The 72,089-nt window shown below is 37.9% G+C and overlaps 2 long non-coding RNA genes and 2 pseudogenes across 2 annotated transcripts; 2 read left to right on the forward strand and 2 right to left on the reverse strand.

The window, feature by feature from the left end:
- Window positions 1-13,002: 13,002 nt before the first annotated feature.
- On the reverse strand, window positions 13,003-14,413 carry LOC111090177. The gene is made up of 3 exons (XR_005371109.1): window positions 14,332-14,413; window positions 14,016-14,259; window positions 13,003-13,785 (listed from the first exon to the last, which is right to left on the reverse strand). It is a non-coding gene; the product is annotated as an uncharacterized LOC111090177 (long non-coding RNA).
- A 15,667-nt stretch (window positions 14,414-30,080) lies between these two features.
- LOC111090335 lies at window positions 30,081-37,734 on the forward strand. The gene is made up of 3 exons (XR_005371110.1): window positions 30,081-30,185; window positions 32,379-32,656; window positions 37,593-37,734. It is a non-coding gene; the product is annotated as an uncharacterized LOC111090335 (long non-coding RNA).
- Window positions 37,735-56,303: 18,569 nt separating this feature from the next.
- Window positions 56,304-56,838, forward strand: LOC119877065 (annotated as a pseudogene).
- Window positions 56,839-67,608: 10,770 nt separating this feature from the next.
- On the reverse strand, window positions 67,609-68,518 carry LOC106559859 (annotated as a pseudogene).
- Between the last annotated feature and the right edge of the window lie 3,571 nt (window positions 68,519-72,089).

The following is a 72,089-nucleotide window of genomic DNA, read 5'->3' on the forward strand; positions in this document are numbered from 1 at the left end:
CGTGGCCTGCTACAGAATATGCCACAGAGTGTCCCAGATGTGCACTGAGAGAAATCCTTCTGTGACCTGGCTAACATTGAGTCCCCTTAGGACTTTCTGATTATTAAATGTTCTTGGAGACCTCTCCTACAGTGTAAGCGCATTAACCCAAATGTTATGAGGATTTCCCCACATGACAGTGTTATAAGATTTTCTTATGAGGTCACTTCCTAGGAAGGCAGGGATTTAAAAGCTGCCACAACAGGCAATGAAGCAAGCAACATGTGGCTTTGCTTTCAGTCTGACATTTCAAGCAATGAAGAATTTATACGGATAAGATTTCTAATACAGCTGATGTAGCTTTTTTGTTTGTTTATAGGCTTCGGTTTCACCTTGAAAACATCCTCTCTGAACATCAGAAGTGCACTTTATCCCTGAACGGTATATTAACTTCTAACATTTCTGACTTCCAGTCATGAGAATTTCAAAACCAATTGCATATAGCAGTGAGGCTTTTCACTTTTAATGGTGCATTCAGAAGGCCAGCTTTTCGTGTTTTCTATGCTATCTTCATTCATCCCATTAACTACTATCAGCTCTGATAGAAACCATCCCTTCTTCTTATAAAAAGGAATACCATACTAACTTGCTTCTTGCCTCTTAAAGAAAATATTCAGATCACTTAGGTAAACCATACTGAGAGAGAATATGTTGACTCCTGGTGTATATTTTCCCCAAACCATCTGTCAGCCTTTTATTTCCATTGAGTTTGGCTGATGGTTTTTAGCTTGGGCCCCAGTGGTAAGACTCAATATAGGACACTTCTTCAGAAATGTTATGGTACTTTTATGGACATTCTATTGTTATTTAGAAAACATCTACTTTCTTAATTTTTTTCAACAAAGTTTCTGAATTTACTGAGGCTTCCCAAACCTTTCAACTCTGTACATAATCACCTGAAACCAAGTTGGTTGAGTTTATTTAACAAAGGGCTGCCTATACCAAATTCTGTCCTACTTTTCTTTTGCGTTCCACATGTATTTGCTAAATCTATGTAATTTGGTATTTCGTTTCTCCAGAACACAATGCCAGTCTTGTGTAACCAATCATCAACAGCTTCAGGCCAACTGGCATGTAGAAATAAGTAACACAGCGGGAGGAAAATGCGAAGCCAGGTTGTAGAGTGGAATGGGCCGGCCAACATGAGATCTCAGAACTAAGGATTCAGCTACATTTTTGCTCCTGTACTTGCCTTCTTTCAAAATGGTTCTGGGAAAAGTCAAGATGTCACAAAATGCCTCCATTTCCACATCTAGCACAGAGCCAAGGTGTAGTTTGAGATCATATCTATGAACTTCTCCTGTCACTGCTTCACTCTGAGGCTTTGGAAAACCACTTCTCAGTTTCTGTCTTGTTCTATTGAATATATTCTGGAAAAATATGACATAAGCTGACATGATAGAAGTCAAATCTATGTTTTCATAGAAATAGTGTAAGATGGATTATACCCATCTTAATAAAAATACTACATTTACTTCTTCCTCCCACCCTCCCACTCTTTATTCTTTCCTTAGGAAATATTGAGTATTTAGTATACAGTGGCAATTAAGACCTCAAGTATCTTTTATGTTGTATAGTATGAATCTTTAAATAGTGTATAGAAATTACACAGAGCAACTCTGCCATCAGCAATAATTACATTTAAGTAGTTTATCAAAGTATATAAATAAAAACTTTTAAAAATCTCCATCAGTTGTACCTTATTTTGATGGTAATGATCAAGATGGCAAAAGAACACTTTCAAAAATTTAGCTCAACTTTATCCTCAAAATATGTTTGTTGAATTGAATGATGTCTATGGGATTCAGAAGGGCTTAGTTGAAGGGATTTATTTTTTTATTTATTTTTTATAAATTTATTTTTTATTGTTGTTCAATTAGCCAACATACAGAATAACACCCAGTGCTCATCCCATCAAGTGCCCCCCCCAGTGCCCGTCACCCAGTCATCCCCACCCCCCGCCCACCTCCTCGTCCACCACCCCTAGTTCGTTTCCCAGAGTTAGGAGTCTCTCATGTTCTGTCTCCCTTTCTGGTATTTCCCACTCATTTTTTCTCCTTTCCCCTTTATTCCCTTTCACTATTTTTTATATTCCCTAAATGAATGAAACCATATAATGTTTGTCCTTCTCCCATTGCCTTACTTCACTCAGCATAATACCCTCCAGTTCCATCCATGTCGAAGCAAATAGTGGGTATTTGTCATTTCTAATGGCTTAGTAATATTCCATTGTATACATAGAACACATCTTCTTTATCCATTCATCTTTTGATGGACACCGAGGCTCCTTCCACAGTTTGGCTATCGTGGCCATTGCTGCTATAAACATCGGGGTGCAGGTGTCCCGGCGTTTCACTGCATCTGTATCTTTGGGGTAAATCCCCAGCAGTGCAATTGCTGGGTCGTAGAGCAGGTCTATTTTTAACTCTTTGAGGAACCTCCACACAGTTTTCCAGAGTGGCTGCAGCAGTTCACATTCCCACAGACAGTGCAAGAGGGTTCCCCTTTCTCCACATCTTCTCCAACATTTGTTGTTTCCTGCCTTGTTAATTTTCCCCATTCTCACTGGTGTGAGGTGGTATCTCATTGTGGTTTTGATTTGTATTTCCCTGATGGCAAGTGATGCGTGAAGAGCTTTAAAAGGAAAATATCTGGGGCAGCCAGGGTGGATCAGCGGTTTAAGCGCCTGCCTTCGGCCCAGGGCGTCATCCTGGGGTCTCCGATCAAGTCTTATATCAGGATCCCTGTATGGAGCCTGCTTCTCCCTCTGCCTGTGTCTCTGCCTCTCTCTATCATGATAAATAAATAAGATCTTTAAAAAAAAGTAAAATATCATTTATGATTTCCTGACTACAGAGTATTACTTGTTTATTATATAAAAATGGGAACTTTCTAGAAAACATGAGGAAGAAAGTAAAAATTGTGCATAATTCTATTACCCAGAGATAGCTAATACCATTAATATTTCGATACATTTCTTATGGCCTACACACACACATATATATATAGAGCAAAAAAGAAATATTATTATATATATTTATATAAAACAAAAAACCCCTGAAACAAAATTGATATCAGTTTATGTTAATTTTAAAATTGCTTTTAAAATTTAATATGTCACAAACATTGCTTTTAAGTAATAGAGTTTCATAAAATATGATTTTTAATGGATTACAGAATATTATGTGAATATGAATAAACTGGATATTAAGGTTATTTTAAAGTTTTGACTACTATACAAAACTTCTAATTAAGTATCTTTATATATAAATCTTTGTATATGCCTTTGACCATTTGTAGGATAAATTTCTATTTTTTTTTATGATAATGAACATTTATTGCGAGGTTACCATATTACTGGCCTGGTTGCTATTGTGTTTCCTTATATGCCTTATCTCATTGAGTTGACTCTGGCTCCTAGCTTCTAGCATTATGCTCACTTATTGATGAGGAAACTGAGGCTAAAGAGATTATGTGACTTGCTCAGGGTCACGCACCAGGGAATAAAAAGCTAAGAGTTCAACTTATAATTATCAACAACTATGAACAAAAGAAAAAAAAAAATCAAAGTTTTTCCTGAATGGACAAGAGCCACACAAAGTGCAAAGAGATAGCTGAGGGTTCATATGGGAAGCAAAGTATCATCTTCCTCAGCTTCTCCTTACTCCTTCAGTTTCCCTCTTTTTTTTTCTCTTTTCCTATATATTTAAATTCAACTTTGTTAACATATAGTGTAGCATTGGTTTCAGGGGTAGAATTTAGTGATTCATAGGATAAATTTCTATAAGAAGAATTACTGGAACTACTGAGCTATAGGGATGATTATTTTTTAAGTTAGGCTCTTTTTTAAAAAAGGTTTAATTAATTAAATAACTAATTAATTAATTAATTAATTTGAGAGAGAGAGAGACAGAACACATGCTCAAGCAGAGGGAGTGGCAGAGAGTGTGAGAGAGGGAGAAATTTAAACCCCACACTGAGCATGAATCCTGACCTGTGGTTCCATACCATGACCCTGAGGTCATGACCTGAGCCAAAACCTACTGAGCCATCCAGGCAGCCCTATTTTTTAAGGCTCTTAATTTCCCTTTATTATATTTCAACTAGAAATGGATGAGAATGATTACATCCTACATATATTTTTTTTTTCATCCTACATATTTTTAAATGTTGGATATAAAATTTTTAAACTATTGTTTTTTGGAATATTTAAGCAGAACCTGTACTTAGATTATGGAAATAATAATAGACATGGTCTGAGAGAAAGAATCTTGAAATATTTTTCAATTAAATTTACATAAGCATTATTCAATTTATTAGTTGCATGGATAGTTAAACCAATCAAACCAGCTAAGCCACTGAGTCATAGAGGGTGACTGGAAATGAGACTCTTTCCCATAATATTTCTTACAGAGGGTTATTTAGTTTCTGCTTGAACATTTCCAAGGACTGGGAGTTCACAATCTCACCAGGCAACCCTCAAACTTAGTCTTAAATTATGTAGGTCAAGCTTGTGTGTGTGTGTGCTTGTTCACCTTTGGGTCTTTGGACAAGATCCAAACACAACTCATAGCCAATTTACCATTTGTTGGTTTACATTTCCCACAAATTGTGTGTGTGTGCTTATCTCCTCCATATTTTAAAATTTACGTTGAACTAGGGACCATCCTAAAAGAACCTAACAAAATTATGGCACTAGATATAGGTCAGTTTCAAGTTACCTAATTATGGTGTTATGCTTGACTATGTTGGGCTGTGTATCTTACCACCTAGAATGATGAATTTGTTATAAGGAGAATGGCTCCTTGTACCACAGGCATTCCCTGCAATAAGGACACTGGGGATTGTATCATGTAAAAGTTCCTAGTATGTAGAATTCTTGGAAGAAACAGTATACTTGTGGGGTTGGCAAACATGATGATTTCTTAGTTACTGTGTTGTTTAGTGTTACTTTGATGATTTCATTTACATCGTTCTTATTTACAAATTATTGCACAAAAATTATCTTTGATTTCCCAAATAATGTTGTGAGATAAGTGTAATAATTATGTTATTATTATTATTTGTATGATTATCTTTTCTCCATTTTTTTCCCATTTTTTGAGTAAAGAAGTCAAATGTCTTGCCAAAGTTTACACAGCTAGTTAACTTGAAATGAAATCAGTACTTCAATTCAAGAACAGAATTTCTGATTACATATCTTGTGTTCTATTCACCTCTTAACATAATGTAGTATTTAGATGGTCCGTTTTTTTCTTACCTTGCTCATTTTTTTGGATTTTTTCTTTCTCATATTTTACGGATTCTTTCTAATTCTTTCATAGTTGATACAAAATGTTACATTAGTTTCAGGTGTACAACATAGTAATTTGGCAAGTCCATGTATTGTACTAAGTACAGTGCTATTACTATACCATTGATTATATTCCCTATGCTATACCTTTTATCCCTGTGACATATTCATCATGTAACTGGAAACCTGTATCTCCTACTTCTCTCTACCATTTTTACCTAGCCTCCTCTACACTTTCCGGATGGCAACTAGCAATTTGTTTTATATATTTAGCGGGTCTGTTTCTGCTTTTTATTTGTTTGTTTACTCATTTGTTATTTTATTTTATTTTTAAAAAGTTTTTATTTAAATGTCAGTTAACATATAGTGTAATATTGGTTTCAGGAGTAGAATTTAGTGATTCGTCTCTTACGTAAAACACTCAGTGCTCATCATAAGTGCCCTCCTGAATGCCCATCACCATTTAGCCCCTTCCCTACCCACCTCCCCCTCAGCAACTCTCAATTTGTTCTCTACAGTTATGAGTGTCTTATGGTTTGCCTCCCCCCCTTTTTTTCCCTTCCCCTATGTTCATCTGTTTCTTAAATTCCACATATAAGTGAAATCATATGGTATTTGTCTTTCTCTGATTGACTTCTTTGCTTAGCATAATGTACTCTAGCTTCATCCATGTCACTGTAAATGGTCAGATTTCTTTTACTTTTTTTTTTTAAGATAGAAAGAGGAATGGGATGGGGCAGAGGGAGAGGAGAGAGAGAATTTAAGCAGGCTCTATGCCCAGTGCAGAGCCCAACGTGGGGCTTGATCTCGCAACCCTGAGACCATGACCTGAGCAGAATCAAAAGTAGGTAGCTTAACCAACTGAGCCATTCAGGTACCCCAAGACTTCATTCTTTTTGATGGCTGAGTAATAGTCCCTTATATATATATTCCATTATATATATGTATATATACACATATATACCACATCATCTTTATCCATTTGTCATTGATGAACACTTGGGCTCTTTACATAATTCAGCTATTGTTGATATGCTGCTATAAAAATCAGGGTGCATGTGCCCTTAGAGTCAGTATTTCTGTATCCTTTAGATAAATACCTAGTAGTGCAATTGCTGGATCATGGGTTAGCTCTATTTTTAACTTTTTGGAGAAACTCCATACTGTTTTCCAGAGTGACCACACCAGAAAGCATTCCCACCAACAATGTAAGAGGGTTCCCCTTTCTGGGGAACCAGCATTTGCACCAGCATTGTTGCTTCCTGTGTTGTTAATTTTAGCTATTCTAATAGATGTGAGGTGGTATTCCATCGTGGTTTTAATTTGCATTTCTCTGATGATTGTTAATGTTAAACATCTTTTCATGAGTCTGTTGGTTATCTGTATGTTTTCTTTGGAAAAATGTCTATTCAGGCCCTCTGGGTATTTTAAAATCAGATTATTATTATTTTTTTGGTGTTGAGTTGTGTAAGTTCTTTATATATTTTGGATATAAACTCCTATTAGGTTTTTAATGCTTATTGATTTTACATGATTTTACTATGAAGTAAACATCTAAGAATTCTACATAGGCTTAGTATTTCTTTTTTTTTTTAAGATTTTACTTATTCACAAGAGACACATGCAGAGAGAGAGAGAGAGAGAGAGAGAGAGAGAGAGGCAGAGACACAGGGAGAGGGAGAAGCAAGTTCCATGCAGGGAGACTGACGTGGGGCTCGATCCCTGGGTCCCCAGGATCATGCCCTGAGCTGAAGGTGGCACTAAATTGCTGAGCCACCCAGGCTGCCCAGTCTTAGTATTTCTTAACCAAAGAATTATGTTCAAAATGCCAAGTGACGTGGGTCAGATAAAGTTGTTTTTTTAGAGAAGTCTGCAGTTGTGTATCATGTCCACATGGCCCAAGCCATTGTTTATTTCAAGTTTATACGATTTTATCAGCAGAAGAGAATAAAGGCCAAAACCTTTCTTGTTAGATTCAACTGCCAGTCACACTTATCAGAGAGAAAGTCTATTGCTAGAGAAATCACGAAAGGCAAGTGGTGACTGTATGCTGATATTGGGCATCTTTTGCTGTTGAAGAAGAGAGTAGATCAAGTTGGAGAGATCAAAGATGACCCTTTTTTTGTGTCTAATTCATATTTATTCATATGCATCTGCTGTATACTTATAAACAGTGGCATCTAGGAGATGGAAGACAGAGGGAACATAGGTATTCCCTGAGCCAGTTATGACTTTTAACTCCTTGAATAAGAGCACTGGAGTGAAGATAAAGGTCATGTTGGAAGTGAAGTATCAAGATTTTCATTAGTCCATGAATCAGAATTTTATTTCAACCTAACTCTTCATGCTGGCACCCTAGGGCATAGTAAAACCGAGTTCTAATCAAAACAGCATAATGAAATATAATCTAAAAAGGAATAGGTTTATAGGTTAGCTTTCAAAACAGACAGGTGTTTTGTTATTTTAAGAATAAAATTCTCTGACAAGTTTCTTTTGTAGTTGAATATGATCTATAAGATGCATTTTTTTTTTTCATAGAACTACAAAAAGTCCCATAGTAAGGAGTTTAAAGGTCACATAAATAGAAATGAAAATGAGACTTGGAAAATCTTTCGAGTTAGAAGCAGTAGAGGGCAGAGCTAATATAAACTTTCTTAGGCATCAATATGCATTCTTTTTTATGTGGATGAACTGATTCAACTCAATTAATTAGTTTATTTGTTTAATTAGCAAATATTTATGGAGAACTATCTATGTGTCCAGAACATTACTAGGTTTTGGTCTTCTGTTGCCACAGTTGGAAAAGAATTCAGAAGGGAAAAGGTGATTGTGAACCGACAGAAATACATCCAGTGATTGTATTGAGCTATTTGCATAATACTATTTGCACTATGTCAGGGAACATTGTCTATGGAACTGGTGCCTTTATTTTTTAAAAATTCCATGATGCCAATAAAAATTCCATGATGCCAATATATACAACTTTTATAAGATTAAAATGCATTAAATGTAGACTATTTTTAAAACTGACAATAGCATGTGTTTACTTATACAAATTTATTTTATTTCCTGAAGTTTGAGTCTAAATCTTTGTCATTTTCAGAATCTAGCATTTCTCCTGAATCATTTTTAGTGTTCACAGTGATGCATAATATAATAATGACAGATGGTTTCCTATAACCCATACTCCTGCTCTGGACCTCCTTAGCACTAGGAGAATGACTGGCTACTATACCTTTGAGACACATTGAAGAATACTATGTCTAAATTTGTTGTTTCACTTTTTCCTTACTTGATTTATGAATTTCTGAAAAGTCTCTGAAAGGTAAACAACCCGATGCGTCTGATAGGCAGGTGTTTAGACCTTCAGAGGCAATTCTTCATGGATTCATAATAACCTTTCATAGCTCTAAAAATTCTAGATCAAGAGATCTAGCTAAGTTCATACGTGTAGAGGCCATAACAAATTACAACACTAGTTATAACACTAGTTACATTAGTTACAATAATAACTAGTACCTTGCAGATGGCAAATTTGTTTTGACAGAGATTGCAGAATTAATTTTTATTTCAGAAATAAGTATAAAAAACATGATCTTAGAATCAAGGAAATAGAGTGATTCAAACAGAGGGGGGCATGTTGTTTCGTAGGAAGGTGACTGGCTGGGCAAATGAGTTGGTAAACCTCATCTGTCCCTGCCTGATGTCTGATAACCTTTTAGCTGCATTTGGCCCCTCTGAGGGTAGGTGTGTATGTTTGTGGTTGACTGCTTTGACGTATTCCATTTCTATTTCAAAACACCACAAGCAAGAGTGTCTAAACTAATTTTATCAATTACACAAAAACACGGAAAGCAAATGTGGATACAGCAAGAAAGTCAGGGTTTTAAAGACATTAATATTTTCTGCTACCATCAATTTTTTAAAAAAAGCACTGAAACAAAACCAAAATATAATTTTTTTACTAGAAAAATTCAACACTCATATATAGAAGTTTTAAGAAAGAGTATTTATTAAGTAAAAAGTATATATATATTTTTTACAGCTAATGATATGCTTCAAATATACCAAAAGAGAAAGAAAATCAAAATGTCTTATTTCTGATACTTAGTACAAATAGTGTGCACATAGAACCAATGTGGCTGGCTGGTTTTCCAGTAATGATGCATTATCAATGTCAAGGAATAATTTATGTATAAACACAGTCTTATTGCTTTTATTCTAGAATTTACAGGAAAGTTATAAGCACAATGTAAAGAACGTTTTCCCTGATTCTCTTGAAAGCAAATTACTGATATGATGCCCTATATCTTTTAAATATTCTATGATATATTTCCAAAAAATAAGAGCATTTTCCTAGATGTCCTCAATATAACCATCAAAATTAGAAAATCATCACTGCTACATTACCACCATATAAAATGCAGACACCATTTAAGTTTGCCAATTGTCCTGGTAATATTACTCTTTACAGCAAAAGGATCCAGTGCAGAATCAAATGTTGTTTTCAGCTGTCATGTATATTTGTTTCGTTAAGTCTGGAAAAGTTGTTCCTCTTTCTTTCCTTAACCTCCATCATCTTGACACTTTTGAAGATTACAAGCCAGTTATTTTGTAGAATGTCCATCAATTTGGATTTGTGTGATGTTTCCCCATGATTACATTCAAGACATGCATCTTTGGCAGAAATATCAAACAAGTGACTTCATTCTTCTCATTGCATTCTACCCAGGGAAGCACAGTTTCTATTTGTCCCATTTCTGATAATGTTTTTTTTTTTTAAAGATTTTATTTATTTATTTGAGAGAGAGAGAGAGAGAGAGAGAAAGAGAGGCAGATACACAGACAGAGGGAGGAGCAGGCTCCATGCAGGAAGCCTGATGTGAGACTCGATCCCAGACCTGGGATCATGCCCTGAACCAAAGGCAGACGCTCAACCGCTGAGCCACCCAGGTGTCCCTCTGATAATGTTTCTGATAATGTTTGTTCACTTGATTAATATAAGTGTCTACTAGTCTTCTAAAGTTGCTCATTTTCCCTTTGTAATTAACAAGTACTTTGTGGGAAGTACTTTGAATCTGTGAAAGTATTGCATTCCTCAGCAAACTTGAATTAATTTATATACTTGTTTATATCCATATGGATTTATGTTTTTCTACATTATTCCATGGACTAGAATCCATTGCTACCATTATTTGATGTTTCATTCCCCCCACTGGCTTTTGCTCCTGGAAGCCCCTTAATTTGGCTTTTGATCTTTTAGCACATCTCAGTGTGAATGTCCTTTATACCTCACTTGAAATCTAAAAGTATACCAGGTTTCCCTCTTGCCCTACCTCTTGGATACCCTCTTTCCCTTGCTCAGCCCCTGGCACCCTGCTCTGGGCATTTCAGCTGCATTCCCTCCCCTCCTCTCATAAATGGCATAGACTTCTTTCTTGCCCAGCCCCACCTAATGGCTTTTGGGGTGAATCGTTCAGGAGGGGAAGAGGAAGACAGAACTTTTGTTGTCATGGTTGTCCTTTGGTGCCTCTTCTAGATCTTCATTAAGTCATTCAAAAATGTTTGAGCACCAATATTTTGCTGGGTACTTACTTTGTCTAGTAGATACAAAGATGGGTCACCCAGTTGACCCTTTGGGAGTGTAACACAGCAAGGAAATTAAAACATGAGTATAGCCATCTGGAATTAATGGAACTAGTGCTCAATAGAGGAATGAGAGAAGAGAAACAAAGTTGTCATTCTGCCCACTATTGCAAGGAAAGCTTTGGAGCAGAGGGTGCATTCAAGCAAAGAGAGGATGTTCCAGGCTAAGGCAACAGTATAGATTAGAGGCAGGAGAGTCTGAAAGTGTGTGGAATCTTTAGGGAATAATAAGTGCTTTAGCATATTTGGGATCTGGAGGAAAGTGGAAGGAAATGAGATGAATATATATTAAGATAAAAGCAGGTAAAAGAAAAATTGGTGCCTGATTAGAAGGACTTTGAATGTCATGTTAAAGTTTAAACTTTGCATATCAGATGAGATTTGTGTTTTAGAAAGATTACTTTGGCAGCAGTGTGGAGGAGAATCTGAAATTACATGAGAGACCAATTTAGGAGAATATTGTTCAACCTTTCTTCCTAACTGAGAGGCCGAGGTATGGCCTACAGTAGGGTCTTTAAGAGTCAGGGAAGATGCAGGAATTCTGTGTCTGAGGCAAAGACAGTGGTATGCTGGTAAACCAGCTTTCCGGAAAAATAAAAAGTCCTGATCTGCAGGACTTGCAGAATCTCTGAGGTGTACATAAATATGCCTACTATGGCTACTTTCAAGCTCCCAACATCTCATTACTGAACAGAATTAGGAAGAGATTAGCACGGTCTATTCTCCCAGCGAGTGCAAACTGGCTCTAGCGTACTACTGGGAGGCGAAGAGACTTTCCTTTAATGTGAAAAGAAGCGAAAAGAAGCCAAAGTGAGTGTCTTAGTCTGTCTAGGGTGCTATAACAAGCTGGGAGGTCCAAGACAAGGTGCTAGCAGGTCCAGTGTCTGGGGGAGGGGAGTGGGGCGCAATTTCTGATTTGTAGATGGCTGTCTTCTCACTGTATTCCCCTGTGGCTGAAGGGGAAGATTGCTCTCTGGGGCCTCTTTTATAAAGGCACTAATCCCATTTTCGAGCTCCAATTCCAAGGCCTAATCACTTCCCAAAGACCCTATCTCCCAGTACCATCACATTGGGGGTCAGGATTTCAACATATGAATTTCGAGAAGACACAAACATTTGGTTCATCGTAGGGACATAATAGGAAGTGGGTCAAAACCTTGATTTTTATGGAACAGGTCAAAACCTACTCTGCACCAGAAGTAGCTGAGGCCATCAAGCACTTGATGGGACTTGATCCAGGGAGCAGCAGGACATAGGCCTGGTTCCGGTTGCCCAGAGAGGAGATAGCGTGAATGACAAGCTGTGCCCCTGAGGGAAGGTTTTCTGAGAGCAGATTGACAAAAATCAGGAGCAAGCTCTGCTGCCCTAGAGGAATGTAGGGCTGTTGTACTAATCAGGAATGGAACTATGTGACGAAGCTCCTCCAGGGAGGGGTTCAGACCAGCGGCAAGCTAAGCACTCAGAGCCTCCTCACAGTATGCTAAGATATTGATTCCTTTAGGCCCTCAGAGTGATTTTTGGGGACATTTACACCATTCTCTGCCATATACTTCTGAGACAAGGAATAGCTACCAGTTTGAATTTGGGATAAGGAAATAAAAATAGCAAATAATAATGGGTAGTACTGAGCTACTATTGTCTTACAAACACCGTTCTAAATACTTTACATATATTGACTCTTTCATCATCCTTCATTGTATAGATGAGGGAATTTAAACGCAAAGATTAGCTTGTTAAAGTCACATAGCTGGTAGGGGGACAGCTATGGAATGAAGCATGATAGTTTGACTCGGTAGCCACACTCTGCAGGATACGTACTCTGTTATATTGGGAAAAGGGAAAAATGCAAGGAGGACAAAGTATTGATATCTCAAAATATTATCCCTTGTGTAAATTAGGTCAGTTCAAAGCCTGGCATAAAATAAATGTGCAATAAATGTTTTTTGAACAAATAAATGAAAAAACTTCTCTTACATCACTTAATCTTTTTGAAATGTATGTTTTATAGTGTTATATATGCCTGTCCTTCTTTTTAATGTTGGGTATCTCGGCATTACAATGATGTTGAGTAGTGCGTTGTATTTTCCCAAACAAGAATTTGAGATATACCAGAAGAATATGCATTTCTTCATTTTTGAAACATCGTGCCAAGTGTTTTGCTTCTGGACCAGGGAGCTCTTCTTCATCAGTAGACTTAATTAGTTCAATTAGTCATTTACAAGAGCTCTTTCTCTCTTGACTTATTTTGCCCTGAAGAATTACTTATGAGGCAGGCACGCCTGGCTGTTACTGCTGAAGCGTTTGTGAGGTGACAGTCAGTGCTCTAGGAGTCTGCCTTGATCTATGGGCAGGGTCCATATATCCTGCCTGAAACAAGTGCTCTGGGATCTGTCTTTACCTTCCTTTGAGTTTATTGTTTCAAAAAAGTCTGCTTTGTGGGAGAAGTCAAGAATGCATTGTTCCATCTCTATGACGAGAGGCAGATCTCCCACTAAAAGAAAAACTGCATTTTGAAAGGCTGAATAGGTTGGCACTTAAAAGGGAATTCCAGCTGGTTAATTTAGGGTGCTGAGAAAAAGATCCAGCATAAGAATGCTCTCTGGCAGTGGGCCCGTAGCATTTTCAACTGATTGTGAATTGGAGAGATTTTCATCACGTTAAGAACATCGCTTTTCACTATTGTGTTCTTCTGACATAGAAAACAAGTGAGGATATACAGGTTAGACCTGGTATCATAGCTACACTCATGAACATGATCAATGACAGTTGTATCAGAACCAAAGATGGCCTCATGCTTGCTGACATATCTGAAAAAAAAAAAAAAAAACTGAACAAGAATTCAGAACTATTTCTACTCAAGGTGGTTTTTTAATCCTTGCCTTCTGTTTTTCTTTCCTTTTGTATCTTAGAAACTATTTTAAAACTATGGAGAGAGGTTTAGGTAAAAGCAAACTTCAGAAAGTTGTTAATTTCCTGTGTTAATTTTTTTCCCCAAGTGGCTTGACACACAAAAAATTTATATGACCAGGCAACTTACCAGGGCAAGCGTGGTCCTTGTGATGGCTCAGCAGTTCAGACCGCTTTAATCTTGTCTACCAACTCCATACAAGACCTCCACATTCTTGGATGAAGATAAAAAGAAGCTAACGGGTTGTTAGAAATTTTTCATGGTTTCAGCTTGGAAGTGACACATACCATTTCTGCTGCTATTTCATTGGCTAGAAGTTTTCTTGTGACCCTGTGTAACTGTAGGAGTCTGGGAAGCATAGTCTTCCATGTGCCTAGAAAGAAGAGAACTAGATATTGGTGAGCACAAAGTGGCAGCCGTAGACATGTTATCCAATGAAACTCACCAGACATCAGCATAATCCAAATGGCATGTAGTCTAAGTGAACATGATAAACTCCCAAGTTTGCTGCCACCCTACAAACTAAGTGGAACTCCTTCCATTGTGAAGTCCACTTCTTGTTTCTATGAAGCGTTAGAAGTTCCCAAGATGAAGTTCCTCTCACAGAATATCTGCTTTTTCCCTTTTCTCTTATTCTATGTTTTAGCCAAAGGAATGCTGCTCAAGTCCTTAGGCAGAGCCTGAATTCCTTTTGCAGAAGCTGTAGCCCTGGGAACTGATATATTCATCAACACCTCCAGATGGGAATTACTTCAACTCTGAATCTTCCGTGCACTATCGTAAAGGTATCCAATGTTGTTATGATGTGGTTGGTCTCAATACCATTTGTGCACATTTTTTCTGGGTTTCCTGACATGGTTGTAGGACTTGTCCCTTCCCCCCACCCCCTTGGGGTGACTGTCTACTTAGTCTCCAAAGGGAAAAGACAAATTTAGGGATGACTGGGGCAGGTATTGGTGTCCAGGAGATCCAATATTTATTCATTCCATTTCTAACATACTTTATGGTTTTGTGTAAATACAAGTTTCTGTCTGCTATCATGTTCTTTCCTTCTGAAGAACTCTTTTAATATTTCTTATGCTCCAGTGTGCCTGGGTGGCATAGTCAGTTAAGTGTCCAGTTCTTGGTTTTGGCTCAGGTCGTGATCTCAGGGTCATGAAATTGAGCTGAGTGGGGCTCTGCACTTAGTGTGAAGTATTCTTGAAATTCTCTCCCCCCGACCCTCCTGCTCATGCTCTCTTTCTCAAATAAATAAATAAATAAATAAATCCTTAAAAACTATTTCTTATAGTGCAGATTTGTTGGCAATGAGTCTTTTCAGTTTTGCTTATCTGAGAAAGTCTATTTCTCCTTAATTTTTTGAAAGACATCCTTAGAATAGAGCAATGGGTTGACAGTTTTTTCTTTCAGCACTTTTAAGCAGTACCCCATTGTATTTTGTGTTGCATGTTTTCTGATGAGAAGTCTACTATAATTTTTTCATACTGTAAGGAACAGTAAAGGGTCCAGGATTTTACTCTACTTGCAGGCTACAAGTTTAGCTCACTACAGGTTCATCGAAGCTGGCAGATGATACAAGACTCCTGAGGGAGAAACAAAGAATTTTATTACTCATGGCACAGAAAGTAGCATGAATACCAGTATATTTGCATGTGTTCCACTTGCCCCCAAGTCCTACAATGACAAGGCAAATGGTCCCAGAGGGACCTCAGGAGAGGAAACCTTAATTTAGGGGAACCAAATCTTTTATAATGAGGAGTAAGCCTGTTTGACCTTTGTTATGGAGAGAGACACTGTATCTTCTATGACTGGAAGCAAACCTGCTCTTTGCTATAGCAGGAGACAGCATTTCTGTCTTAAGTTGTTTTGTATACAATTATACAGATAGTCTGTAACAATAGGACAATCAGTGCCTCCCTTTGTGAGACATTTAGAAACAAGAGACAAATGGAGAGTTGTCTCCCAATTGAAAGTATTTCTCCCTTTTTTCTTGTCTTTAGGATTTCCTATTTGTGTTTTGTTTTCATAGTTTGAGTATGAGGTGCCTAGGTGTGCATGCATTTGTGCATACACATGTGTTTTGTTATTTATTCCAGCTTAGTGTTCTCTGAGCTCTTGGATCTGACATATTCTTCATCTTTATTACTATGTTTTTCATGCCTAGAACTTGAATCTGATTGCTTTTCCTCTCACCCCCCCCATCACCCAAAATATAATGACATATAATTGACATATAATATTGTGTATGTTTAAGGTATACAATGTGATGATTTGATATATGTATATATTGTGAAATGATTACTACCGTAGGGTTAGTTAACACCTTTATTATCTCACATGATTACCATTTGTGTGTGTGTGTATGTGTGTGCATATGATAAGAATATTTAAGGTCTATTCTCTCAGAAACTTCAAGTATATAACATAGTATTGTTAAGTATAGTCACCATGCTGTACATTATATTCCCCAGAATTTATTCATCTTATAACTGGAAGTTTATACCCTTTGACTAGTATCTCCCCACTTCTCCTTGTGTGTCAGCCCTTAGTAGCCACCATTCTATTCTTTTTCTGAAAATTTGTTTTTTTTTAGATCCCACATACAAGTAATATTGCACAGTATTTTTCTTTCTTTGTCTCATTATTTTACTTAGCATAATTCCCTCAAGATCCATCCATGTTTTGGGTGGCTGGGTGGCTCAGTGGTTGATCATCTGCCTTTGACTCAGGTCCTGGAATTAAGTCCCTCATCAGGCTCTCCACTGGGAGCTTGCTTCTCCCTCTGCCTATGTCTCTGCCTCTCTCTCTCTCATGAATAAATAAATAAAATCTTTAAAAAATCCATTCATGTCTCAAAACACACACACACACACACACACACCATATTTATGTGCATAAAAAGATGGAACTTTGCCCAATAATCTTTTTAAGCAATTTCTTTCCCTACCTCAGAGATACCATATGTAAATGCCTCTCAATATAAAGCCATATGTAAATTGCCTTTGGACCTGTCATGGGTTGAATTATATACTCCAATAATTCATGTGTTACAATTTTAACCTCTACTTACCTCAGACTGTGACTGTACTTGGAGACAGAATGTGACTATCTGGAGACATAAGACAGAGATGTTTAATGCTCTGTCAAAAGGTAATCAAGTTAAAATGAGGTTTTTAGGTTGGGCCCTAATACAATATGGCTACTGTCCACTTATAAAGGGAATATTTGAGCAAAGACAGGCACAGAGGAAAAATAATGTAAAGACACAGGGAGGAGGAGCACCTGGGTGGCTCAGTCAGTTAAATATCTACTTTTGGCTCAGTTCATGATCCCGGGATCCTAGGATTGAGCCCCACTTGGAGCTTCCTGCTCAGCGGAGAGCCTGCTTCTCCCTCTGCCTCTGCCCCTCCCCCTACTCATGCTCTCTTCTGCTCTCTTGCTCTCTCAAATAAATGAACAAAAAATGAATCTTAAAAAAAAGAAAAGCACAAGGAGGAGACAGTCACCTGTAAGCCAAGGTGAGAGGCCTGGGACAGATCCTTTCTTGACACTCAAGGAAACAATCCTGCTGATACCTTGATATTGGACTTCTAAACTTCCAGAACTGTGAGACATGGGTTTAAACCATGCAGTATGTGGTACTTTTTTTTTTTTTTTTTTTTTTTAACAGCATCCTTAGAAAACTAGTGTAGGAGCTGTAGGCATATACTTCATTCAGTTCTTAGTGCTGCATAGCAAATTACCTCAAATCTTTAAGACTTAGAACAACCATTTTATTACGTTAATTGATTATTTAGGTCAAGCACTCAGACTGGACAGTGTGGATGACTTGTCTGTATTCCATAACATCTCCTCTTCAGCTGGAAAGACTAAAGAGACGGTTGAATGGAATCAGCTGAAGCCTTCTTCATTCACACGTCAGATCTGGGGCTGGGACAATGCAAAGACTGGAGCTACTGAGCACTACAAATGGCCTTTCCATGTGGCTTGGTTTCCTCCTACATGTGGCCTTTCCATAACATCTTAATGGCTTTAGGATAGTTGCCCTTGCGTGGTGGTTCAGTACTTCAAGCATGAATGTTCCAGTGTATGAGCAGAAGTTGCATTACCTTGTAGAACCCATTTTGGGAGTTAGCCAGAGTTACTTCTGCCATTCTCCTTTAGTCTAGGTAGTTACAAACCTGTCTAGATTCAAGGCTGAATGTGAAGGAGGGCAATGTGTGCAATGTTTTAAAACATTCTCAATTTCCTGTAACTATTTCCTCTGTAAAGACAGCTGTGTTTAGTCCAAAATATGTTATTCTTTAATACTAGTCTTTGCAAGCCTTAGTCCACATGAGGTTAGAGAACTAGGGTAAGGTCAGACAGACTAAATAATGTCTAAAAGCCAAGAGGAGAAAGCTAGAAGTGATTAGGTCAGAAAATGAAGATTGGCTTAGCTTTTAAGAGAAAATATATGATGTGCAATGAGTGGAACATTTTATCTTCTTTATAAAAAGAAGATCAGATGCACCAAAGTTATTCTCTGAGAGTGTTAATGTGGGAGACCTCACAAATCAACATCTTAATCAAAGCCTCATGCCCTAAGCTAAGGGAGAGTTCACCTGAGCCAGAAGCTCACTTGACAGAATCAGAAATACTGAAACTTACCTGTCAAAAATTTGGTTACAACTTGCAGTTTTCTGTAAAAGTCAATGCCAGATCTATGCTGATGAGAATGAATATATGATATACCCAATGTGAAAAAAAGACTCCTGATGTACCTGTAAATCAACCGAACACCTGGGCAGGGTGATATGCTAGGTGTTATGGCACATACTGAGATGTGTTAGGATATCTATTCTTTTGTTAAGTAAGTTATCATTTAGGCACCAACGTGGGTCCTTTGGTTGTTAAGCATCCAACTCTTGATATTGGCTCAGGTCATGATCTCAGGGTGGTGAGATTGAACCCACTTCGGGCTCTGTGCTCAGCAGCTGATGTCTGCTTGAGATTCTCTCTCTCCCTCTCCCTCTGCCCCTCCTCTCCACACTCAAGTGAGCTCTTGCTCTAAAATAATAAGTAAATCTTTAAAAAGGAATTAAATAATAGAACAATCCCCATAATAAGCTGAAATAACAGAAGTACAGAAAGTTAAGCATCTTAGCTAATAAAGGCTAGAGCTATGTTCTGATTCTGCTGTTTATTTTAAGCAAGAGCTCTTGCTATTATCATTAGTGCCTTTTTAATGAGAAATTAAATGATACACTGGACTTGTCTTTGAAAAACAAGAATCAATTTGACCAATGGCTTTTGATTATAAAAGCAGGAGGCACGTACAAGGAAGAGCTATCATGTTTCAAGACAGTTTTCATCTGTCTAAAGTGAAGAGTACCAAACCTAATTTTGAGTGAGTAGAGTGTGAGAGTCTCTGACTTTCAGGAAAAGGATTCCAGGTATGCTGGGATACTCTTTGAATATCAATTTGCTCACTTACAGTTCACAGCTTCCATTCTACTTAGGTTGGAGCCATGTCATTTGTACTGGCTGAGGCTGAATGTTGTAAAGTCATTTATGTGAGTTCTGGGATGAAGCTTAGACTGAGTTCATGTTTTCTCTTCTCTGTCTTGGTAGTGAGACCACATGCTGAGATGTGAGTGTCCATCACCTGGCTTCCTGAATAACTAGGTCAAGCAGAGGCCCTCTGACCTGTATTGGACTTGAGTGAGAAATACATCTTTACTGTGTTAAGACCCTGATAATTTGGGGGGTTAATTTGCTGTTATGGGAAAATATGGCTTATCATGACTAATGACTAAATATACCAAATAATTCTATGAAAGGTCTGAGAAGCAAAACTAGTGTTGAGAATAATTGGAGAGTAGGAACTATACTTATCCATCTCTAAATAATTTTTAAAAAATATTTCAAGTTATACCTTATTATAAGATAATATAAAATGATAAGCAGCTAATACTTGATCAATGATAATGTATTATACGTTAATCAATATGATATATTTCAAACAGAGAACTTGGTTTTTATAGATAAATCTCAGGGAAATGTCTGGTTCTTCTGCTTCAGCTGATCTCTCAAATTTTCTCTCTTCCCTACAAAGTAGAGATGTTGGGGCTCTTGCTATAAAATGCAAGTCATAATTATCTAGCTGGTGAGAGTCCCCTGAATTGCAGGAACATGCAGAGGAGAGGCAAATCAGCCCTAAAGAGCACCCCTTGTTAATTCAACCTAATTTTTAGGGAAGGAACATTCACAATTTCAGAAAAATATTTTAAAATGAATGATGCAGTTCTACTTTTTAGAATTTCTTTCCTAGACTATTTCCATGTTTCTACTACCAGTAAAAGCTTAGTGGGTTTAAAAATAAGTGAAGGAGAAAGAATAGCTTGCTTTCTTACTGAAAGATAGTCAAAAGTCAAATTCCCTGCCTTTCTGTTTTACCAAGAGATGATACAAGACATAAATGTATTTCAACTCTGCAAATTTGCTGTGCAGTATAATTTGATGTTTGAAAGATCTTCCTTGGGATCTCATCCAAAGAGTTGAGTGACTATTTTATTAAAAGGGCCTCTTCTCTAAGGTGATATTTTGAATGGATCTTGGGGACACTGGGGTATTGTAAGTCTCTTTTTATAAAATCTTGGATTGGCCTACCCATATTTTCCTACTTCTAGGGATTACCAGAAGCTTGAAAACAAGTCTTTGTCTAATGTAGACAACTATACAAATGCATATGTCATTAAGTTATAAGTAATATAGGAATGTTCCCTGGCTGATTATGAACTTCTCCAGCAGACCTGACTTCTGGGTTTATAATTTAAGGAGAGATACACCTAAAATGTATGTTAACTGAGGTAGATAAAAGGAAAGTTTAGATTTGTGTTTATGTATTACTCTCTGTGGTGGAATATTTCTTTTAAACATATGTTTGGTTAGTACTTGAGAATGTTGGGGTTGTACAGTGCTATATTGACAAGTCAATACTCCTAAAAATATTATATTACCATTTTCTCAGAAAGCACATGGACATAGGCTACTACCAAAAAAATATTGTCAGTTTTTGAAAGGCAATGTATCTTCATTCATAATTAATATGTATGTGCAGGTATGACACCAAAGATGTAATGGTAATAATTTTTGTTTTCCAATGCAAATGCCTGGTACTGCTGCTGCGGCATTGGCACGTAAATAAATCAGGCCTAGTAAATCCAAAATCATTCTCCAGGCAGGGATTCTACTAAACTAATCACCCAAGTAAACAACACACCACAAAGAGTAATGGGGAAGCCTATGAACTCTGAGGGAGTAGGGGGTGCTTGCTGGGAAGGAAGCAGAATCGACACATGATGGGTCACCCATTATTAAATTTGGAAGACAGATCAAAGTTCCTTTCCAGCCTAATTAGATCAAACAAGGTGCTATTTGCTGTTTGTATTCATTTCTGAAAGACAACTAAGTTTATGATGAAATATCTTTGTAATATATTCTGGGAGACAGGATGCTTCGGATGCTGAATGTTGGCAAGGACTAAATTGTGGTAATATTCTATTATAGATCCTGGGCAGGGCTTTTTAATTCTGTAATGAATTCAGGAAAGAATATAATGAGGTTGCCTTCTACAAAGCATGATGTGACTGGGTGAACAATACTTCAACATTCCAAAGATGGGGGATATGGAGCCAAGGATAAGCCAAGAGATGGGGGCATTTCTGTAGCTAAACACCATCTCTTTCTCAGTTTTGCCAACAACAATTCCTTCTGACCTTCCGGTTTTATTTATTTATTTAGTTTTACACTAATGTGCTTAGCAGCAGTTTTGGGTAATGTATTCACATTCTCTACACAGAACATAAATCCTGCAGATTTTTAAAAGTTGTGTTTAAGACTATAGGCTTATTTCTATCCAGATATAAAAAAATATCTCTAATGATGTTCATTTAAGGCATTACCTCAGCTGAGGCCTGATTATTATACTACCTTTCAGGATTTGAGGGGTGGATTGATCTACCAACCCCATATTATAAGTCAGCTTGTTCAGCAGTGTGTGCTTCAGCAAGATTTGGCTCGGGTAGGGTCAGAGAAGCATCATGATGTCTTTTGGAACCCACTGGGATAGGATTCTAGTCTTGGCTCTTTCTTGGGGCAAATAGACTGGGCCAAGGTTTTTTGTATCTAAAGTAAGAAACTGGACTAGGTGTTCTTGAAGTTTCTTTCACTTCCTATAATCATGATGAGATCATGGAAGCCTCCTATTTATTCCTCCCTATTTCCTAAGCACTTTAGAAAGTCTTATATAATAATGGTTTCAAAAGTACAGGACTGGAAGGGACTCTGAGTAGAATCTAGTCCCTTTTCCCAGCCGGATTTAAGAATTTCAGATAGACGAAGTTTCGATCAAGTTAAAGATATTGGGGAGATAAAAATTAATGAGTATATGTTGAACATTTACCACATTAATTTGATCCTCAGAACAACACTGGCAGAGGGTTGTTACTGATCTCTTTAGCAGCCAGTATTCTTGGGCTTGCTGCTGAGCAGTGTTATTTGGTGGGCGAGGTGTGGAGCTGGGGTTCGCACCCAGTTCTGTCTACTTCCAGAGTCAGAGCTCTTTGCCCTAAGCAGCCCCCTTAAAGAATACTAATTGAAATAAGTTCTTCTCAGTACAAAAAATTTGCTAGTAAAAACATTTCATTTAAATGACTATGAAGTGAGATAGATATGGGACTAATACTATTCCCCTTGTACAGATGTAGATAGTGAGGTTTAAAAAGGTTATGATGTATCCCAGGTTATGCGTATGTCAGTGGCAGCATCAAGGGTGAAGCTCTAGATATTTTCTCCTTGACTTTCCTTTCTCTATTAAGTGTAGAAAAGTCTCGTTGAGAGAGAGTCTAAGGTAGGGGTGAGATCATGTCTTTGAAGCCTGAGCTGGGAGGGTGGAGTGGTAAATGCTAGCAGTCCTTTCTGTATGTGTGCTTTGTTTTTTTTTTTTTTTTTTTTTAAGATTTTATTTATTTATTCTTGAGAGACACAGAGGGAGAGAGGCAGAGACACAGGCAGAGGAAGAGCAGGTTCCACTCAGGAAGCCCAATGTGGGACTCGATCCCAGGTCTCCAGGATCAGGCCCTGGGCTGAAGGCGGCGCTAAACCACTGAGCCACCCAGGCTGCCTTGTATGTGGGCTTTGAGTCTGTTCTCTCAGCTCTGACATGTATATAGCAATGGGTACCTCACAGTATTGCTATGGGGTTACAATGAGATAATACTTGGGCAGAAAAGGGGCTCAGTAAATATTGTTTCCCTTGTCTTCCAAATGGGCTAGGTTTGGATAAAAACAGACATCAGTGGCTCATCTTTACAGTGATGTTATTATGGCTGGAAATGGAATATACTGATTTTTCAGTTTATTGAATATAGAAGGTCTTCATTGGGCCTGCATTTGGAGTGTCCAGGACACAGTCAATTTATAGCCATGATTACAGACACAAAATGATTTTCAAAATAATTCATCCCCATTGAATTAAAAAAATGATATACACTATTAGTTTCAGGTGTACAATATAGTGATTCAGCAATTCTATACATTCCTCAGTGCTCATCAAGATAAGTATATTCTTTTTTTTAAAAAAGATTTTATTTATTTATTCATGAGAGACACAGATAGAGAGAGAGAGAAGCAGAGACACAGACAGAGGAGAAGCAGGCTCCAAGCAGGAAGCCCGGCGTGGGACTCGATCTTGGGTTTCCAGGATCACGCCCTGGGCTGAAGGTAGATGCCAAACTGCTGAGCCACCCAGGGATCCCCAGATAAGTGTATTCTTAATCCCCTTATCCTATTTCACCCATCTGTCCCCTCTACCCTCTGTAACCATGAGTTTGTTCTCTATAGTTAAGAATATGGTTGTTTGTCCTTTTTTCTTCTTCATTTGTTTTGTTTCTTAAATTCAACATATGAGTGAAATCATATGGTATTTGTCTTTCTTTGACTGACTTATTTTACTTATTTCACACTGTACCCTCTAGATCCATCCATGTCATTGCAAATGTCAAGATCTTATTCTTTTTTCGCTGCTTATTCATATTCCATTATATATATATAATGTATGTATACATATGTGTGTGTGTATATATATATATATATATATATACACACACACATACACACACCATATCTTCTTTATCTATTCGGCTATCAATGGCCACTTGGGCCGCTTCCATAATTTGGCTATTATAAATGACACTGCAATAAACATAGGGGTGGATATATCTTTTTGAATTAGTGTTTTCATATTCTTTGGGTAAATACCCAGTAGTGGAATTACTAGATCATATTGTAATTCTATTTCTAATTTTTTGGGGAAACTTCATACTGTTTTCCACAATAGCTGCACCAGTTTGCATTCCCACCAACAGTGCACAAAGGTTCCCTTTCCTCCACATCGTTGCCAACACTTGTTGATTCTTGTGTTTTTGATTTTAGCCATTCTGACAAGTATGAAGTAATATCTCATTGTGGTTTTGGTTTGCATTTCTCTGATGATGACTGATGTTGAGCATCTTTTCATGTGTCTGTTAGCCATCTGCATATCTTCTTTCCAGAGTTGTCTTCAGCCACATTGAAATTTAAGCATAAAGACAATATTTAAAGAAATTTTAGTTTCAAAAACAAACCAAATCTGTAAACAACATACACAAATGTACTTAATGGCTTGTATAATGTTGACCTGTGAAATAGCATTCCTTTAATTAATCCTGATGTCTCCATTTCTTTCGACAGATGGTGGTGGTAATTATTTAGTATTAGAAATAAATGTCAATAAGCATCTTTCACATTGACCAAAAAATGCTTTTAATGTGAACATTGGAATTAAGAGCTCTTAAAATGAACAACTAAAATATTTTAAAAATCACTCCTTGATTTTAATATTAATCCAGTCTGATGTAGGTGAATGTGCACTGGATTATTTAAGCTGTCAAAAGGGTCGTGTATACATGGCATGGATTAAGCATTGTTTGCTTGTTTTAAGTAACAAGAACCTCCTCCAGCCACATGCAGCTATTCACAGTACTTCTCAAAAAACTTCTAAAGATAATTCAGAAATAGTCTTTAGTCTGGGTATCCACCAGAGGACAGTAAAGTCCCAGTTTTCTTTTCTGACTGGTTTCCTTTCAGATGACTGCAGTTGGGTAGTGTTCTGAAGCTCTCAGGTGGCTGACATGTAATTGCAGACATTAAACATTTCTGAGGAGAAACATAAAATGTATTGTGAGGTCAATGAAATTCTTTGTCAAGATTTCTCTGCAGATCTGACCCTTTAATATGACAGTGCAGAACTGGAAGATATGCCTAGCACTCATTGACTGGTGGTATCATGCATACAGTGAACTTCATGGGTCAAACATTTTTGTGTTGCTTTATTTTGTTTGAATAACCACAGTATTCTCTGCGACTGTATTAGAGTAAGATTTTACCTGGCTGCTTATAAAGGAATTATTTTTTCCAATTGCTTTTGAGCTTCTGCTTTCCTCTTGAGTACTGGAATTTTAAAAGATGGAAGGAGGTTTATGTTCCTTCTCCCTACACCTCCAATTTCCTTCCTCCCTCCAAATTTTTCTTGGAAGTTTTCTGGCAATTTGGCTTATGTGGAAAACAAAGATCATTTTTCTTTTTTTCTTAAGAGAAATAAATCCTCAAAGGTCACAAAGGAATGTAGAGAACTATGGTGGGAGTCTGGTGCATTCCCTTGGTGTTTTGGGTGTCAACCCTTGGTTTAGGTGGATGGAAATGCTATGTGGAACTTTTCAAAAAGGTTGCTGTCTAATGCAGGTGCCACAATAAGCTATTTGTATGGTCAAATTGGAGTAGAATGCTATGGGCATAAATAGTTCAGAACCACTAATTCCTATGTTTTGTTTTGTTTTTTTGTTTTTTTGAGGAAATCATGAAAAATCTCGGGCAAAATAATGGAGTGTGGCATACCACTGTTTTATTTGTGCTTTCTGCAGCCACCCCATTGTTTGTGGTCCATGCTGGAGCTGACCAGGAGGCAGTCACGTTACATAACGTATCAATGACCTAGTAAATAAAAGGAGAAAAAACTGCAAAGGACTGCACACACTCACACACACACACACTTGCATATTCTTAGTTTAGAAATTCTTGAAATGACCTATTGTAGGTTTAGCTCCAGATAAGTGATGGTTCTGTGGCATCAGGAAACCCTTGAAGGTAAAGTTGCAGGATTTTGTCCTTCTTGGAGAGTTCCCAAATCAGAAGCTCTTCAAGGTAGACTCACTTCATGAAGGAAATACCAGCACTTATCCCATGGTAGATCCTCAGTACACAATTGCTGAATGAATGAATGATGTGGATTATTTTATTTATTTACTTACTTTTTATTTGAGAGACAGCATGCAGGAGAATGGCAGGGGCTTGAGGGGCAGAGGGAGAGAATCTTAAGCAGGCTCCATGCTAGGTCGAGAGCCCAATGCAGGGCTCGATCTCACAACCTTGAGATCACGACCTGAGCTGAAATCAAGAGTCTGATGCTTAACCCAAAGAGCCACCCAGGTGTCCATGATGTGAATAATTAGCTTTTAAAAATAAGGACCAAATAAAAAAAATAAGGACCAAATCAATTGATTATTTGCACTAGACATACATGACCTATATATTTTCCCTTTGCAAACTGCAATTTTTTCCTATTAAAAATATTATTTCAGTCCATTTATTAAGTTTTCCTATTACTCTTTCAGAAATGATTGAAATCTAATCTTTATGACATGAGTACATTATACAATAAACTTAAATAAAATATAAATGTCTTTAATAATTACCTGCTCTGCTAGGTATAAAGAAATAAGTAAAGAAATAGGAATAAACAAACCTTGCCCTTGAAGTTTACAATATAAATGGGGAATTGATGCCAACCCACATGAAAGTACTAAGGATCATATAAGAGAGTTTATCATTCAGAATTAGATTTCTTTATTGAAGATTAGGAGTATAATTTAAGTTAGGAGTAGAGAGAAAATGATGGAGACAGATGCGGTTTAGTGAAACCATGAGTGAGGTAGGATTTGAACCAGATATTGGAAGTAGAATACCACGAGGCAGGAAGGTGAGGGGTGTCCAGGGCACTAACTCTACTTAGACCCTGAGGCAGCCTTTACATATACCTTTGTCGAGTGCCTGTCATACTCTGGTAATTATTAACCTGGATGCCCCATCTCCCCTATTAGTGGTGTAAGCTATTAAGGGGAAGGCCCTGTCTTAAATATTTAGGAGTCCCATAGTAGAAAGTTAATAAACACTGATTGCATAAGGGAGTAAGACTCAGAGCTGGAAGTGAGTTTGTCATGTATATGCAAGTGTAGGGTAAAGAGGAGAAGATGGGCTCAGTCAGGAAATGCCACTGGCTAGAGCAGAACTTGTGCGGAGAATATTAGAACCAAGTTTGAGAGGCACTGATGGATAGTACCATCAAGGTAATCAAGGAAGAATTTCAATGAGATATGGTAGCAGTAGGGATCCACTTAAGCAGGAATGTGATACAAAGGTAGTGCTGTAGGAAATTAATCTGGCTGTGTTGTACAAACTATCCTCAAAATTGTAAAACAATAGGATTTGACCATACAAATTCTTCTAAATCAGCCATTCTTGGGATGCCTGGGTGCTCAACAGTTAAGCATCAGTCCAGAGCGTGATCCTGGAGACCCAGGATCAAGTCCTGCATTGGGCTCCCTGCATGGAGCCTGCTTCTCCCTCTGCCTGTGTCCCTGCCTCTCTTTCTGTGTCTTTCATAAATAAATAAATAAAATCTTTTTTTTAAAAAAAAATAAATCAGTCATTCTTTTTCTCTAATCTAAAATAGTGGATGTATGTATGTAAGTTAGTGATCAAAGAGAGACAACTTTTCTTTCTATACAAGAGAAAAAAAAATTATCCCTAAAAGACACAATAAAGTCAGAAGAGGAACTTTGAAACAATGTGGAACTTATTTCTTGAGCATGTTCCAAGTAGATTCTTATTACTTTGCTATTCCTAATTTTAGCAATGAACAAGGGGGTAATAAATGACAATCATTAACGTGTAATGAATAGACTTATGTGGAGCATGGGGGAACTGCAGTCTGAAGCAAGAGATGGTTATTCTAACAGGGTGATATTGAAAGTTCAGAGGAAAAGTTCCCTCAATATGAAGATGTTCTTACCAGGAATAGCTCCTACTGTCTACAGAACAGCATTTTTTTACAGAGGGGTGTTATAAAAAGGAAGTGTTAGAGAATGACATTAGCAAATTAGCTGTTTGACTTGTGACATGTGTGTATGTTGTTCAAAATGAGCAAAGCAGTCACGACTATGGAGTTAGGCCCTGAAACAGGCCTCCATCTGGGCTGCACTTGCAGGCAACCGTTGGGGACTTTAGTGGAAAGACATGTGTTTGGTTGGCAAGAGTTTATTAGTTTAGCCTTTTCACCTCATTTGTAAATGTGGGAAAAAAATCATCATTCAAGGAATATTTGGGGATTATTCATTCCTTCAGGTTGATTCAAATACCCTAACCCAGCTATAGTTTTCTCTCTGCTCCCTTGACTGTCCCTTCCTGTGTTCTCTCTCTCTTTTTCTAAAGGTTTTATTTATTCATGAGAGACACAGAGAGAGGCAGAGACACAGGTAGACGCAGGCTTCCCACAGGGAGCTTGATGTGGGACTCGATCCTAGGACGCTGGGATCATGCTCTGAGCTGAAGGCAGACACTCATCACTGAGCCACCCAGGAGTCCCTCCTCTGTGTTCTTATAGATTTTATACTACCTTATTTATACTGATCATATTGTATTTTTACCACATCCCATTTAATTTAATTTAATTTAATTTAATTTAATTTAATTTACTTACTTTTTTAGAGGGAGCGGACAGCCAGAGGGATAAGGAAAGAAATCTCAAGCAGACTCCCTGCTAAATGTGGAGCCCCAGGTGGGGCTCCATCTCATGACCCTGAGATCAGGATCTGAGCCAAAATGAAGAGTTGGATGCTTAACCCACTGAGCCACCCAGGTGCCTCAAGCACATTCCATTTTAATGGCCATTATGTCTCTCTCCATCCACTAGACTGATTTTCTTGGGGGGGGGGGGATCTACATTTCATTATCATTATTTTTGTATCCTTAGAACAATTACCCTGGGAAGGGACAAAAATGAGCGCTTTGCTGAGAACAGCATGGTATGGTCAGAGTGTAAGCTTTGGGCTCAGATTTATGTTTACACTTCATTGATTTTTTTTTAAAGATTTTATTTATTTATTCATGCAAGACACAAAGAGAGAGAGGTAGAGACATAGGGAGAGGGAGAAGCAGGCTCCCTGTGGGTAGCCCCATGTGGGACTCAATCCCAGGACTCTGGGACCATGCCTTGAGCCAAAGGCAGACACTCAACCACTGAGCCACCCAGGCATCCCTACATATCAACTTAGACAAGAGTTGAGAATTAGGCAAAAAACATTTTTGAGACTTGTTTTTCACCACTGAAAAAGGAGAATAATGGTTTATACCATACACAGTTGAAAAAAGAATTAGAAGAGATAATGTGTGTTACTGCAAAGATGAGGGCCACTATCACGATCTCTGATTTTCTCTGAGCCCTCAGTGTGACTCAGAAATCCTGTTTCCCTAATAGCACCTCTTTTTCTATTCCCTACAGCAGTCCTATATCTTCACCTGTCCACTGATTATTTACAGCCAGGTGACATGTATACATGTAAAATTAATGTGTCTAAGGTTGACCTCATTATCCTAAACTTGTTCTGCTTCTTGTGTCCTCCAGCTAAGTAAATGTCTATCCACTCTATGACCTGGGCATTTGTTCGTGATTTCTTCCTCCTCTTTTCTCTCCAGACCTAATTAACCACTAAGCCTTGTCAATTCATCCACTCTCTTCCCTTTACCCACTTCTACTACCCTAGTCCATAGTGTCAACATTCTTTCCTTGTTCTCCATGATAATCTGTAAATGGTTATCCTGCTTCCACAGTTGTGTCCCCTTCCCATCAGTTCATGTTTACAACACACAAATGTGAAAACTTCTAGACCATCCATGTTTGGGCTGTGTGCATCTACATGACCTTTGTGTTTCCTTGTCACGGCACCAATTGTGATGTATTAGGACACAGGTTTGTTTGTAATTTTTCCTCTCCTGTGAGCTCTCTGATGGAGGAGAATCATGTTTGCCCTGACAGCACTGTATTGCAAGCACAGTAGACCATAGGGATGCCATAAACATTTATTGAAGGAATCAAGGAACAAGGTAATTAGCCCAGCTACTAGAATATGGTAACTATTCTCTTTTTCATACTTTTTATTTTCATTCCTTTTTCTTTTTTTCCTTCTACTTATCATAGTTATTGAATATAATTGCCATCATTATTATCATCATCACCATGATAATTATAATAATCAATCATCACCTAATATCACCTCTACAATAGCCCAGAATAGCTAGAGACAGCTGTAACCAGGTTGGTAGGCTAACAGAAAAGGCTGCTGGAGCACTGCGGAAAGGCATTCAGAAGACATTAGGGGGAAAAGAGGGCATTCAGGACTCTCCTCTGACCCCTTGTTCTTTTATTTATTTATTTTTTTGAAGGCTTCTTTTGGAAGAGAGTAGCAGGTACTCTTCTCATACTGATCCCCCTGGAGCATCAGCCTGATGGCTCCTGGTGGAAACAGGAACGTGGACCACATCTCTGGTGGCCTAACCATGGGGCTCCAGCTAGTTTGCCTACAAGGCCAGGGTTTTGAATCAATTAGATGAACTTCATTCTTCATTTATTGTACACTGGTTCTCATTTTTTCTCTCTTTCAGTGTCTTCTTGCTCTCTTTGTCCGTAAGGACCCAGTACTCCCATGCCTGGAAATGTTTAAGTCTATGCCCTTAGATACAGAGATTAAATGAAAAAAGATTAGGCAACTTGCTAAAAGTCACATACAATTAGCCATTTGCACAATGGAGGCTAGATTTTGGGTTTTCTGAATTTCAGGCTAGTCTTTTCTGCTATATTTATTTGCTAGATGAAGATTCACTAGCTGAAATGCATAAACGAGTTTCGAAAGTAGCAAAGTGGGACTGTGTGTGAGTGTATGAGCAACGTGTATATGTGTTCTGTAGGTAAGCAAGTATCTTTTGTTGTTTATTCCCTTCTTGTTGTCTGCCACCATCATTACCCTCTTCATATTCTCTTTCATTTTCCTCTTATCTTCCACTTCAGTTGCTCCATTCTGTGCCTATATTCTTCTTTCTCCATAAATTGCTCCCTTTCTAATGTCCTCTTCACTCCTCCCCAAATTCTTATATCCTTCATCCTTTACCTTCTTATTTCTCCTTTCCCTGATAGCTTTGAAGGTTCAGTGGGTCCTTAAAAAATATAAAATGCTAGATTTTTAAGGGACATTAAAGGTATGTAATTTTGATTAATTTATACTATAGCCAGTTTTATAAGGACTATTTGATGGCCAATGAGCCTTTGAAAAGTCTTAAAGATTGTTTTTTTTTTCTTTCCTGAAATGGTAACATTACATTTTTTGAGTAAAACTATCCCAAACACTTGAAGACCAAATTTTTCTTGGGAGTTCTATTTCTTTGCTCACAAAAAGGTCGCTTTGCCTGTCTTTGTGTTATGGAAGCTACATGAAACTAATCCTCCGAAAACTGTGAAGCAGGAGAAAACTGTTTCATATGTATCTATGTCCAGTCCTTGAGGGACAGTGGCAGGTTTGGGAGGGCAAGAATGTGAACACAGATTAAATTAAGAGAGAGAGACAAACCATGAGAGATTCCTAACTCTGGGAAACAAACAAAGGGTTGCCGAAGGGGATGTGGGGGGAGCGAATGGGGTAACTGGGTGACAGACACTAAGGAGGGCACTTGATGAGATGAGCACTGGGTGTTATACTATGTTGGTATATTAAATTTAAATAAAAAATTAAAAGAGAAAGAAAGAAAGAAAGAAAGAAAGAAAGAAAGAAAGAAAGAAAGAAAGAAAGAAAGAAGAAGGAAGGAAGAAGATTGTTGTCAAGATAGAGTCTGATAATGGCAGGAATCTGGAAAGGCAAGATTGCTGGATGAAGGGAAATTTAAGGCTTGGCCCAAGGGCTTGGGACCTTTGCTGACCAACGGGCAGAGATTAAGGCTGGTGAGCTGTGAGGCAGGCTCTGGTGCTGAGTCCAAGGTCAGCTATGAGTAAGGCTTCTTTCTCTGCTGGCATACTGGAGCTCTCTTGCTGTCCCTTCTACATGGACAATTCATGTCTCCTCTATCTCTCATGGTAGAACTAACTTCCTAAAGGGCCATCCTTATTCAAACAGAATCTGAACATGAATAAAAATATCTGAGTCCTTGTTTATGGTGGATCATGTGTTGTCAACGATATATGGCTATATGTCCAAGGAAATCAGTGCTTCAGCTCCTCATGTTCTCTCTCTCCTTTTTTTTTTTTTCTAGATTCTATCTATTTATTCAAGAGAGACATAGAGAGGCAGAGACATGCATAGAAGGAGAAGCAAGCTTCCCAACAAGGAGCCTAATGCGGAACTTGATCCTGGGACTCCAGGATTGTGACCCAAGCCAAAGGCAGATGCTCAACTACTGAGCCGCCCAGATGCCCCCCTCATGTTCTCTTTTAGCAATCCATCTTCTGTGGTCCAGCACTTTCTGGGAGTGAAGAGGAAGGAGAGTGATAAGCACTGTCTATCTAGGGTTCCTCTTGGCAAGAGATTAAGGTACTGAGCTTAGTGAAATATCCGAACATCTGAATTCAAGGATACCTGGTTGTGTGTACATAACCTATGCATGCCTCATACATCTCCTGTCTGGAGAGTCTGGACTGCAGGTTTTTCTGTGGTTTCCATTTATAGAGATTACACAAATTTTGGAGGCAGATTGCTCTGCCACTTTTTAACTTTGTCATCTGGGACACATTACTTCAGCTCTCTGTTTCGTAGTGTCTTCAACTTTAAAATTGGGATAATAATAATGAATTAAGTACATGTTACTATTAGCTATTATATTTATCATGTTTATACCTGTGGGTGTGGTTATGGGTCCAGGTTGACATAGGGAAGATAGACTTTGTGGAGTATTGAATACAGTTTGAGACTATTGGGAAAATAATGTTTTCAGGTCTATATGGTAAATTAGGTAGATTAAATTAATGAACTAATCTGTGGCAGGTTAAGGCTGAGGACATCTTCTCTCCTTTTACTGCATTGTCCTGTACTACAGAGGCTGCAGATTCCAAAAGTACATTTCTGAGACATCTTTCTGCCTAGAACCTTAATCAGTTGACCTTATGATTTGGACTTTCTCAGTAAGGTTTGGAAGGCAGAAATGAGAAGGAGGCAGTCACCCTGCTGGCAAGTCTGGTAGTAGAGAGACTTTTTTCTGTAGCCTTGTTTGAGTCTGATCACTAGCTCCAAGTGCGTATTGAATGGCACTTGCTTTTTCAGTTCCTAACTTTCCTGATTGGGCTGCTTCCCCTGGATGACCAATTCTGCAGGGGTTTCTGGGAGTGCATCCTGGAGACTCAGTGCTGTACTCCTCCTCTCAATGTTGTTCACGCTCAGTGTCCTATATCACACTCTTTCTGCTGATTGGTTGTGGTTTGTGCTTTCTAAGCCTTAATTTTAGTCTAGAGAAGTGCAAAGGAAAGAGCAATGTTATTTGATTTTCCAATGCTGGAAGAGCACAGCTATTAATTTTATGGTCTCATTTGATGCTGTACCTGCAAGTACGTTCCTAGGATTCTTCATTTATCAGCTTGGGCTATGAAGACTATCTTAGCCCTTGTAAGATAGATAGATATTTTCTATATTTATTCATATTTTTCTCAAGTTGACTACAAGAGGGAAATCTGACTATCAATCATGGTATTATTAAGACATATAATTATGTGATGGGACTTGGGTGTCAGGTAATAAGTCATCTTAGCATGGGAAGATTACGGTCTAATTGTTCTGCTGAAACAGTATATGGTGTTTACTATTTTACAGTTGCAATATTCAGTGAATTGAAGGGATTTATAGTATGGTAATGAAGGAATTACTTAAGTTGGGACCATGTTTTTATTTTCATATTTTGATAAGATATCAACTTACGTTTTGAGGGATGGGAAAGAGATTCCGCTAGAAGGGTTAAGTGAGTAGATGCCCATGGTTGAAAATCTAGCTAAGGATTAAAATACTAGATAATATTTGAACAACAACTCTTGCTGTGGGGTTCCTATGTAATAGAACAAGGTGGGCACAGCTGTGCTGATTTGTTGCAGGGTTGAGTAAGATTATCCACGATGACTCTGAAGAGGGTTCTCTCTCCATAGTATATGTCAGTGGTAGCTTGGAGTTGTTCAAATGTACAAGCTAAACAGTTAAGCACATGTCTTTGTATTTTCAAAATCTAGGCTCAGTGGAAGTGCTTACATAGAATAAAACCCATCCCCTCAGATGCAAAAAACTAACTACTGGTCCAAGGGGAGGGAAGGGATTGAAGATAGGGAAATGTGGTATTAGAATATCTTCACAAATTGAGGTCCAAGGTCTTGTGGGTCTCCTTGGTGAAATGGTAATGAGTATCTACAAGTGAGTAGAAGGCCAAGAATTTTAGTCATACACATTGAGTTTGTGTGGGAGTTGCCAGGACCCAGCTTAACTGAGTCTGTTTCTGTTTAGTTTAGTTTGTTTGCTTTGTTTTTTAGATTCCTCATATAAGTGAAATCTTATGGTATTTATTTTTCTCTGTCTGACTTATTTCACTTAGCATGATACTCTATAGGTCCATCTATGCTGTTGTGAATAGCAAGGTTTTATTTACATGGCTGAGTAACAGTCCATTGTGTGTGTGTGTGTGTGTGTGTGTGTGTGTGTATCTTTTTGAATTCATGTTTTCATCTTAGGGGGTAGATACTCAAAAATGGAATTGCTGGATTATATGGTACTTCTATTTTAAAATTTTGAGGAATCTCCATAGGCTTTCCATGGTGCTACGCAAATTTATATTTCCACCAATAGTACATGGAGCTTCCCTTTTCTCTATATCCTTGCTAAGTCTGGTTATTTCTTGTGTTTTTTATTTTATCCATTTTGGCAGGTGTGAGATAGTACCTCCTTGTAGTTTTAATCTGTATTTCCCTGATGATAAGTGATGTTGAGCATCATGTGCCTATGGGCTATCTGTATGTCTTTTTTTGAACAATGTCTATTCAGGTCCTCTGTCCAATTTTTAAAGATTTTATTATTTATTCATGAGAGACAGAAAGAGAGAGGCAGAGACGTAGGCAGAGGGAGAAGCAGGCTCCCAATGGGGAGCCCAATGTGGGACTTCGATCCCAGGACCCTGGAATCACGACCTGAGCTTAAGGCAGAAGCTCAACCTCTGAGCCACCCAGGTGCCCTTCTGCCCACTTTTTAATTAGTTTGTTGTTGTTGTTTTGAGCTGTATGAGTTCTTTATATATATTCTTCATATATATTGGATATTAACCCCATATCAGATACACTATTTACAACTATCTCCTCCTATTCAGTAGGTTCCATTTTTGTTTTGTCGATGATTTACTTCACTGCACAAAAGCTTTGTAGTTTTATGTAGTCCAATTTGTTTATTTTTGCTTTTGTTGCCTTTGTCTGAGGAGACATATCCAAAAAAGTATGGATAACACTTCATGTCAGAGAGTTTACTGCTTATGTTTTCTTATAGGAATTTTAAGATTTCAGGTCTTACATTTAAGCCTTTAGTCAATTTTAAGTTTATTTTTGTATTTACTGTAAGAAAGTGGTCCAATTTCATTCTTTTCCAGGTAGCTATCCAGTTTTCCAGTACTTTTATTGAAGAAATTTCTTTTCAGTGTATTTCTTGCCTCCTTTATTATAAATTAATTGACCATATAAATGTGGGCTTATTTCTCTATGTATTCTTTTCCAATGATCTTTGTATGTTTTTGTGCCAGTATCATACTGTTTTGATTACTATAGCTTTGTTGTATAGTTTGAAATCTGGCAGGTTTGGCAGATGGTACCTCCAAACCTCCAGGAGGTACCTCCTAGGTTTGTTCTTTCTCAAGATTGCTTTGGCTATTCAAGGTCTTTTGTGGTTCCATAACAATTTTAGGAATATTTATCGTAGTTCTATGAAAAATGTCATTGGTATTCTGATATGGATTGCATTAAATCTGTAGGTTGCTTTGGGTAGTATGGACATTTTAACAACATCACGTCTTCTAATTAATTAGCTTTGTATTTTTTTCCCACTTATCTGTGCTATCTCCAATTTCTTTCATCCATGTTTTCTAGTTTTCAGAGTACAGGTCTTTTACCACCTTTGTTATATTTATTCTTAAGTATTTTGTTCTTTTCGGTACAATTGTATATAAGATTGTTTTCTTAAATTCTCTTTCTTATAGCTCATTATTAGGGAAACAAAACAGATTTCTATATGTTGATTTTTTTTAATCTTGCACTTTTACTGAATTCATTTATTCTAAGTTTTTTTGGTGGAGTCTTTAGGGCTTTTTATATATCTGCAAATAGAGTTTTACTTCTTTCTTACCAATTTCAATGTCTTTTATTTTTTTCTTGCCTAGTTGCTGAAGCTAGGACTTTCAATGCTTCATTGAACTAAAGTGGTGAAATTGGACATCTTTGTCTTGTTATTAATCTTAGAGGAAATCTTTTAGCTTTTACCCGTTGAGTATGATGTTAGTGTTGGTCATATATGGCCTTTATTATGTTGAGGAATATTCCCTCTCTACACATTTTGTTGAGAGTTTTGGAATGGATTTTGAATTTTGTCAAATACTTTTTCTGAACCTATTGAGATAATTATATGATTTTTATCCTTTGTTTTGTTAAAGTGGTGTACCATGTTGATTGATATGCAGATGTTAAACCATCCTTGCATCCCTGGAATGAGTCTCACTTGGTGATAGCATATGATTCCTTTAATGTATTCTGAATTTGGTTTGATGATATATTTTTGAGTATTTTTGCATCTATGTTCATCAGTGATAATGGCCTATAATTTTCTTTCTTTCTTTCTTCTTTCTTTCTTCGTTCTTTCTTTCTTTCTGTCTGTAGTACCTGGGCGGAGGCGGGAGGGATGTGAGGCTGATGGGAGGGAGGAGTTATGACCTTCCTTGCAGGACTTACCTTCTTCTTCCTAGTCTTTTTCTTTTCTTTTCTTTTTTTCTTTCTTTTCTTTTCCTTTCTTTCTTTCTTTCTTTCTTTCTTTCTTTCTTTCTTTCTTTCTTCTTTCTTTATTTCTTTTCTTCTTTCTTCTTCCTTTTTTTGTAGTATCTTTGTCCAGTTTTGTTATCAGGGTATACTGGCCTTGCAAAATGAGTTTGGAAGTATTCCTTCCTCTTCAACTTTATGGGAATAAGCTGAGAAGGGTAGATACTAACTCTTTAAATGCTTGGTAGAATTCACCTGTGAAGCCATCTGGACCTTGACTTTTATTTGTTGGGAGTTTTTTGATTACTGATTTAATTTCATTACTAGTGATCATTCTATTCAGATTTTTATTTTTTTTTATTATTCAGTCTTAGAAAATTGTACATTTTTAGAAAGTTATACGTTTCTTCTAGGTTATCTAATTTCTGTAGTATTGGCTGTAATTTTTCTTTCATATCTGATTTTATTTATTTGGGCTTTCTCGCTTTTTCTAGATGAGTCAAGCTGAAGTTTTGTTAAGATCTATAAAGAACTTCTTAAACTCAACACCAAAGAAACAAACAATCCAATCATGAAATGGGCAAAAGACATGAACAGAAATCTCACAGAGGAAGACATAGACATGGCCAACATGCACATGAGAAAATGCTCTGCATCACTTGCCATCAGGGAAATACAAATTTTTTAAATCTTTTCAAAGAACCAGGTCTTAGTTTCATTGATCTTTCCTATTTTTTGTGTTTGTTTTATTTATTTTCACTCTGATCTTTATGCTTTCTTCCTTTTAAATTTGGTTTAAAAACCAAGTTTGTTAGTCCTTATTTACCAGTTCCTTTACCAGTGTAAATTTAGATTGTTTATTTGGGAATTTTCTTATTTCTTGAGATAGGCCAAATCATGAAAATTTCCCTCTTAGAACTGTTTTTGCTGCAAAATTTTGGAAAATTTTATTTTCATTTTCAGTTGTCTCAATGTATTTTTAAATTTTTCTTTGATTTCTTCATTGACCCATTGGTTATATGTTGTTTAGTTTTCATGCATTTGTGTTTTCCCCAGTTTTTTTCTTGCTATTGATTTTTGTTTCATATTGTTGTGGTTGGAAAAAATGGTTGATATGATTTCAGTCTACTTTAGTGTATTGAGAGATGTTCTGTGGTCTAACATATGATGTATCCTAGAGGATATTTCATGTGCATTCACAAAGAATGTATTCTGTATATTTAGATGGGGTGTTCTTCATGTTTCTCTTAAGTCTATCAGTCTAATGTGTTGTTTAAGGTCAATGCTTCCGTATTGATTTTCTCTTTGGAGAAAATCTATTGATCTATTGATGTATGTATCTATTGATGTAAGTTAGGTATAGAAGTCCCCTAGTATTATTGTATTGCTCTCTATTTCTCCCTTTACTTTTGTTATTAATTACTTTATATATTTAGGTGCTTCCATGTTGTATGCATAAAAGTTAAAACTGTCTTCCAGCTCACTTATCTGTGCTCCTATTTCATCTATTCTGCTGTTGAACCCCTCTAGGATATGATTCAGTTCAATTATAACTTCTGTTTGCTACTTTCTTATATTTTTTATCTTGTGTAGAACTTCTTGGTTATTCATCTGTTCTTCAAAACCAGTGAGCATTTTTATGACCATTACTTTCAACTCTTTATCAGACAGGTTGCTTATCTCACTTCATTAAGGTCTTTTTCTGGGGATTTGCCTTGTTCTTTGGTTTGGAACATAGTGCTCTGTCTCCTCATTTTGCCTTTCTCTCTGTGTTTGTCCATTTATATTAGGTGAAACAATCATCTCCCTCAGTTTTGAAGGAGCAGTCTTATGTAGAAGCTGTTCTGTATGGCCCAGAAATGCAATCTCCCTTGTCACTAGAGCCAGGAATTCTATGGGAATCTTTCAAATGGGCTCATGTGCCCACTGGGCTGTAATAGGGCTGCAGTGACTACACTGGGTAGATGGCACTTGGTGTGCTTATCTGTTCTGGTTATGGCTTGGGTGCTAGGCAGGAATGGCATGGTGCAGAGTGCTCAACCAGCCCAGATATGGTATGGGGGTACAGAGCATGCCTTCTAGTACTAGCAGGCTAGAAGGAAGATTCCAAAGTGGCACTTATTCGTTCTATCACCAACAAGGTAGGATGAGATGCAACAATGGCGTCTGCCAGTATTTTTTTCCCTTATAAAGATGTATTTATTTGTTTAATTTTAGAGAGAGGAGTGGGGGGGAGTGGGGAGAATCTCAAGCAGACTCTGCCCTGAGCACAGAGCCTGATGCAGGGTTCAATCTCACTACCGTGAAATCATGACCTGAGCAGAAACTGAGAGTTTGGACACTTAACCAACTGAGCCACTCAGGTGCCCCTACTACTTTTATCCTTATATAAGTCCCTACAGGTTCCTGTCCCTTTGGCAGCCAATTTAAAATGAGTTAGTGGGTTTCTTTTGATTGTGGTCTAGGTGCTTTTAAGTCTGTTTATTTTGCACTGTGTCTCAGGGTGAGTGGGTTTGTATGTAAGCCCTTTAAGGGTGGGGTCTTTATTCTTTGTGGTTCTCCTGATATTAATCCTGTTGAGTTTTAAAACCAGACATATTGAGGGCTTGTCTTTTCAGAACAGGCCACCAGTGTGAGGTGCCTTATTGGACCATAATCCCTTTGCCCCTTAAGGGGGAGTTCCATATTTTGGGATCTCTCCCAATTGCAGGGTCACCACACCATGTCTGGAGGAAGATCCTGGGTAAGGCTGTCTCTGCCTCTTCCATCCTTCTTGATGAGTCTCTTTTGTCTTTTGTTGTGGGGGCTGTTAACCTAGTTCTTAGGTCCTTTTCAGAGTAAGATTATTGTATGTAGCTATAAATTTTTTGTGTCTATAGGAGAAGGTGAGTTTAAGGTCTTCCTTTGATGCCATTTTGAACCCCTTACTATCTCATTTGTATATTTGATCTTCTCAAAAGACTAGACTTTCATTTTCCTGTTGGAGTGGAAATCTAGACATCTGTTTTTAGATAGGCTTCTAAACATTCGTCCACCTTCACCTCCACTTTGGAGCTATATGGTTCCCCAGATCTCTAAGGGTATTGCAATTTTAATCAAATTGTTGATTGGCTTTCTTTACTACTGACTGAGGAGTTGTCTCTCTTTGGTCCATCAATCAATTACCACATGACCCTCTGCTTTCCAGCTCTGGTCTTTTCCATCCTTGTAGGTCTTGGCCCTGAAAAGTTCCTGTACTGATGTTTTTTTTTTTATTTTTTATTTTTTAATTTATTTTTATTTTTTTATTTTTATTTATTTATGATAGTCACACACACACACACACAGAGAGAGAGGCAGAGACACAGGCAGAGGGAGAAGCAGGCTCCATGACACAGGCAGAGGGAGAAGCAGGCTCCATGCACCAGGAGCCCGACGTGGGATTCGATCCCGGGTCTCCAGGATCGCGCCCTGGGGCAAAGGCAGGCGCCAAACCACTGCGCCACCCAGGGATCCCCTGTACTGTTTTAGTGGAATTTTGAAAGAGAATGAAATTAGGTATGTGGAATCTTAGTTTCTTTCCTAAGGCTGTTTCTTGGTCCTGAAAGGAGGTAGCTACATCTCCCATTCAGAAAGCCTCCCTTCTGTCCTGGAGAATGTGGGATTTGGTGGCCTATGGGCTAGTGAAGAATCAGATTTTTATTCATAGCTGTATTGTTCTCTGAGACTCAGTCTGCCTTATGGGGTCAAGACTAGTTTTCCAACAACAGGGCCCCAATGCTGAATCTTGTCACTGTCATCGTCGACTTCTTCTTCTTCTTCTTCTTCTTCTTCTTCTTCTTCTTCTTCTTCTGTATCCATCCTTTATTCTATGACCATGTGCAACCCTAGTTAGTCCCCTATCTCAGATAACCTGAATTGAATGCTTGCTTCCCTGAGGTTCCCAGAGCTTATTTTCTGGAGAACTTAAATGGGGCTAGAACTCCTAGAAATTTTTCTATGCCACTATCATATTTACCATTCTTTTACTTCCTCTCCAGATGATGGGTTACCTACTTTACTAGATATTTTTCAAAGACTAATAAAGCTGTAAAATGCATTATACCTTAAAACCTATTTGCTTTCAAGCACTAACTTTCTTACACCTATAGTTCAAAGAGTAATAAAGGTGAAATATTCAGGCAGTATTTTTGACAGAGAGTTTCTTCTTTAGCATCTGTTTATGTAAAGCCACCCTAGGAGAACATTTTAAAATCTTTGTTCTCATTTGAGACCTAATCTAGCTAATTCTATTGGGAGTAAAGTAAGGTAAGAGTACAGAGTTTTTGTGTTCCAAAGAGAAGATGCTGCTTTGACAATTTGGTTCTGCAGGGTTTCAATGTACTGATATTCCAATCTTGCAGAAATCAACAAGATTTCATGGAATTTGAAGTCAATTGAAAGACAGTCTGTTGGAATCATTTCATGAATTCAAAGCATTCAGAGAAAAAATGTTTGCTTAGCTACGGTGATTGAGAAATTGAAGGAAGCTAGAGTAGTATGTCATGCTTGGTTATGTGCTGCTCTGATGCCAGTTCAGAGTAAAAGCTGAACTTTGTTTTTGAAAGCCACCATGGAAAGTGGAAACATTGACTGTGGATTGCTGAGTGGTGGAGTATTATTTTCTTTTTCAGAAATAGAAGCATCCTTGCTTTAGTGGGCAAGGGAGATAGCATCAATCCTTACTATTGTAATAGAGCTCAGTTGCTTTCTTTTTTTTAATTTTGAAAGAGTAAATATTTAAATAGGTAATACAGAAAAATTATTGCCAGTTTTCTTCCATGGGCCATGGTTAGGAGTTAAAAGAGAGAGGCAGAATTTGCATATGGAGAAAAAAATATTATAGGAATTATATGTAATTCTTTTAAAGTAAGGACATTGAAATTCTTGATTTGCAATTGGCCAAATTGAGCAAACTTTTCTCTGAAAAGCCATTTTAAGAGAAAAAAATTATGAATTTTCTTAAGCCCTGTGATTAGAGTGTAATATGTATTTATGTTCCCCCCAGGCGCCACACAATAAAAATGGTTAAAACCTTTAGTCCTTTTAGTAGTTCACAGTTTTATTGCCAAAGTTATTTTGTAGATTTTATGCTTAAAGCAAGGTCAGTGTATTGCACTGTATAAATTATTCTAAGTAATTGCTCAGTTATTTTATAGCTTAGTCACAGGATTTTTTCATTATTAAACGTAGCCTTTCCTTTAAAGTTAGGATGAGAAGGGCAATATAAATCACAGGGCAGCTTGCCATTGGGGGCTTTAGTTTTACCTGTGATAAGGGTTTAATAACAATCTGGCCCAGACACCAGTTCCCTCTCAATTACCTTTCCACATGGGCATTAGTTCACACTGTTTATTAAAAACTCCCCTTGTAGTTTTTAAATGGAGTGTTTCAGATTAATGGCCCCCATGGAGTTTAACTTCATTGCACTTCATTAAAGCTAGATTGTACAAAAGGTTACTTCAATTAAATCCAGAACGCGACCTTAAATCTGTATAGATTTTTTCAGAAAATGTGATAAAATTGCTCTGCCAATCCTTTGAGATTAACAAGGCAACATCCCTTTCAGTAACTGAAGTGAAAAACTTGTGAGCCTGTTCTGAATTTTCATATTGCTATACATTTGGATTTTACAAAATTAGAAATCAATCCATGGAAAGAGTCTGGAGTTATAAATGGATCAAGTTACTGGAGAACAGACCCACCACGTGGGACTAGAGAGTTTGTGAAACCTTTAGTTATGCTTGAATAGATGCTGTAAGTCTGGTACTTTAGAAAAAAATATTTTTGTTTCCCACGTAATAAAAATATTTTTCTAAATAGCTTGGCTTGTGTCTTCCAGCACAGAAAGCAATATAAAATTCTCTGAGAGGTTTTTCTCCCTTGGCTATTCCAAACTGTAAAGCATAGCTTGTGGCAGTTCCTAACCATTGTTTCCTCTGAAAATTCATGGTAATTGGAAGCATTAATTACCCATCCTACACCCTGAGAATGTAGCCTCATTATCTTGAGGCGATGTGTGAATGGATGCTCATTAACACCATAAGTCAATAGCTCAATTTTATCTTTTTGTGGGTTTCAGATGACTCTGTGAAACCAGCCCAGATCTATTTTCTCCTCTTTTTGGATAGATGAGATGTGAAAGTAGTACAGTCTCTCAATCAGTAGTTGTATCGTGCTTATAATTTTAAGAACTCTTATATTATAAATAATTTTAAAAATGCTATTGATTTTTACTCTTAAAAGAAGTTAAATTGAAAATTACTAAATGATACTGTTATTCTTAGTCCTTGTATGTCAGAGCTATGGAATTTCTTCCTATACCTGAATTTGTATTTTTGTTGTTCTGTTGTTTTTAGCTAGTATCTTTTGCTTTTCATCTAGTTTTTGTCCACTTTCTATGACTAAAAGTGGCACTTACAAAGGGGATGCAAAATAATCTAAGCATTTATTCAAATATCTCACATATATATCTGACAATATTCACAGCCCACTTATGCACAGTCAGTACTAACCAAAGAGAGAAGAGGTGATGTTATCTGAGGAAAATGACACAAAAACACTTTGACTGGATATACTCACATATAAGTAACTTCTTTGGGTGAAGACACTGAAGCACTGAGTTTAAATATGATATTGTATGAAGGGTGGCTGAGCCATTAAATGATTACCACTAATTAACAAGTTAGTTTATTAAACTAGCATGTTACCCATTTGGACCCTCAGGGAATAATCAGAGAATGGATATATTATATTTTGACTTAAAGAAATTGGAAAGTAGGGAACATGGGCTACTATAAAAAGAAAAGCCCCACCTTGGAGTCACAGTGGGATAAGGATTTCTGGGCAACCAGAAGAGAGCATGAGGACCGCGAACACCAGATATTTGAAGTGCTAAAATAAGGGATAGGAATTTGAAGTGAGCTAAAAGCAAACTTTTTTATTTTAGAATTTGGTTTTGGGCCATCCTTACATACTGTAGGTTGGCTGTTCTCAAAGCGTGGTTTGGAGAACCTTGAAAATTTGTGGATCCAGGAAGTCAAAAATTTCACAATAATATCTAGAGCTCCTTTGCTCTTTTCACTCTTGTTCTCTTCCAAATATACAGAGTCATGTTACTATAACAGACTGACTAGAGAAGCGGATGGGAGGATTTAGATGACTTCTACTAAGCAAGATTAAAGAAATGTGAAAAATTTGAAAATAATGAGTTCCTCTAACTACTCTCCTTTTGTTTTGGAAGATATTTTTCATAAAAATATGTTGCTTATGTTAATATATATTAAATTTATTATTGTTATAAACGGAATTAATAAGTATTTCAAAAATTATTAGTTTTAACTATTAATTTTGATTTTAATATAGTAAATACCAGTAAGTAGAAATTAAATAAACAAAAGCTCTTTGAAGTATTTAACTTTTGAGTTGAATGGACTTCTTTTTTTATTTTTATTTTTTAGAGAAAGAGAGGTAGGGAAAAGGGCAGAGGGAGAGGGAGAGGGAATTTTAAGCAAGCTCCATGACCAGTACAGAGCCTGATGCAGGGCTTGATCTCATGATACTGGATCATGACCTGAGCTGAAATCAAGAGTCTGATGTTCAACCCACTGAGCCACCCAGGTACCCCACATGTAATGGGCTTCTGATCAAAATGTTTATGAGATATTCTTCTAGGTGATGAATAGACTCCTCCATACTATAGTTTGTCCTATCAAGAACTGTGTATGGAATGCTGGCACTTGGAATTTTGAAGTCCTGGAAATATCTTTATGCACGTACTTCTCCAAATATGGGGGGCGGAGGAGGGCAGAAAACATTTGCTAAATGGCTTTCTTTTATCACTAGAGTAAATACAAAGAAAGATGTTTGTGACTGTGGGGATGGTAGGGAATAAGTAAGAAATAGGAGAATTAAAAAGATTTTGAGTGTGTTAAACAGGCTTACTCCTCATTTTCTTTTGGTGTAATAATTAGAATATTTAGCCACTGAAAAGATTTTAGAGTGAAATATCAATTTGTATCAGACTTAATTAAAATTGAAAAAGAATATTTGGAAATATAATGTCTCAAATGAGTATGGATGAGCAGTTACAAGTTGTGACCTGCCAGTTGAGAACTGGAAATAATTGGGATTCCTTGCATTGCTATGAGGCATGGAGGTGGGCATTGTGTAGTGATGTGCTGAGTGACTAGAGCAAACAGCAAATGGAGCAAAGCCAGCTCATAAAATGGATAATTAGAATTTAGCAGTACTATTGAGAAAAATTTTGCCATATGATTAAGCTGCCCAATTCAACTGACTAGACGAGTGGCTTTACTTTCAGGTAGGAATCAGTTGGAAAATCCCACTGAAGGACTGTGATTGCTTTGGTTGGGATCATATGCCCAATCCTTGATCAGTGAGCAGAAACCAGGTGGAGTATGATTACATCAACTTCCACTATGTCTGTACAGGATGGAGAGGCAGAGGAAATCGTTCTCCCCATGAAGTGATGTCTTATTTGCAGAATAAAGGAGAAGCACAGGGTAGAAAACAAGCAAACAACTTTAGTCAAGTCCTAAATAACTTTGCAATTGGATTCTTATAATAATTTCTTTCACTGGTCTTTCCCCTTTAGTTATTCCCATCATTGCCAGATCAATAATCAATCTAAACCCATTAAATCATAACAACTTTGAAATTTATATGCTGTACGTTAGATCTCCTGGACTATTTATCTACTGGTTCCAAGTTTGTACCTTTAAACAATGTCTCCCCAATTCCCTCATCCCTATTTGCCATCATTCTACTGTTTTTATGAGTTCAGCTTGCTAGATTCCACGCGTAAGTGATACAAAATTCTTGGAGAGTGATCTTAATTTTCTTGTTTCCAAGTGGTTAGAAGAACATTTTATTGTTTTCCTGGCAACAATTACTATTTGACCTTCACAACAATCCTGTTAGGCGGATAGGGCAAATGAATCATACCCAATAAATAGATAAGGAAATTGGGGCTTAAAGCATTAGAAAATTTGTCCAAATTCACACATAGTGATTAAATAAACCAGTATTCAAATTAAGATATTCTTAATTCAGGCTTGCCTGTTGAAGATCATTTCTTTACATCAACTAGAACACATGGCAAAGTGCTGGTATTACAGGTGCTGAATGTGTATTTATTTGAAAATGAATGAAAATACTTCTATGTAAACAAAGTGAAACAACTTATTAGTACCATGAGGCAACATTCACTAGGAAAGAATAGGATACAGACTTTTTGTTCCTCACTGATAACTCTGTCAAGCTACTAAACTAATTTCAGTTTTATGATTTGGAAAATGAGCATCATAATTCTTCTTGATGTGAATTAAGGTGTGACTGGACCATGAAGATTCAAGAGAGTTTATTGGAATGGTCATGAGTCATAGTCATAGGGATGAGAGTTTAGGAAGATAAAAAGCAGGAAGATTAGGATCACAACCAAGGCTTTCAAGGTCATACCGTTATAATGGAGGTGAGAACCTTGGATAGATCCCTGATCTACAGCAACTATAATTGTTAGAAAACCTTCCAGGTTAACATCTTTTATTTACATTTAGGCTTTCCTGGGTGAGCTCTCACCCAGTTAGAATCCTGTGGTGTTGGTATTAATTTCTGAGTTTGGAGGAAGAGCATATCAATGAGGTACTCATTTGCAAATATTAGAAACCAATTTTGGCTAATTTAAGTTTAAATTCATTAGAAGTGATATTAGAAGAATCAGTTACAAGTCTTGAGAACCATACTCAAAATATCCAGGAGCCCAGTGAAACCAGGAAGCTTTGAATAGCTGCTTCCTTGATGCCGCTGTGCTATCAATGCCACTGTTACAATGGCTACAATCCTCCTAGCTTTGCATCACTTTCTCAAGATCCTAGGCCTGGGCAGAAGCTCTGATTGGTCAAGCCTTGGTTATGTGCCTCTGCTCAGCTCCTGGGAGCAAAGAGATCAGATGTCTGCTCTCTCTTTGACTTCTGTAATGGGAAACGTTCCAATTAGAAAATGTGGGCACTGCTTTTTAAGTTTTATTTATTTTGACTATTCTTTTCTCTGGACTTCAAAAATTCCCACTCTTTTAAAAGCTGGGTGGGCTCTGGAGTCAGCCTTGACCTTTGTCTTTCTATTTCTTACCACTGACTACCTACCAGGTTATAAAAGTTGTAGCTAAGGTTCATTGAGTTTGGCAAAAATCCAATGGTTACAACTCAGTTTTGGTCTTAGTGCTCTGCTTACTTTCCAGGTCTCTGGTTTGACTTAGGTTTATAATTCTTAATATTTTTTACTTTCTTGCCAGCTCACCAGTGTACTTTAAAAAGGTTTAAAGATATTGTGCCTATTATATTACCAGTATGCCTATCTAGTATTTCTATAACCATACACAGAGAAATAGGAGTTAGGACTAGTTCTTTGTAATTGCTGTGTTAAAAAGAATAAAAATATGTGTATGGGAGATAGTGAAAAAAATGATTCCTGGATGTGAAAGAAGGAGGAGGGAATATATTTAAATAAACATGTTCAGGTGATGAATCAATCAACAGGGCCAAAGGGCTATTAATCAATGCACAGTAGACAGAGCCTAATATATACATCATGACATACTTTATTTGAAGTATTTATTGTGAGCCTGGTATTTCTTCAATTTACGTACTTCTTTATAGAATATTATCCCAGGTACACATAGACTTGTGAGATGAAAGAAGCAGATGGTAAAAATCTGAATACAACAACCATATCAAACCAATAGTATGCATTGGAGTTTAGTGCCATTTATGGAATCAGCTTCTGGCTGAATTCTCAGCATATCTCAGCTCTGAGGCCTAAGTAAACCCCCCAGGTAGATCTTCATGAAGAGAGCCATGCTGAAGTCAAAATGGGAGTCCTAAAGTTAACTTTCTTTAATGACAACTAGAAGATCAATGGGAAGAAATTGTTTCTATTCCTATAAGCGGTAGGATTGAATTTGGTCACCTTTCACTAAGTTAAAAAAGTCTAGTTAATGGAGTGTATTGATGAAGAAAAACATAATTACACATGTTGTTAAATTGTTCTGAACCTGCCATAATGGCTTCAGAGGAACCCTTGACTCAACTCCCATCTCTAATTCGCCTGTTGAATATGTCAATGTAGGCATGCTCTCTTGTGTAAGCCTGAACTGCCACACAAACTCTTCATGCCTCTGTTTCCCTCATACTGTATTTTGTAAACTTGTCGTGAGACTTAAAGTATTCATAAACTTTTAGATATTATGTAGAATACCTAATTGATGCTAATTGATACAATACATTGATTCTAATGTAGGATTAATTTTTCATAGTTCTGCCACTTAAATTATATGATCAACTTGAGCAGTACACAACATATAGTATTAAATTGCACTGTTGAAGCTGCCAAAGGTCAAATAAATACCTTTCCTCCTGTAATACGTGCAATCATGTTTCATTTAACCAGCGATATGGGAACATATAAATGACTTTTTCAGGTTATTGAAAGTTACCCCCTAAAGAACTTTAACTTTTTCAAATTTTAACTTGTTTGAATGAAAAGATTGAAGAATTGCATGGCTCACCTCCTGAATTTAAAGATAAAAAGCATAAAGATTAATCAAATCCATGTTGCCATCACACAGATGTTCCTTTTATAAATATAGAATATTGAATACAATTTAAAATTTATAAAATTACCTCCTATTATTAGCATAAACACTATTATTACAGCCTTCGGTGTGATGAAGTATACAAAGAAGATTGTGGAGTACGTGGATGAATCAAAATTTTATTTACATGCTTGTAGAAAATATGGAAAACATAAAGAAGAAAGTAAAAATGACCTCACTAGGTCACTAGAACCTCACTAGGCAGACATAATCATTAATTCTTAATAAATTAATATGTTATTGTCTATATGCTTTTCTAGTACTTTCTTAACTTTTTAACATATCGTGAACATTTTCTCATAGCCTTTGATTGTCTTAATTGACTTACATTCTAATGATCACAGAATATTCTATTGTATGGTGGTATCTTTATTTTCTTTTTTTTTAAGATTTTATTTATTTATTCATGAGAGATACAGAGAGAGAGAGAGGCAGGCAGAGATACAGGCAGAGGGAGAAGCAGGCTCCATGCAGGGAGCCCGATGTGGGACTTGATCCCGGGTCTCCAGGATAACACCCTGGGCCGAAGGCAGGTGCCAAACCGCTGAGCCACCCAGGGATCCCCTATTTTCTTAATCTCCCATTGGTCGACATTTATATTTTCCCAGTATTTAGCTATTGTAACCAATGCTGTAGTGAATATCTCTGTGCATGAATCGCAATGGACATCTTAATCAATTAACATATTCAGCAAGACTTCATGGAGCACTGACAACATGTTGGGCAATATTCCAGGTGTTTGGGATACAAAAGAGAATAAGCCTTGCCCTCGTAGAATTTGTATTCTAGTAGGTGGAGACTGACAATTAAAGCTGTAACCCATTGTAACTACTTTCAGATGATAGTGATGTTTTGTGAAGCAGTGATTCACAAATTTTTTGTTGTCAGGATTCCTTTACATACCTTAAAATTATTGAGGACTCGTAAGAGCTTTTGCTTTTATGGGTTATAACTATCTATATTTATTATATTAGAAATTAAACTGAGAAATTAAAAAACTTTATTAACCCATTTAAAAATGATGAGCCCAATATACTTTAAAATACTATTTTTATAAAAATAACTATATTTTCCAAAAAATCAGTGAGAAAAATTGTTTTACATTTTTGTAGAATTTTTTAATGTTTGAGTAATAGATGGCAGCTGGATCACATATCTTTCTACATGTAGTCTGTTGTGATAAATTGTTTTAATTGTATAAGAGAAAACTCAGCCTCATATAGATATATAATTAGAAAAAGGAGTATTTTAATAACTTTTTCACCTATTTATGGACATTCTTCTTTGATAATTCACCAAAGCTTGACTAGTAAAAGCTTCTTAAAAGTTAATTACAATATAGAATCTGAAGTTATATCGATAAACTTTCATCCTATTATATTAAAACTCACTGTTGTGTCTTGAATGTTGAATGGATTTGTTATACATGCATGATTTTGTAATATTACATATTAGTCATTTTGAAAATATTGGTTATGACTTATGCATATCTTCCAAATATTGTTCCACTTTAAAATATAATACTCCAAATCACATTCATTTCTCTCATCACCAATATCATTAGAAAAGTCTTGAAGTATCAGAAGCTTTCATGCTGGAAATGTATTGTTGGCAATAAACACTCTCCTTGAAGTCACAGACCCACTTCATTTAATTTTTGTGAACATGTGTTTGAAATTCTCAAGTCTGAACAACAATAGTTTATCTGCCATTCTTTCAACTAAAAATGTTTCCTTGGAAAACACTGGCTAGCCAAGTTCACAATTCAGACAGTCACACAATGATTTTCTTTAAGGCAATTATCTTAATTAAATGTGCAACAGAAGTGCTTTGTGTTTCTTATTTCATTACATAGAATATTAAAATAACCTTACACAAGGATTGAATTTGATAAAATTGATAATGTATGTTGCATCCTTAAGGCAATCCCTAAGTTCTTCTGAACATGTTTTCCTAATATGAGTGCTTGGAGGTGAAAATACAATGACTATTAGCAGAGTTTGCCATTTTCTTCCTTGATTTGTGCTAAGTTACCAGCAGTTTACCTGCCATTGCTATTGTAACATCAGTATAAATGTCAACACTGGGAAAAGCAAATGTGTCTTTATATTATTATGAAATAATAGTACTTGCCTAACCCATAAAGGTTCTCGGGGACATCCATGGGTTGGTGGGACCCACACTGAACATTGCTGTTCTGAAGAGCAGCCATAGAGTATAGAGTACCTCTTCCTTCCAAGAAAGGTTTTTTTTTTTTTTTAAGATCAAGAGAAGCAGTTATTCAAGCATTTGATTTAACTTTCATAGCTCTAACACTAAAAAGAGTTTTTGATAATTATCTCTGTTGGAGTTTAAAAAACAAAATATGCAATAATGAATATTTAAAAGAATAAGTGTAGCAACAATAACATAATTTATTGGGTGCTTACTATGCTCCAAACACTGTTGTCAAACTTTGCATATGCTTCGCTTAACACACACAGCAACCTTTCAATAGGTAGGTAGTTTCTTGTTTCTATCTTACAATAAGGAATTTAGGTAGTAATGCAGTTGAATAATTTACTCAAGTTTCTCTTAGCTAGTAAATGGCAAAGCCAAGCACCCAACTCAGTTCTTTTTAAGTCAAAGACCAGCTCTATTCACCACTGCCTAAGGTTACTAATAACATATTTTTTATTCCTAATTATCTAAGTGAAAATTTGGTATTCTTCCAGGCACACATATTAGTCGATTGTGGGTTTCTCTAACTATAATCATTCAAGTGTTGTGTCTTCCAGGAAGTCTGTTGTCCACTTGACCTGATTTAAATTTCCCATTTTAGGGCTTTCATAGTTTCATTTACTGCATGTATCACCATTTCCCATTATTACTGTTATTCTTAGCCCTTCCACACTTTCACTAATTATAAGGTCCTTTAAGTCAAATTTAACATCTTGCTCATCTTTTATACTATATAAGTCAAAGTAACCACTGCAGCAATAGTCTCCCATCCACTAACACTTTGTGAGCTTCAATTCAGCTGTGTGATAGACTGCAACTTGCCACAATCCCTTTGCACTTCCTGTCATCAGGAAGTAGAGCATATTTTGCTCCCTGCTGGATCTAGTCTGACCTTGTATTCACTTTGGACAACAGAATGCAGCAGGAGTGATTTGTGCAAATTCCAGGCCTGGGCCTCCAGAGGCTTTGCACGCTTCTGTTTCCTCTAGGAAACCTGCCCAGCCACCATGTGAATAAACTCTATCTAGCCTGCTGGTGAATGAAAGGCCCTGTGGAACAGAGATGAGTCATCCCAGTTAAGCCATCCTAAACCAGTCAGCCCCTGGCCAACCATGCAGCTGATTGCAGTTGTATAAGAGATCAGCCAAGATCAGCTCTATCTGGCCAGGACTGTCAGAGCTACCTTGAGGAAGGTAGCTCAAATTGCCAACTCACAAACTGTAAGCTAAATAAAGGTTGTTGTGTAAATCATGGTTCTGTAGAGAAACAGAACCAATAGGATGTGTATATTTATGTGTGTGTATATATGTATGTGTGTATGACTTTGTAATATATATGTATGTCTATAAGACATATATATGTATATATATATAGGCTATATGTATATGACATCTCATCTATCTATCATCTATCTATCTATCATCTATCTATCTATCTATCTATCTATCTATCTATCTATCTATCTATCATCTATCTATCTATCCATCCTACCTACCTATCTACTTATCTATGGGGGGTATTATTTTAAGGAATTGGTCCATGTGACTGTGGGGCTGGCAAGTTTGAAATCTGTTAGAATAGGCTGGCTGGCTAGAGACCCAGGGAAGAGCTGATATTTCAGCTTGAACCCAAAGGTAACCTAGAGCCAGAATTCCCTCTTCTATAGACTTCAGTGATTTTTTTCCGCTTTCAGTTGATTGGATGATGCCCACCAAGTTAATGGAGGGTAATCTGCCTTACTCAGTGTCTACAGATTTTCATATTAATGTTAATATCACCTAAAAAATACCTTCAAAGTGACAAACTGGTGTTTGACCTAATACCCTGGTTCATTGCCTAGCCATGTTGACACATACAAATGGCCATCACAATCACCAGGTTTAGAATAGGGAACAAAAACTATCTCATATACTTTGTATCCATCATCTCTTCTAATCTCTTAACTCTGCACATTCACAGTTTTTGGAATTATTCAGCAAAGAGTTGCAAAGTTTAATCATTTCAAGAGAGGAAAATAATTTTATTCTCCATGAAATTTTAAACTTTGAAATATGTATTAATAGAGCAAATAGTTAAAAATGTTGGCAATAGTTTACTATAAACCAACATCCTCTCTTTGTGACTAGTTGAATAAATTATATATCCAAGAGCAAATCAAAGCAAATATGTAGTTGTCTTTCCTGAAAGAGGTTTTGGTTGTTGTGTAGAAAATTCTTCTATTCCTCATCTAGTAAATGTTAATTGACCTCCTTATCTATTCCATGCCAGACCCCATGCTAGACATTCCCTCTCAGCATTAATCTCTGCTCTCCTGATACAAAAGTAAACTAGAGCATCTTTTTCCCATAGGAATTCATACTTTTCTTAAAACAATTTGCTGTTTTTTATGTTCTGTCTCTATTCTCTGTGTTTAAGTACTTTCACTAGAATAATATGCATTGGCTGTTCTCATGGAAGAAATTGCTCCTTTTTCCCCTCATTCTAAAAACAGTGTAGTATTGAGCTGGTCCAGCACAGGCCTTCTTGCCAGTTCTTTGTTTCTTCATTTTGTTCACAGATCTCTTGAGGCAAGGATTACAAGCAGTGCATTGTTTGTGTTTCTGCCTTTTGGCAGCAAAAAAGGAGTTTAAAAACACTCCAGTATGGGTATTTCCCGTGCCCTGAAATAAAAGAACTAGATGAAAGTGCTACTCACTTGAGATCTGCAAGACTTTCCAACAACAGCTAAGTCTTGGCTTTTGATTCTTCTTTAGTTCTGAAACAAGAGAATCTGCCTTCTTCTTAGAAAATTTCTCATTTGACTGTTAACATTCTAAATACATTCTACTATCTTTGAAGACAAAATTTATGTTAGAACGTAGATAAAATTCTAGGGGCACCTCCATGACTCAGTTGGTTAAGCATCTGCCTTTGGCCCAGGTCATGATCTCAGGGTCCTGAGATTGAGTCATGTGCCAGGCTCCCTGCTCAGTGGGGCGTCTGCCTCTCCCTCTCCTTCTGCCGCTCTCCCTCACTTGTGCTATCTTTCTCTCTCCTCTCTCTCAAACAAATAAAATATTAAAAAAAGGAAGTAGATATAATTTGGATAAGAACCATTTACAGGATCCTTAATATGTGGTTATGCTGGGTGAACACTTTGCAAACATTATCTAATTTAACCCTTATGACAGTCACATAAATTAGGTATTAAATTAAGGAAAATGAGGCAAAGTTATTTACTTAATAAAGTAATTTGTCTAAGGATGCTCAGCTAGTAAGGGGCAGACTGGGCATTAACACTTGAGTCTGACACCAAAGCTCATAGTCCTGATCACTATATTAGTCTGACAAGATTAATAAGCCAGAGCACTGTTTGCGAGGTGGTGGTACAGTTCCAGCTCAGTGGTTAAGAGTGCAGGGCTCAGACCAAGACTGCCTCAGATCAATTATTTGCAGCTTTACTAATGAGGCATTATTGAATTGCTCTGTGTTTCAGTTTCTTTCTCTTTAAAATGAGGATAATGATATGCATTTTCCTTTGGTTGTTACAGGGATTAAATTAATACATGCAAAGTGCTAATACCATTTGGCACATACTAAATGCTCTCTGTTACCTCTTCTTATAAAAATGTATGAATCTTTTTCATCAGGATATCAATTTTTGGGTTTTCTATGCAGCTACATCAATAATCTTATATTTAGTTGTGAGTGACTTTTAAAGTTGTTTCTACATGATACCAAAGGACAAAAAAATGCCAGTTCGGAAGCGAGTCAAACCAATTGCCAATTCCATGAAAATATTAGACTCCTTATTTCCTGTTCTGAGGAACAAAAGCAGCAATACCTTTTTTTTCTGAAAGATTTATCTATTTACTTGAAAGAGAGAGAGAGAGACAGAGAGAGAGAGAGACAGAGAGAGAAAACACAAGCAGGAGGGGCAGAGGGAGAAGGAGAGGAGAATACCAAGCTCTATGCTGAGCCCAGAGCTCTATGTGGTGCTTGATCTCAGGACCCTAAGATCTTGAGGCTGAGATCACAGCCCCAGCAGAGACCCAGTGTCCCCCGCCCAACTGACTATGCCAGCCAGGTTCCCCACAACAACACTATAAGATAGCTTTTAAAAAGTCTTTCCATTGGTTGCATGATTATGACAAAGGTAAACTTCAATTTATTAAGAAGAAAAAGGAAGGAAAATCCCTGGGGAAGTTAAGACTTTTTCAGTGTGGTTCCATACCATGGCCTCTCTAAGGGTAATGCAGAAAGTCTTGGAGCAAAATGTGGAGTGGTCACATGATAGGAGTTAGGCATAGTTGTTTTTCTTTTTTTTCCCCCAGGAGTGCCCAAGAGTACCTGTGCATCTTAGACAAATCAATTATTCTATAATTCAATTTTTCCTGTTGTAATTGGTGAATTAAAGTTTTTTACTTAACTGCTGCCTGAGGAGTTCTCAGAACATTTGTGTACTGGGCACCTTCTAAGTGGTTTTGATATATAGAATAGTAACACTGGGCTGGCTGGAGCTTAATCTTTTTTTTTTTTTTCTTTAAGAATGTTCCATTTACTAGTAATTTCATATTATTAAATGTGTATGTTCTCAAAAGGTAGTTACAGTTTCAACAACAACTTTTCTTTATACTCCAGAAAACTGGAAAATACAGAAAAGTATTAAAAATAAAATAAAAATCATTGTAACCCCACCATAATGTATATATTGGTGCATTCATCTCCAGTAAAAGGCTTATGTATGTATGTATGTATAATTTTAAACATTGTTTTATTTTTTATTTATTTATTTTTTAAAAAGATTTTATTTATTTATCCATGAGAGACACAAAGAGAGAGAGAGAGAGAGAGAGAGAGAGAGAGAGAGGCAGAGACACAGGCAGAGGGAGAAGCAGGCTCCATGCAGGGAGCCCGACTGGGACTCAATCCCGGGTTTTCAGGATCAGCTCTGGGCTGAAGGCGGCGCTAAACCACTGTACCACCCGGGCTACCCAACATTGTTGTTTTAAAGTGTTCATGTGGCCAGGTGATTTCTGAAGTTGGATGATAAAATGAAAATTGGTTATTCATGTCAGCCCCAAGAATGGAGTTATGTGGTACTTAATGCTACTTATTTTATCCTTAAGTTAAAAAAAAATATTTTGAGCCAAAATAAAGGTAGAATTTTTTAACTTGAAAGAATACTTCTGAGAGTTGTAAATCAAAATAAGGCTGCATTGCCTGGTAGGACATGGAAGTTGCTGGATGTGACTTCCCAGGAAACCGTGCCATAACTAGAGTGGGAGGCAGAGGGTAGCAGGAGCCCAGGCTGGAGATGGAGATGGAGGTATAGCTGCAGCAGGAGTGGGATTAGATGGAAGGAGGGGGGCATTGTGTGGTGGAAAGAACCTACACTTTTGTACAGATTATAGATTGGAGAAGTCGTTACTACTATTCCTACTACTGGATTTAAAGTTGAGTCTGTAACATACAAGAGCCTTAAAATTCCAAGTCTGGGAGTTAGGAGGAGAGACAAGTATCAGGCCATACTGGGAATGCTATTATTCAAACACAGATGCAATCATCTTGTAGCAGGTAGTTGTGATGGAGACAGAATTGGCATTTCCAAATAAGAGTTAGTTGTCACATTGGAGGAAGAAGAGCTGAGAAAAGCCATTTTAGAGGTGTTTGCAAGTGAACCGACATGGAACAGGCCATGACTCTCTCAGAGATGACAAATTCATTTGAGTTTCTTGTATGGAAGGAGAGCAAAGATGGCAATTATTCAAAACTTCAGCAACCAAAGGCATTGGCCTGATGAGGCAATGGAAAGGTTAGTTGGAACATTAGAGCAGATAGTCATTCAATGAATTCTGGTCCTTTGAAATGAAGACTATATCACATTTCCCTTTAGAAATGTGTTAAGAAAAAAAAAGAAATGTGTTAAGTGTGCTTCATGCTACTAAATGTTAAAAAAAAAGTTAAATGTGTGATTGTTGACACATAGTGAACTGACTGCAATATTTGTAATAAATATAAAGAGTGAGCATTTGGTTGAAAGAGTAACTCATCACAATTGAACCAAATGAATGTCTATTCTGTGTAATGTAAAATCTTTCCTTACTTTCTTATGTTAAGTATACTATTTGTATGGAATTCCTATTCAAATAGAGTCTTATTAAAGAATGTACTCCTATTGGGGAAAAAAAATCCTCCTATTTTTGAATTAGCAGTTGTGGCTTATTTATATAAATGCTGATAAATAGCTTAGAAAAAACATAAGGCTGTATCATCAAACAATTTAAATAATAATAACATGAAGAGAAGTTGTAATCATGCATAAAAAAAATCATGATTGTATTACTTTCGGTCATGGAGTTTCCTGCTTGGGGTGGCACTTCTAGAGTGGGTGATTTTTGTTCTTTAAGATTTTATTTATTTAGTTGAGAGAGAGAGAGAGCAAATGAGAGAGCCCAAGCAGGGAAGAGAGGGAGAAGCAGGCTCCTCACTGAGCAGGGAGCTCAATGTGGGGCTCAATCACAGGACCCCAGGATCATGACCTGAGCCGAAGGCAGATGCTCAACCAGCTGAGCCACCTTGGTGCCCCTAGAGTTGATTTTTGAGGACTGACAACTCTGTGATAAAGACATGAAGCTTGATGTTGGATCCAGCAGTTCAGGTGCTCCTGGGGCACCATCTCCCAGCCCTTGGGGGAATATCTAGCCACCCTGTGGTATAACCCAACCTTTTCTATAAAAGATCTTTTTTTTTCTATAAAAGATAAGATCTCATATCTCTCACGAATGGATGGAAATGTCAGAATTAGCTGCCCAAATGACAATAGCAGTGAAGTCACAGTTATCATCTGAAGCCACACCTGCCCTGATGCCTGACCAATTCTCAATTCCCTCTTTTCTTGGGCTAACAAGCATAATTGTGCTTAAGGTTAGATTTATGAAAAAGAATTCACTTCATATGTTTTCTCCATAGGCCAAAACTCTTCTGGGTGTCTGTGGAGAAGCTGAAGAACTAACATTTAGAACAAGGCAAGATGGTATCAAACTTCCCCCTTTGGGGCAGTCTGTGATGAAGTCAGTTATGCCAGCTGCCAGTTACAACTTCTACTTGCTTTCCCAGAGCAAGCCAAACCGTTTATTTACCACAATCATAACAGGCGAGCCTATCCATTATGTTTCTAGGATGTCTTAAGAGTTCAGGGCCACTGTGCTCTTCACAGCACACTTCATGTCCATGATTTGGGATGTCTGAGATACTCTCATAGGCAAATAAATTACAGTGTCAAGTTAATGGTTTGTACTTGAGCTCAGAGAATGATCTGGAAGGTCAGTGCAACAGGTGTGGGCTATCATTGCGTTCAATAGGTTATGCTTCCTTACACAGGGCCTCAACATTGGAACATAAATTTCTGAATGCTGAACATGATAAAGGACAACTTATAACTTTTTGTTTGTTGAAGGTGAGAAACAGACCATGAACACATTTTCTCTACAAGTGCCTCTAATTCTTCCAATCATTTTGACACATAGAGGGAAGAAAGGCGGATGGCAGAAAGAGTCAGTAAAGGAGAGCATGGTCTTCTGTCCTGGTTGACTTCTCTGTTCATCTTTAGCCTACTTTCCTATTTGCTGGATGAAATACAGACAGATTCTAGAAACTATATTTGGTAGCAAGTTCAAAGCAAAGAGTATTAACTCTGTGAGGCATGTAAGATAATACCTGGTTTAACACCCTGCTGACAAACAGTCAGGTTTGGACTCAGGAGCAATTGATAACTGGGCTGAAGAGCTGGGTCTGCTGTCCTCCAGACCACTAGCCTTTCCATTACATTGTTTCATCTTTCTGGGATTTAAGCAGAAATGGATTAATTTTCCAATTCATTTATTGTATTCTTTGGCTCTGCGATTTCTTTTTGCCACTTTCTGGTATTGTCTCTGTTGGAGTTCTCACTGTGTTCAGTCATTCTTCTCCTGAGTTCACTGAGCATCTTCGTGACCATTATTTTGAACTATTTTTTTTAATCAGGTGAAGTATCTCCATTAATTAACATTTTTTCCTGAGGTTTTATATTATTCTTTCATTTGGAATATATCCCTCTGCTTCTTCACTTTTCTCGAATCTCTGTGTTGGTTTCTATGTATGAGATGAAATAGTCACTTCTCAGTCTTAAAGGAGTGGTTTTGTATAGGAGATGAACTTCATCATTTCACCCTACCTGAGCTCTGGGTCATCTCTCAAACATTTGTGATTGTCTAAACAGCCTATATATCTTTAATATACCCTCAAATCTGTAGTTGAGAGTGTGCCAGGTGTAGTCAGTGTCCCAAAGAGAAGGATGACATTAAGAATGTTTGGAATCCAGGGATCCCTGGGTGGTGCAGTGGTTTGGCGCCTGCCTTTGGCCCAGGGCGCGATCCTGGAGACCCGGGATCGAGTCCCACGTCGGGCTCCCGGTGCATGGAGCCTGCTTCTCCCTCTGCCTGTGTCTCTGCCTCTCTCTCTCTCTCTCTCTGTGACTATCATAAATAAATAAAAATTAAAAAAAAAAGAATGTTTGGAATCCAGACCCTCAAGTGGCAGCTTTTAAAGTATAAACATACAGTCTTGTGGGACCACATATGTCAGCCCTGCTGGCCACCAGATCCAGGTGATCTGAAGGTCCCTTGGGTAGCAGTGGCAAAAATTAGGACTTCAGAAGAGCATATAAACTTCTATCTCAGAGATATAAGCAAGCTATAAGGAGACAGAGAGCATGCATCAAGATGGTGTCCACTAGCCTCCATTCTCTGAGAGTATCTCTGTAGCCCCTATAAGTGTGCCAGACCTGAAACCTGCCCCTAAGTCTGAAACTTTTAGATAAGCAAATAGGCCTCTTTCACAGAAAGACTGGGGGCATGTTCAGTGTGCTCTGTATTCAGTGCCCTGGGGGTGGGGCCTGCCAAGAACTCTGCTTGTTGCAATCCCATGGGACCCAGGAACACAAGTCCACCCTCCTCCGCTGACATTCAGAACTAGATGATCAAGGAGCATCATCTAGGCAGCAGTCACAAAAACCAAGGCACTAGACATAAAATCTGGGGTACTGTATGTATGTGAAAGCTTCTTTCTGGCAAATACTGGCACTCTGGAGGTTGGTCAGGGAAGACCACAAGATAGCGCCCATCCTCCAAGTGTTTGGAAAGGTTAATTGGGGTAATTGAAAAGGGTAATTAAGCCCCACTGGCCCTCTGACTCAGGTGATTAAGGGAGTGTCCCTGGGCACCAGCTGCAAATACCAGGACACTAGTCACAGGTAAAAGCTCTCTTCTGGGAGATCCTGGTGCTCTGGAGTGTGACAGAGGGAGAAGACAAAAATGGCTCCCATTGAATGCAGTAAGGCAAAGATTGTAGGTGGGGCCATCCAGGAAGAAGAAAAAGAAAAGGAAAAAAAAAACCCCAAAACTAAACATATGGCACCTGTCAACTGGAACCATGTCCTCCAAGGCTGAGGGGGAAGTAGAGAGGGCACCTAAAAGAAAAAAAAAATGGTACCTGCCAGCTAGCAGCCTCTAGATGTGTGCCAAATTTGATGCCTGCCCCTCGGGTGGTGGTTTTAAAATTAGCAAATGAGGCTTATTCACATCCAGTCGTCTTGGTTGCCTCTCAGCTGTGTCAGTGCTGAGTCCTGGGGCAGGTGCATCAGAGGGCATCAGTCCTTTCAGAGCTGATTTCTCAGATGGTGGACGTAAGCCCTGCTGGTTTGCAAAGCTACATGCTTCGGAGGCTCATCTCTCAGGTACAGATTTTAAATGTTGGGGTGTCTGAGGCAGAGTTTAAACCCTCCCCTTTTCAGGGAGAAGCTCTGGGTTTTGAGTTCTCTCCTAACTGTAGGTTGCCGCAGTGGGGTGTTTATGAAGAAGTTGTGTTCTAGACCCTCCTACCTGCTTCCATGTTGGCCTGGTAGTGTTTGCTAGATGCTTAGGAGTTGCTTAGACACTTTTAATTTTTTTCAAAGGAAGTTTTTTTATATGCTGTAGATGTGGCGTATCTACTGGGAGGGTGAGTTCACCATCTTCCTACTGTCGTCATCTTGAACCAGAACCTGCAAGATTATAGGAGTGGACTGATAACAAGTGTAGATTGTTATTTTTATATTCCTCTGCACAGTCATTTCACAGGACTTGAAATGCAAAAACGAAAACAAACCCCTCCCCCAAAAAACCACTGTTTAGATTTTTTTTTCACAGGGTAATGGATGGATAGATAAATTTGAAAGTACAAAGGTTATGATTTATCTTATATCTTATTGAGAGAATTATTTCACAATGAGTGAAATCTAGGAAGTTACAGGGGCTGCCTTCAATCTTGAGATTGATTTTATAGGAGATAATTATATCTAATCATTTTTGGAATCATTTTCATTGAGAGAAGCTTGGAGATGGAGAGGGTAAGTTTGATCCCCATTTTGTTTGCTTTTTATTACATTATCATAGCACACAAGCTTGTATTCATGGGTATTCATGTGTATATCTTTGAGGAAAACAGATTTTTGTATTTCCTTGAAAATTTAGTCTATAAAGCAAATGAAAACAATACTGGTTTTCTGAAGGGCTTCATAAATCAATTCTTTTGTGTCGTATGGAGCAATACTTTGCTATTAGAAAAGTCTGTGACCCACAGGGATCCTTAATTTGCCTCATTAAAACACATGGAAAGACACACTTTGTTCCTCAGTATGTCAAAGAACCATGTCCAAAAAATAATCTTTTAAAACATTTTAATCAAGTTTTTAATATTAATTCCAGTATAGTTAACATACAGCATATGATATAGTGATTCAATAATTTCATATGTTGCTCAGTGCTCATCATGGCAGGGGTACTCTAATCCCCATCACCTATTTCACTCATCCTGCCACTCCCCTCCCCTCCCCTCCGGTACACAAAATAACCTTTAGAGTGAAGCCAGCTTCCTGAGCTCTGCTACTTACCATATCACTGCTGGAAAGAGAGGAAATGGGTGACAAGGTGTCTCTCCCTCAATGCATGCAATGAACTGATTCATTAGTGGGTAGGGGTGGTGGCAGCAGTAATGGTTCAGAATGTCAACGAGAAGAGGGAAGAAAAAGAAAACCAGCTACTAACCTCCTGAGCAGTTTGCTTTGCAGGAAAAATTAACAACTTTGTAAGTTTTACGGTCCTGTCTACACACTCAGTATCCTGCTGTTCCTGGTGTTCACCTAGATTTGCACACTCATGGCTCAATTGAGCTATGTGATTTTTGTCATTCACAGCAAACATGGAAAAGATTCCCACCCTTCTGGTGAAGTCGTTTTGGTATTTAGATTCATAAGGTATACAGACAATAATTTTTGAAAAGGCTGCCTATTTAACGTGTTGATTGGGGAACTGAAAGGCGGAACTGTCTAAGAAGGACTCAAATGCAAAATTTTGGAAGGTGCTGAGTGTCAGCTCAGCAGTCTTCTGGTAGGTCCTTTTCATTCATTTCTCTGTGCATGTGGTGTATTTGTTTTTAATTTGTTAAGAATTTGGTGCAAAACTTGGAGAGCAATTATTAGGACCAGTGACAGCCCACATATGTGGAGTTTTGAGGGCTTTGCAGATTTTATAGATTTGGTCCAGTTCCATAGCAAACTATAAAATTATTATTGCGGCCCAGAAGGTTGTAAAAGTTAAAACACAAATATCTGAATTAGGGGGCCTAGTGAAGCATGCAAACAGCAGTTAAGCCATCATGTACATCACTGTCACGTAATAGTCTAATGGTTCATTTGGGTAAATATTTTTATCAGCTCTTTGCCATAATAATTCCTTGAAATAGACTGATAAATTTATTTTTACAGTTGGTGATTGACCAAGAGTATGAAATAGGATGAGGTCTCTATTTTTAAGATAAAGAAGTTGACACAGTCTATTAGTTCTACCTCATTAGCTATTTATTCTTTTTTGGGGGGGATCCTTATTTTGTTTCATTTTTGAATTTGGGATCTGTTATACATTGATAGCAGTGGATTAAAAACATCAATTTCTGCCAGACATTTGTATGTTTTTGTTTTATACACTTTGAGGCTCTTATGGCTGGCGTATTGAAATTTATGAATGTCATCTTTATTATTAGTTTATTGATTTAGCATAATACCATGCTCATTCAATTTAAAATGCTTTAAATACTATATTGCCTGAAGTAATATTGCCAAGCCTCCTTCCTTTTTGTGTAAGTTAGGTTGATTAAAATGTACCCAGCCCTTAATTGGTTACTTTGTCTTTCAGCTTTCCTTGTGTTTCTAGTAGGCAGTATCTCAGAGTTCATGTCGGATTTCATTTTAACTCAGCTTGAGATGCTGCAAACATGGTGGAGGAATATAGGTCTTTAATGCCTAATGCTAATTTATTTTAACTCATGGTCCTCTATTGTCTGTCTTCCGTCATAGCTTGATGGGTAGAGACCTGGGAGCAGTGCTAAGAGATTTAGGAATGAAGCCAGGATATCTCTGAGCTCCACTTACAGCCTTAGTGGTGATTAGAAAGAGGCCTTGTCTGTCCTCCTTTCGTCTGCAAGATTGTCACCCACACTTTGTATTCTTGACTGTTCGTGCTCTTGTACTTTCATACTTTCTTCACACCTTCGTATCTTATGTACTCTATAACATTTTCTGGTTCCATAGCATTTAGAACCTAGCATTTGGAGGTGACTGAGGTTTCCTGTGTAACCTACTGAGCCATGTTAAGTGACTACAGGAGATCAAAATCTTCAAGATCCCAGATTTGGAGAGAAGTTGAGGGCGATTTTGGAACTGCTACCTCCTTGAATATCATGCATTTGGGTTTGCATCTTGACAGTAGAGGGCTAGACTCACTAATGTACCCTAGATCAAGATGGGCATTTCTTTATTTTCTTCCTCACTCATATAACCAGAAAGTGGTGCTATATCATTTATCATCTATTATTGGATTAAAAAGCTTTATTTCTGTGTAATCAAATTGTACATTTTAGTTTACACATTTAAAAAAATATTCAAAAGTCATCTGCTGAGAATAATTATACTGATAATAGTAGCTACCATTTACTGAGTTTCTTAATGTGCCAACTATAACCATTTACTTAGGATACATTATCACTAGCTCTTAGAATCTGGGATAGGTATTACTTCTAGTTGATAGACGAAAAAACTGAGGCTCATATAACTAATGAGCATCAGAGCACATAGTTGGCCCGGTGTTTGGCTCTGAAGTCTTCAATCCTTGTTGCTCAAGGAGGGTCCCATCTGGGTCACTCTCTGTCATGCACTAGGTAGGGCATGGTATGGGTAAGGGAATCTGCTGTATCGGGGAAGGCAACTCTTCCAAAGCCAAAGAGGAGAAAAGATGTGTCTCCCAGCCTCTCATTTTTCTCATAGAGAAAATACAAGGGCCAAGGTGCTTTGTTGACAAGTAGCATGTTTCCCCTCCTAAAAGGATGAGCCTGAAAGCAAACTTACAAGTGGACCCAAAGATACAGATGCAGTGAAAAACTGAGACATCTGCACCCCAATGTTTATAGCAGCAATGTTCACAATAGCCAAACTGTGGAAGGAGCCTTGGTGTGCATTGAAAGGTGAATAGATAAAGAAGATGTGGACTATATATACAATGGAATATTACTCAGCCATTAGAAACGATGAGTACTCACCATTTGCTTTGATGTGGATGGAACTGGAGGATATTATGCTGAGTGAAGTAAGTCAATTGAAGGACAATCATATGGTTTCACTTATATGGGGAATATAAAAAATATTGAAAGGGATTATAGGGGAAAGGAGAGAAAATGAGTGGGAAAAATCAGAGAGTGAGACAAAACATTAGAGACTCCTAATTATGGGAAATGAACAAGGGGTAGTGGAAGGGGAGGTAGGTGGGGGGTTGGGGTGACTGGGTGCCGGGCACTGAGGAGGGCACTTGATGGGATGAGCACTAGGTGTTATATGTTGGCAAAGCAAACTCCAATAAAGAAAATAGAAAAAAAAATCTTACAAGTGGGGAATAATCAGACTCTGAGCACCAAGAAGTCTGGATATGGGTGTCAGCAGTTTATGAGAGTGCCTAGGAACATTAACTGCACCTGGGGATCTTGGGACCTGTGAGATGTTACTGTAAGGAAAGGAGATGAGGCCACAAGTCCTATGGGAAGCTGAGCTTGTATATAGCCCCTCCTTCCAGGGAAAAGGTAGAGAGGAAAGTACTCTCAGTAAGCTGTTGTCCAGGCAAGTCAGAGTGAGCATCTGGGACCACTTTGGGACAATTTGCTTAGTGTTTCACACTCTTTCTATAATACCACACTGTTTTCATGTTGTTTGGCAAGTTTTATTTTTTTAATATCTTAGCAGGAGAACGTGCATTTTGTGGAAGAAATGATAAACCAGTAGAAAGCCCTCCATTTGTAATAAAATCCTTGCCAGATTTGAGTTAATAGCCTCCAAGGAAGGGCTATTTAGAATAGAACTGGCCAAAGTGCTAAATAATATGCTGTCCACCATAATCTACTGCCCTCAGGAGAGAGAACCAAATGACTCAATATGGGTTTTCCATCTTCAATTTCAATAACCTGATGTCAGAATTAAACTGCAGAGCATGCAGACTGCCTCAGTATGCTCCCTGAATTTGAGGTTCCTTTTGCCTGGTCACTTTTGCTCCCGTGTGCCATCCCCAAGGGGCTTCAAGTGCATAGACAAAGAAGTCTTCCTAGTAGTATTGTGAAGTGAGGGGAGAATAGTTGTGCTCCATGAAAGAAATGAAACTGAATTTGGACCACGTCTCTGTGGGCCACACATCGTGCTGGTCTCTTGATCAGCAATTAATACTACAGACTGGGTTTTAGTTGTTTTAATTGTGATTTTATGTATATACTTAGGTCATTTGTACAAGCGTGGGGAAAAAGAATAAAGGTTTTTTGTTTTGTTTTGTTTTTTGTTTTGTTTTTAGCTCAATTTACTAGGTGTTTTTAAGATTTGCTATAGAATGAGTGCCTTCATGACGCTCCCCTCTTTTATGCCAGCAGTTCAGTTTCAGGTGCATTAGAGCATTCAAAACTAGTCAGGCTGGTAACAACATCTCCAGTGATTTCTCAAGAGGGAAAAACTTGAATCTAGCTGAGAGGGAAATTTCTGTGGGTCAGAAAGCTGTGTTCTGGGGTAGAATTTGGGGGGAGAAATATCTTATACATACAGTATGCAAAAGCAAACTGATCTTTGTTCTAAATGAACAACAACTTTCATTGTTTTTTTTGCAGTAAACCTGATGCCAATATGAATAGTTGGAGCAGAGAGAAAGGGAAGGATGGTTAATCCACCACATTTTCCATCAAGGGGGCCCTAGCCAGCTTCTCTCTGACAAGTTTAATTATTTACACTTTAAAAATTCTTTTTATCTGCTTTTTTAAAGAAAATACTTGAATATGTATTTTGCAACACCCAATAGATCACCAGATCCTGGAATTGGAGAAGGGCACATTCAGATGCACTTTTTCACCAGGGCTCCAGTATTCTGAGAAGAGCGTCTGAATGCTCTTCATCCAAAATGGGAAACACTTGTGACACTTCCTCAATTGTATAGTGAAGGTCCTTTGCCCTTTCTTAAGGAGCTGGGGAGTAAAAATCAGGCTTACTTTTCATGTAAAAGGAAAGATTTTCTAGCTTATTCCATTTTTTTCCTCTAGTCTACAAGGCTCCCTCTGATATATATTCTGATATGTACTTAAGGACCAACACTTTTCTTTCTTTTATTTTTTAAAGTTTTTTAAAAAAATTATTTTATTTACTCATGAGAGATACAGAGCGAGAGAGAGAGAGAGAGAGAGGAAGAGAGAGAGAGAGGGGCAGAGACACAGGCAGAGGGAGAAGCAGGCTCCATGCAGGGAGCCGGACATGGGACTTGATCCCGGGTCTCCAGGATCAGGCCCTGGGCTGCAGGTGGCGCTAAACTACTGCTCCACCGGGCTGCCCTATTTTTGAAAGTTTTAAAAATTTATTTGACAAAAAAAAAAAAAAAAATTATTTGACAGAGAAAGAGAGAGAGAGAGTCCAAGCAGGGTGAGAGGCAGAGAGAGAGAAACAGGCTCCCTGCTCATCAGGGAGCCTGATGCAGGACTGGATCACAGGACCCTGGAATCATGACCTGAGCTGAAGGTGGCCCCTTACCCAACTGAGCCACCCAGGTGCCCAGACCAATGCCTTTCTGTTAGTTTATAAGTGGCTGATGAGTGAATGAGGGCTCTAGCTGCCCTAGGGTAGTCTACTGAGCAAATTTCAAAATTAAGTCTTCTGGTCTCTTCTTCTTTTGTAAAACCAGATGCTTGTGAAAAAGTGCAGTTATAGTTTAATCCATTAAATTATAGTTTAATTCAGGGTTTCTCTCTCTAATGATTTTTTACACTATTTTTTTTTTAAGCTGGGTACAGTATACTTTATTGATGGTACATGACAAGGTAGGACTCCCCAAGCCCCTCCCCTTCCTCGGGGTCCGGGATGTAAATTGGAGGTCAGGAGATTCTCAGTGTGTTGGGGGATTAAGTTGGGGCAGGGACTCCCCAGCAGCTGAGGGCCTCTCTCTTCCTCATGTTCTTGCTGGGGCTGGTGGTCCAGGAGGCTCTTACTCCTTGGAGGCCATCTGGACCACGAGGTTCACCACCTGGTTGCTGTAGCCGAATTCATTGTCATACCAGGGAATGAGCTTGATGAAGTGGTCATTGAGGGCAATGCCAGCCGCCGCGTCGAAGGTGGAAGAGTGGGTGTCACTGTTGAAGTCGCAGGAGACAATCTGGTCCTCAGTATAGCCCAGGATGCCCTTGAGGGGGCCCTCCGATAACTGCTTCACCACCTTCTTCATGTTATATTTGGCAGCTTTCTCCAGGCAGCAGGTCAGATCTACAACTGACATGTTGGGGGTGGGGACATGGGAGGCCATGCCAGTGAACTTCCCGTTCAGCTCAGGGATGACCTTGCCCACAGCCTTGGTGAAGCCAGTGGAAGCAGGAATGATTATCTGGGCAGCCCCTTGGCTGTCACACCACAGCTTCCTAGAGGAGCAGTCCACGGTCTTCTGGGTGGCAGTGATGGCATGGCTGGTGGTCATGAGGCCCTCCACGATGCTGAAGTGGTCATGGATGACTTTGGCCAGAGGAGCCAAGCAGTTGGTGGTGCAGGAGGCATTGCTGACAATCTTGAGAGAGTTGTCCTACTTTTCATGGTTCACGCCCATCACAAACATGGGGGCATAAGCAGAAGGAGCAGAGATGATGACACTCTTGGTCCTGCCCTTCAAGTGAGGCCCAGCCTTCTCCATGGTGGTGAAGACCCCAGTGGACTCCACAACATACTCAGCACCAGCATCACCCCATTTGATGTTGGCGGGATCTTGCTCCTGGAAGATGGAGATACTTCCCATTGATGACAAGTTTCCCATTCTCAGCCTTGACCGTGTCATGGAATTTGCCATGGGTAGAGTCATACTGGAACATGTACACCATGTAGTTGAGGTCAATGAAGGGGTCATTGATGGCGACAATATCCACTTTGCCAGTTAAAAGCAGCCCTGGTGACCAGGTGCCTAATATAGCCAATTCGTTCTCTCCGACTTTCACCATCATGTCTCGGGGATGCAGCTGGCACTGGACCAGCAGATGTGGCTGTCTGTCAAATGGGGAGGAGCAGACAGCCACACTGATTACTTTTCAGAGCAGTTTTATATTTTATATTCACAGGACCATGTGAACATAGAGTATGAAGAGTTTGCATAAACTCATCATATCTCCCATCACTGACTGTATTGCGTTATTATGGCGTATCTCTTGTAGTTAATGAACTAATATGGATATGCTGTCATAACCAAAGTTCATATTTTATTTGGATTTACTTTGTTTTCTATGAATGTGCTTTTTCTGTTCTAGTACTTCCTCTAGGAACCCTGATTACATTGAATTGTCCAGTTTCCTTGGGCTTCTCTTCACTGTGAGTGTTTTTCAGACTTTGCTATGAATGACTTGAAAGTTTTGAGGAGCACTAATCAGGAGTACTGTAGGATGCTCCTCTCCTGGACTTTTTTTTGTTGTTTCTCTCCTGATTTAGACTGAGCTTATAGGTTTTGGGGAGAAGAACCTCCGATGTTAAATGCCATTGTCATCATATCTCATCAAAAGTACATGTTATCAACATGACTTATCACTGTTGATGTTGATCTTGTGGCTAAGGTAGTATTTATCAGGTTAATTTAAGTCCTTTTTCTTCCTTTCTGTAGCATACTCTTTGGGAGAAAGTCACTTTGCACATCTTAAACTTTAAGGAGTAAGGAGTTATGCTCCACTTCCTTGAGGGTAGAGTACCCAATATAAAGTATTTGGAATTCTTCTGTATGAGAGATTTGTCTCTTATCTCTAATTTAATTATTTATTCAATCATTTATTTATATCAGCATGGACTTACAGATATATATTTTATACTTTGGGTTATAGTCCCAAGTTATTCTATTTATTTTGCTCAAATCGTTGTAGCTTTGGCTAGCTTTGGAATTCTTGTGTCTCTTTGCCATACCTTCATCATTTTTGGGGGGAACATTTCCTTAATCTTTGATACTATAAGATGCTCTTGGATTGTCTTGTCTACATTTTGCCCTAGATCTAAAATCTACCACTTCTTCAAGGAGCCCTGGTTCCTTTTATTGGAGAATGGTACTAGAGACCAACATCTGAGTGCTAGTTATACTTATTGCTGGTGGGGTATCATTTCTTTTAGGCCCTTCCAGCTGACAGAGTGAGGGAATGTTTGTATGTATACAAATCCCTGTATATATACATTTCAGTATTTATACATATAATCAATTATATCTGTATTAAGCTAAATGTCATACATATTGACGTTTTCAACTCTAATCCATACTACATGGATCATTCTAATCTTTTTCCCTTGCTTATCTGTAAGTTTCCTCTCCAGCAGTGAGCAGCCTGCTTCCCACCATCCATGATTGATTTACCTAATTATTAAGTTTCAATACACTTGCATAGTAAAATTAGAATTTTTAACCTATACCCTGTGGGAAACAACTTTATTGACTAGAGTACAGTACTTATGTACAATTTATTTTGTCTTTATCCCTGGACTGCAGTCATTTCCGAAAATAGTCAGGTCAGCACCATTACCCCCCATTTTTTTCAGTAAGACTGTTCCACATATCTGTAATACAGTTTGATTCTTTTGTCACAGTCTGTGGACCATTAAGGGATCCCCAGCCTTCTAAATGATTTCAAAATATTTGTATGTGTTAAGATTTGCTCATTGTTCTCTAAAGTTTTGCCGGTTTTGACAAATGCAGAATGTCATGTATCCCCCATTACTGTATTATGTAGAATAGCTCCACTGATCTATAAAATCCTCTGTAATTCAGTTATTCAATCCCTCAAATCCCCAGTAACTATTGATTTTTTTTAACTGTTGCTATACTTTTGCTTTTTCTAGAGTGTTCTAGAATTGGAATTATATAGTATACACCTTCTCAGACTGCTTACACTTAGCATCATGCATTTAATGTTCAGCCATGTCTCTGAGTGTATTGATAGCTCCTTTATTTTTATAATGGAATAATATTTCCTTGTATAAATGTACCACAGTTTGTTTATTCATTCATATTTGAAAGATATCTTCTTCCAGTTTTGGGAACTTATGAATAAAGTTGTATAAACATTTGCATGAAGATTTTTGTGAGGACTTAAGTTTTCAAACCAGTTTGGTAAATACCTAGGAGTGTGATTGCTGGATCATATGTTTAGCTTTGTAAGAAACTAACAAGCTATCTTCCAAAGTGGCTGTACCATTTTGCTTTCCTGCCAGCAGTGAATGAGAGTAGTTGTTGCTGTACATTTTTGCCAGGAATTGGTATCGTCAGTTTTTTAAAAAAAAATGCTTGCCCATTTTAATAGGTAGGTAGTAGTATCTCATTGGTATTTTAATTTGCAATTCTCTAATGAACACTGTTATTGGCCATCTTTTCATATTCTTATTTGGTACCTGTATACTTTCTTTGGGGGAAGGATGTCTATTCAGATCTTTCCCACATTTTATTTTTTTAAAGATTTATTTATTTATTTGAAAAAGAAAGAGAGGGAGAGAGAAAATCCTCAAGCAAACTCCCTGCTGAGCATGAAGCCTGCTCCGTCTTGATCCCAGCACCCTGAGATCATGACCTGAGCTGAAATCAAGAGTGCCACTTAGGCAACTGAGCCACCCAAGCACCCGTCTTTCCCACATTTTATTTTTTTATTTATTTTCATTTTTTTCCCCCCACATTTTAAAATGAGGTTATTGTTGGGACATCTAGGTGGCTCAGTCAGTTAAACCTCACACTCTTGATTTCAGCTCAGGTCATGATCTCAGGGTTGTGAGATGGAGCCCTATGTGGAGCCCTGCATCAGGTTCAGCACTGGGTTTGGAGCCTGCTTAGGATTCTCTCTCTCCATCACCCTCTGCACCCCACCCCAACCCCACCACTTGCGTGTACACTCTCTCTCTTTCTCAAATAAATAAGTAAATAAGTAAAATGGAGTTATTGCTGCATTTTAAGAATGCTATGTATGTTTTAGGTGTAAGTTCCTTATCAGGTTTGTGTTTTACAAATTTTTCTCCCAGTTGTGGCTTGTATGTGATTTTGTTTTTCAATGTGTTTTTGCACTCCAATGGGACCTTTTAAGAGGAAAAGAAATTAATCAATTTGAAGAGCTCAATAGTATCTCTATGGGATTGTTCAACCTTCTCTCTCTAGCAATCTACTTTTCATTAGTCTTCCAAAGGCACTGTTCTTTACAAAATCTTATATATGAAGTGTAAGAAGATATAATAAGATATCAGTATTCAAATAAGTAAAAGGAAAGTACATTAAAAAAAAATCAGGTCTCCGGATGCCTGCGTGGCTCAGTGGTTGAGCATCTGCCTTTGGCTCAGGGCATGATTCCAGGGTCCTGGGATTGAGTCCCACATTGGGCTCCTTACAAGGAGCCTGCTTCTCCCTCTGTCTATGTCTCTGCCTCTCTTTGTGTCTCTCATGAATAAATAAATAATTAAAAAAAACAGTTCTCAAAATAACTC

The sequence above is a fragment of the Canis lupus genome, chromosome 16, assembly GCF_011100685.1.
Source record: "Canis lupus familiaris isolate Mischka breed German Shepherd chromosome 16, alternate assembly UU_Cfam_GSD_1.0, whole genome shotgun sequence".
Taxonomy (NCBI): domain Eukaryota; kingdom Metazoa; phylum Chordata; class Mammalia; order Carnivora; family Canidae; genus Canis; species Canis lupus.